This window comes from Gossypium hirsutum, chromosome D10, assembly GCF_007990345.1.
Source record: "Gossypium hirsutum isolate 1008001.06 chromosome D10, Gossypium_hirsutum_v2.1, whole genome shotgun sequence".
Classification (NCBI taxonomy): Eukaryota; Viridiplantae; Streptophyta; class Magnoliopsida; order Malvales; family Malvaceae; genus Gossypium; species Gossypium hirsutum.
Window position 1 is genome coordinate 55,371,208 of NC_053446.1, and position 50,515 is coordinate 55,421,722.

Sequence of the window (50,515 nt, forward strand, 5' to 3'; positions counted from 1 at the left end):
TATATCACATATACCGACCCTACAGAAGGCCCATAATTGATCGAGACGACATGTATGACTCTAGAGAATATTTCTGAAATTTGGGCCCACACGTCCGTATGGCTTGCTCGTGTGGCCCACAAGCCCAAAATGGCCTAGTCCGTGTGGCCCACACATACCCATGTGGCCCACAAGACTTTGTGGCGTGGACAAGCCCCAATTTTGACTTTATTTGATCACTATTTTTCAAGTTTCTCGTTACACACCTGGCTCAATTTTGATACGAACACTCACAAAAGATAACCAGAACCTAAAATGCGTCAATAAAACGCCCAAAATCAATATTAATTCCTCAATTTCTATCGAGTCACCACTTAACTACAACGAAACCATAAATAACTTCAACTAAAAGATTACACTCATAATTATTTCAAATGCTTACCCACGTCCATGACAGCCCCTAAACTATACTTTGCAACAGGAGAGTCTCGAATTTCTTGAATATCACCTAGCAAAACGATACACAGAATCAACTTGTTCTTCAAACTGAATACTAGGACATTAACAAATATTCTTTCCAAAACCACAGTAAACCCTTACTTACGAATACTTACAACCAACTACTCGAAAACTCAAATTGCAAAAGAGACGAAGAAGATCCCCAACACTACATAATAGTACAATTGAAATCCAACCGAGGCAAGAATCACCACCAATTAAAGGTGATAACAAGAACAAAGAAAAATCAAGAGAGAAATAAAGAAAACAATAAAGAAACAAGAACTGACATAAAAAATAGATGGGAAACGTGGGAAAGAGGAGTTTTGGGAAAAATAAAAAAATTAAAATTAAAATTAAACAAAATTTAAAATAATATCTCAACTTCCCACTAACCATCAAATTCCACTAAAATCGACCTACTAACTCTCATCCAACTATCACAGAATTTCAGTCCCACCAATTCTCTACCACACAACCAACAAACACTCACAGAAGCAAAAATTATCATCATTAGCTCACATAGGGCTTCAAACACAGGACCCTAAGGTAAGCTAACACCTTACCACTTGAACCAGCAGACTCATTTTGATATAAGTTGACCAAAAATATAATATAAGCCCAACCATTAGGGATAAGGCTAAGAACAAAAATAGCAGAATTTCAAAACTGAGACTAGAACCCAAGACCTCAAACACACACTCAAATCACTCAACCACTGAAGTAGATACTTATTTATGATAGAATTCGTTAAAACGGGATTTAATAAATCAAGGAGTTATAACTCTACCACCTAAAAGAAATTTCGACCTCGAAATTTACCTAACTCAAAAAGATGCGGATACTATTGACGAATCGAGTCATCAGGTTCCCAGTGGCTTCTTCGGTGCCATGATTTCGCCACAGAACCTTCACTAACGGAATATATTCCCTCCTCAACTTTAATGTCTCGATCTAGAATCTAAACCAGTTCCTCCTCAAAAGTAAAATCTGGTCTAACCTCAATCTCTTTAATAGAAACAACATGAGATGGGTCAGACAAATACTGCCTTGACATGGAAACATGAAACATATCATAGATACGGTCTAACTCTAAAGGTAGCTCTAACTGATAAGCAACAAGTCCCACACGCTTGAAAATTTAATACAGCCCAATGAACCTAGTGTTAAACTTACATTTACGTCCAAACCGAAGAACCTTCTTCCATAGAGATGCCTTAAGGAATATGTAATCACCCACAGAGTACTTAATATCCCTCTTTTTCAAATCTACATAGGACTTTTGTCTATCAAAAGCCGCATTAAGACAATCCCGAATCAGTCTAATTTTGTCTTCAATCTCAGAAACCAACTCATGACCTAAAACCCGTCACTCACCCAACTTAGTCCAACACAACAGGATATGACACTTACGACCATATAGAACCTCGTAAGGTGCCATCTGAATACTAGACTTGAAGCTATTATTGTAGGTGAATTTAACTAATGGCAAAAATCATTCCAACTACCTCAAAAACCAATCACATAACCCTGAAGCCTATCCTCCAGTATCTGAATCACCTTCTCAGATTGACCATCTGCCTAAGGATGGAATGCAGTATTGAAATCCAACCTCGAACCTAGAGCCTCATGAAGTTTTATCTAAAATCAAGAAGTAAAGTTAGGATCTCTATCCGAAATAATCGAAATTAGAATCTCATGAAGTTTTGTAATCTCTGAAATGTACAGCTTGGCCAGCTTCTGAAGAGAATAACCTATCCAAACGGGTATGAAGTGGGCAGACTTGGTCAACTGATCCATGGTAACCCATTAGAATCCTTCTTAATAGGCGTTAAGGGCAACCCACTAACGAAGTCCATAGTCACACGTTCTCATTTCCACATAGGAATCTTAACGGGTTGAAGCAAACCCGAAGTCAACCGATGCTCAACCTTAACTTGCTAGCACGTCAAACAACGAGAAACAAAGTTTGTCACTTCTAGCTTCAAACCAGGCCACCAATATAGTTAACGAAAATATCGGTACCTCTTATTTCTATAGGGATGCATAGCATAAGGGCTACTATGCACTTTTCACAGAATAAACTGTCTCAAATTAGAGTCATTTGGTAGACAAACCCGTCCTCAGAAACACAGAACCCCATCACTATTTAGCCCAAAATCAGACGTACTACCATCCTCCGAATCGTTGAACCAAAGAATCATCCCCAAACTATTTATCCCAAATCTAATCAATCCAAGTTAGCTTAACTTGTAACTCAGCTAATAGACTCCCATCATCAAACAGACTTAAGTGAGCAAACATAGCCTCAAATTAGACATTGTCCTACGATTAAGAGCATCGGCCACCACATTGGCCTTACCAAAATGATACTCAATCATACAGTCGTAATCCTTAAACAAATCAATCCATCTACGTTGTCTAAGGTTGAATATGATTAGTGTAAATGGTACACCTCTCACCATATAGATAGTGCCTCTAAATCTTTAAGGCAAAGACCACGATAGTTAACTCAAGATTATGCATTAGATAATTTCCCTCATGTGACTTAAGCTGTCGGGTCACATAACCCACAACCTTACCATCTTGCATCAGAATACATCCCAAACCGACATGCGACGCATCACTATATACCACAAACTCCTTACCAGGTTCAGGTTGTATCAGAACAGGAGCTTGAGTCAAAATAGATTTGAGCTTCTCAAAGCTCTCATGCTGCTTATCAGTCCAAACAAAACGGGCATTCTTACGTAACAGCTTAGTTAGAGGAGCTGCAATTAATGAGAACCCCTCAATAAATCTCCAATAATAGCCCGTAAGACCCAAAAAACTGTGGATCTCAGAAACATTCCTAGGCTATTTCCAATCAAGCAGCCTCAATCTTTCTAGATCAACTCAGATCACCTCTGCAGAAACCACATGCCCCAAAAATGTTACTTCCCTTAACCAAAATTCACACTTACTCAACCTAGTGTAGAGCCGTTACTTATAAAGTATTTGAAGGACTACTCTAAGGTGCTTATTATAATCATCTTCGGTCTTAGAGTACGCAAAATGTCATCGATGAAAACCACGATAGTCTAATCCAAATAAACTGGAAAACTCAATTTATTAGATCCACGAATGTAGCCAGAGCATTCGTCAAACCAAAGGGCATTACTAGGAACTTGTAGTGCCCATAAAGAGTCCTAAAGGCAGTCTTATGAACATCAACCTCCTTAACCCTAAGCTAATGATACCCAGAACGGATATCTATATTAGAAAATACAAAAGCCCTACGAAACTGATCAAACAAGTCGTCAATCCTCCAAAGTGGGTACTTGTTCTTCACAGTTAGCTTATTCAACTGTCGGTAGTCGATACACATTCTTATGGTACCATCTTTTTTCTTTACAAACAAACTGGTACCCCCCACAGAGACACACTAGGATGGATGAACCCACGATCTAAGACCTCTTGAAGCTGAGCCTTTAGCTCCATAAGCTCCTTTGATGTCATGCGATAAGGAACGATGGACACTGGAATTGTACCCAGCAGAAGCTCAATATTGAACTTCACTTCTCGATTTGGAGAAAAATCAGATAATTCCTCATGAAAAATATCCAGAAATTCCTTAACTGTTCACATGTTCCCAACAGAAGAGTCCACAAAAGCTGAATCACTTACAAAGGTCAAATACACTTTACATCTTTTCCGAACTAGTTTTTCGGCCAAAGGAGCTAACATCATATTGGATAAGTAATCCCGACGTTCACCAATCATAACCACCTCTACATCATTTTTAGATCTTAGAACTACCCTCTTAGTCGCGCAATCCAAACTGACTCGATGCTCCACAAGTCAATCCATAGCAAGAATTAAATCAAATTTCCCAATGGCAGCTCCATCAGATTAGCCACAAATATAACCCCTCGTACCTCCAACGATACATTCCTATACAATTTATTCACCCGAAAAAATGGACCTAACAGACTCAGTACCGAAATCTCACCAAAAGTACTCTCAACAGGAATCTCCAAGTTTACAGAAATAGAATTAGCTACATAGGAATGTGTTGACCCTATATCTATTAATACAAAGTAAGGGGCATCAAATAGAAAAAAATGTACCTCTAATCACATCAGCGGCGTCTATGTCCTTACGATGTCTAATCGTATAAACTAATACAGGCTGTCTCACCTCAGTTTGATTAGCACTTCTGCCCGGTGCTATCTGTCATCTACCCATACCATTATAACCCTTGGCCAGATCATGGCCCTTAGGCGGTTGCTGAACTACCCTCTAAGGATGAACAAAACATTAAGTTAGAGCTTGCATCTGATCAGAATACTGTGGGCAATCTCTGATACAGTGCTCCATCGACCCACATCGAAGACACGCTCCCAACCTCCTTCAACACTCACCTGATGGCGTCTACCACAATCACTACACCTTTGAGCCATAGTAAGAGCAATTGCAACCCCAACTCTAGATTGCCCATTAGATGTGTCCCACTTCTTAGGCTTCTAAACAGAACTAGAGGGCTCTGAATCCCTCTTATTCTTACCTCTCTCACGATCTCTATTATAGCACTCAATGCGCTTAATCTCTTCGACGGTCTTCATTTTATCCACCAAGACGACAAACTCTCGTTCCCTTTGTAGAGCTATCAGAACTCTCAAATTATCCCTTAGACCATCCTCAAACCAGATACATTTCTCATACTCGGTTGTCACCATCTCACAAGTGCAATGACTCAATCTCAAAAATTTGGCATCATACTCGACCACAGTCCTATCCCCCTAAGTGAGGTTCATACACTCGCGTCTACGATCATCCACATAACTCGCCCCCATATATTTCCTCTGGAAGGCGGTCTTGAAATATTACCAATTAATCCGATCTGATTAAATACCCTCCTCAATCGTTAACCACCACTGATATGCCTCATTGCGAAGCAGAGATACTGCACCCTTCAATTTTTGCTTAAGGGTGCAGTCAATAACATTCATTATCCTCTTAGTGGCCTCCAACTAGTATTCGGCCACAATCGAGGTGACTCTAGTGACACCCCTAAATAGCTCAGCACCATTAGACCGGAGTCGTTCAGTTACCTACCCAGGGCTCCCAGAACCAAAATAGGGTCCAGCGACCCTCTCTAATACTTTTAGCATGGCTTGGGACAATGCGTCATCCCTAGTCGAGGGACTATGAAACCTAGTCTCACCAGTAGGTGTAGTCGGTATCTCACTCGTATCTAAATTAGACATACTACCCATCGAGGATGACTCAACTCGAGTCCATGTACGGCACCCACCGCGCCCACAAGTACCACGACCACGTGTTCCACAAGCACTCATCTTACTCAAGTTTATCTACATTACAGAGTTTTATGCATCAGTTTCAGTGTTTATTTGTAAGTATTTTCTGCTTTAAATAATTATCAAAAGTTCAATAGTTTCAGAAGTTTTCAGTCTCTAACTAATTAAGTGCAGTTTTAATCGTTTTAGAGTTTTCTAGCTAAGGTATATCAAAGTTAGAAGTACTTACAAATCGGCACTGAAGACTCGGTATATCACAAACTTACTTTTCAGATTTCAAAAATAAACTTTACTCGAAAAATAATATTGTTTTTACAAATAAATTTTTGAACACAAAATTTTACAGCCCGAATTTTGTAACCTGACTCTGATACCACTAAATGTAACACCCCAAACCCAACCTAGACGTTATGGCCGAATCTGAGAACGTTACAAGGAAATGTTGTAAATCTGTATTTAAAAAAAACATGTTGTGCTTACCAGTTAAACCGTCAATTGTTTACATTTTCAATTTAAATAAATAATTTGCAGCGGAAGTTCTTAAGTCATTATGTTTTAAAAACCCGAGTTTGTTTTCTCAAAAATGATTAATTTCGCAAACCGTATTATCACATGTCATGCAAGATATTCCAAATTAAAAATCCAAATCCGAAATTTAACCCAAATGTCTAGAGAGTCCCAAAATTGCAAAACTCTTAAAACCAAAAAATTTAAGTAAATTTTATGTAAATAGAGTTTTACGGAAAAGTGGCTACATCCGAGCTTCCATCGTACCGACCTCCCTAAGTTTGAGGGTTACCTGAATGAAACAGAAAAACAGAGAGTGAGTTTTGATAACTCAGTGTGTAATGCATACATATACATAAATTTAGAATCAATCTCATGGTAAAACAGATACAGACATAAATCTTTTGCAGAATCAAAATTATAACAGATTCACACAGATATAGATATGCATAATCCTACCCCCATCCTCTACACACCAACTTCGACCATCCCAACACACCACGTGGGGTATGAAACACCCACCCAGCCCTACACACCGCATAGTGTTCATATGACACTCTTCAGAATAGTCACACGATTGCTGCCAGTATATTGGCGAAATATTGCCTTACACAAAATACTTCATCCTCATAATACATAACCTGCCCCATTGCCAGATACAAGCAGAGCATCAGATAAAATAGAATAACTGATACCAAAACGTATATCACATGCATGCTCGTATAACGAATACTATACATGCTCATACATAGCAGAACAAATCATACATATCATTTTACACAAAACTCATATAGATGTTGTTTACGTCAATTTCAATCTAACTGTGTGAACTGATTTCATACTTTAAGGTTATACCACATATACCGACCCTACGAAAGGCCCACAATTAATTGGGAGGACATGTACGACCCTAGAAAAAAATTTTGAAATTTAGCCCATATGCCTGTGTGGCTTGCCCATGTGGCCCACAACCTGGCCCACACAGCCTCTCACATGCGCATGTGTCGCACACGGCCAAGCACACAGCTGTGTTCCGTCGACGGGCCCCAATTTTGGCTTTCATCAATCGTTATTTTTTGAGTTTCTCGTACACACCTAGCTCAATTTTGATGCGAACACTCACACGAGATAACCAGAACCTAAAACTCGTCAATAAAACACCCAAAATCAATCTTAATTCCTCAATTTCAATCGAGTCACCACTCGACTACAATGCAACCATAAATAATTTCAACTAAAAGATTGCACTCATAATCGTTTCAAATGCTTACCCAAGTCCAAGACAAACCCTAAACTCTACTTCACAACAGAAGCGTCTTGAATTTCTTGAATATCACCTAGCAAAATGATACACGGAATCAGCTTATACTTCAAACTGAATATTAAGACATTAACAATGATTCCTTCCAAAACCACAGCAAACCCTTACTTTACAACCAACTACCCGAAAAATCGAATTGCATAAGAGATTAAGAAGATCCCCAACACCGCGCAAGAGTACAATTGAAATCCAACCGAGGCAAGAATCGCCACCAATTAAAGGATGAAGAACAATCAAGAGAGAGAAAAAGAAAATGATGAAGAAACAAGAACTGACGTGAAAAACAGATAGGAAACTTAGGAAAGAGGAGTTTTGGGAAAAAAGAAAAAAATTAAAATAAAATAAAAATTTAAAATAATATCTCAAATTCCCATTAACCATCAAATCCCACTAAAACTGACCCACTAACTCTCATCCAACTACCACAGAATTTCAATCCCACCAAATCTCTACCACACAACCGACACACACTCACAGGAGTAAAAATTATCATCCTTCGCTTACGTGATGACTCAAACACAAGACCTTAAGGTAAGCTAACGCCTTACCACTTGAACTAACAAGCTCATTCTAATATAAATTGACCGAAAATATAATATAAGCTCAACCATTAAGGATAAGGCTAGGAACAAAAATAGCAGAATTTTCAAAAGTGGGACTTGAATGTCCAAGACCTCAAACATACACTCAAATCACTTAACCACTAAAGCAGATACTTACTTATGACAAAATTCGTAAAAATAGGATTTAATAAATCAGGGCGTTACATGGTGCTTTAAAGACGATGGTGTCAGAACTAGGCAACCTATGACACAGGCAAAAGCACACAACGCCTACCATAACAACAACCAACCTACAACAACAGTACTCATTTGGCACCTAACCTCTTACCACTAACTTATCCGTACAACCATACAACTCGCCATGTGGCACTTTGAGATAATGGATAAACCTTCATACAAGCCAAGTGCATAAGAGAGCAAAGAGCTTTTTTTTTTCATTAAGTCACATTCAACTTCCTCCTTCCTTTCTCCCTACTGTTGCCTCTTCGTCCTATACAAGTGAATCATACCTCATCTTTTCCTCCTTCTCCTCCTTGTTAGTACTTAGTACCAACAAACTTGTTTTCCAATTATCGAAGATTTGAAACACTCAATTAAGAAAAAAGAAGCTATATTAATGCATGGTCATAAACGTGGTATTAAAGCCAAAGAAAAAAAAACTACAAGTTTGAACGGATATCTCTATCAAGAACCTCCATTGATATGGATTCACTAACTTTGCCTTCAAAATCCACCTTTGAAAATGCCTTATATGATGCACTTAATCTTCTTCCCCAACTTGCCATGCTAATTCAAAACTTTTTTTTTCCTTTTTTCCTATTATTATTTGAAGTTTCTAAGTTCAAATTCTAGGAAATATTAAAAAAAAAAAAGTTGCTAAGAAAAATAGATAATCACTGTTGAAGAAAAAGAAAAAGAAGATAAAGAGAAATTAGGGAAAGAAAATTTTGTGTTCACCAAAAAGGATAGTGAGCTAGAAAACTTTTATGGCCTGTCCATTAGGGCTTGCAATGAGCATATTAATTTTTAATTTTTTATGTAATTTTTTTATTTATTTTTATTTTTTGACTTTTTTATAATTTTATGTGTTTTTAATTTATTAAATATTTTTCCAATTTTTTTAAAAAAAAACTATGAATAGTTTTATGTATATTTTTTTACTTTTTTCAAGATCAACTTCACATAATGAGTAAATGATGAGGGCTAATTTTTTTTAGAATTAAAACCACATTGACATAATCTGTAAATATTAATGGCTAAATTTATTATTATGCCAATTAAAAAAATGATCATGTCATCATTTTATTAGTCATTTAGCGACTAGGTGACTAAAAAAAATTTCAAATAGTTCGATGACCCATTGTAATTTTTAAAAATTAAGTAACCAAAATAAAAATTTATACATAATTAAGTGACTAATAGTATTATTTATCCTAATATATTATAATTTTTTAATTTACAATTTTAGAAAAAGAAATATACATAATCATCACATTTTTAAAAAATTTAAAATTTTAGCTCACAAATCATGATAAAATTATCCAAAAGAAGAAAAAAAAACTTCAGTAATCTAATTAATTAATTAGGTCAATAAAATATGTTTAAAAATAGGCCCCATGAGTTCAAATTTCCACAATTAACAACATAGATGCAATTATTTAAAGAGTGATGTGAAAGGCTTTTGCCTTGTACTCGACAACGTACATGAAGGAATATCATAGCAATGATTTCTTTTTTAAGGTTACCTAAAGTGCATGACTTTTAAGCAAAAACATAAGCATTGTTTCTAATTGGCTTAATTGTCAAATATGGGTAAAGGGAATAATGAATTGAAGTGCTCAATGACATGAAGGCTTTCACTTTTTGGATGCTAATAAAAGATGATAATGGTTTTCCTTGGTTTAGTGTGAGGATAAGGTTAAGGTGGACTATAATAATCAAACAATTTGCCAGTAAAGGTGGGTTTGGATTGGTGAAACGTTTACATGCGGTTAGTATAAAAACAGCGATGGTAATGAAATTAGATACTGTAGCGTGAGACAAAAAGTAAGTTAAACGCATCGCACCTCACCACTCATCCAAACCCACCCTAAATCCCTTCATCAATTTTCAACGTTAAAAACAATATCACTTCTAAGGCAACTTTAGGTACTTATATCCACGGCTGGAATCAAATTATTATCAAAATAATTTTTATTATTTTTTAAGTATAACAATATCGATTTTTTTTTAAATCGAATCTATATACTTATATGTAAAGGTGTTTATAGTTGGGTTGGGTCTAGGTATGATATTAACACACTTTATTCTTATTCAAACCTAACTCAACTCGAAATATACGATTAAATTTTGTTTAAACCCGCTCATATTTCTAAATAACTAACTCAAACCCATTTTAGGTTTGTCATATTATTTAAAAAATTTTAAAATATATTTATATATTTTTTATTTATAAAATTTTAAATAAAGTCATCTTAATATTTTTAACATTTACATTATATTAGTATTATATACTACTATTGATTTAATTTTTATGTGTTATAAACTATATATAATATATAAAAATAACATTATATAAATAACAAACTTAAAAAAAGGGTCGGGTCAGGGTCGAGCTCGGGCCTTGATTATCCAAGCTCAAGCCCAACCAATATTTTAAACAAGCCTAATGTTTTTTTTGCCAAGCCTTTTTTTCAAGTTTAATATTTTTGCTCAAACCCTTCTAAGTTTCGAGCAGACCTTTAAGCTTAGGCAAATAATCTAGCCCATTAATAGGTCTACTTATATGCTTTGAAAGGTGTATAATTTTCTTCTTTACATTATAGAAAAATGTTAAATTTTAATTTTAGCCTTTTTGTTATACCTAAATTTATACTCTAATTTTTAACATAATTTGGTATCTATATTTATATAATGTTATTAGTTAGTCTAAATAGTTAATATCGTTGACTTTTTGATTAAAATGTTATGTGTTATATATAAAAATCAACACATTTTTTGGGTTTGCTTCTCTTTTCTTTTTTTTTACATTACAAAACAATGATCAAATTTCGATTTGGCCCTATAATAGACTGAAACTTAGATTTAATTCATATACTTTAATTTTTTACATAATTTGATTTTGCTACTTTTATAATGTCATTAGCTTGTCTAAATAGTAATATTATTAACTATTTTAATTACAATGTTGACATCATTTTTGTAAGAATACTATTCCAACAAAAAAAACTATTTTATAATTACAAGTTTGAATGGGTGATTTTAAGAAAAATCCCCATTTGTATTTTCAATGTTTTTTTTTTGTTGGTATTCTTCATGTCCTTTTCACGATTCATGTTCGAGGTTTGTGGTTGTCCCTTCCAACAATGTTGTTCACAAGGTTTGAACTTGTGCCTCCTCTTGAAAATACAATATGTCTTATCATTGCACCCAATACTTGTTGGTATTTTCAATGTTATTTTTTTTTACATCACTATCAAGCGAATTTTTTTTAATTTAAAAATATCGCACCAGTAAATTTAACACAAACAATTTTTAACAGTTGTAATAATTGAATCTAAATTTTCAAATTTAAAAAGTAAAGAAACTAAATTCTTAAATATAAAAGTAGGGAAACTAAATTTTTAATGTACGAAATGTACAAAAACTTAAAAATTATTTTAACTTTCAAAAATTTACTCTATAATTTAATATAAACAAATAAATAACCAAAAGCAAAGCATGATCCTGGTCATTTTATCTAGTGTTCTAATTTTATTCCTTAAATTTAAAAATATCTATTTTATACCATAACAATTAATAACTAATTTAAAATTTATATATATTTTACTTCCATTCAATTCTAAATATGGCAATTTTAACCTTCAAACCAAATATGCCCAATTACCCAAGCCAAATTCAACAAAACTTCAATTAGAATGTTTATATCTTTTATCAATTTATATTTATTTTGTTTAGTTAAATTTGATTTTTAATTTTTTTTAAAAAGTTGAATTTCACTATCACTTTTTTAAAAAGAGTTGAATTATTGTTTCTTTAACGAATATATTAACTAAAATGTTATTTTTTTTAAACATGGTAGCCCAAATAGGTTTACCATGTATACTTCATGCTATTTTTTTATTTCTAAACTTATTTTAATTTGAAATTTTTAGATTTTTTCTGAACATTTTATAATTTTAAAATTATTTCTTGATGTGAGACATAAAATAAATAATGTCATGTCAGCATGAAGTATGTATAGGTTACCACGCAGGTTGCCATGCCAATATGATTAAAAAATTAATATTTTAATTAGCATTTCTGTTTAAAAAAAATTTTGGCTCTTTTATAACCAATTTTAACTAAAACATAAAAAAATTTAAAAAATGTAAATATCAAAGATTAAATTTGTCATTATGCCAAACCGAATTCAACAATATAACATGAATCATATTTTGATTTTCTAGATTTTTTTTGCTTAGTTGATATGTTTGATAAATTGAAATTTTAAATACTGAAAATTGAAGTACTAAAGTTTTACTACTAAATTTGATGAGTGTTGAATTTATATTAAAAATTTATTTGGTAAATTTTGTTGTTTGAAAAATTAAATATCGATTTTAAAAGATTATTTATTTTTAAAATTTAATATTATGAATATAATATTTTATATTATTTTAAATTGTTTTGGATAAAAGATACTTATACTAATTTGAATATTTAATTTTTTTAATAAAATATAATCTACATTAAGTAATCAGTAGCTACATACCTACTTATCTTACTCAACATATTTTTGGTGGATTTTTTATATTAAATAAAAAATTAAAATAATTATAAAATACATTTAAAATATTAAATATTAAAAATTTTAATTTTAAATGTTTACTCAACAAACCATTAACTTTGGACTAATATATCCAAAAATTGGATTTATTTCTTAAGTGAAACCTTGTAATATATAAATATATAAAATAAAATAAAAAAACAAGTTATTGAAAGTGTTGTATTGGTATGGTAACTAGGATTGGATTTTGTAGGATTGAAAAGATGGTTTGCATAATGTAAACATAAAATTTGTGGAGATATAAAGCTATAAACAAATTAAATTGCCATTACTTTTAAGGATTAGCTCTAATTGAAATGATTAGTGTATGAAACTACGTATAACTTTTCTCCCCTTTTCTGTCAAACACCCAGTCACCAAGTATATGAAGAAATTGAGCTATATTAGGCTTAAAAGCTTCCACTTTGTGTAGTTTTTAGTATCCCAAAATAACCATTTTTTTCTTTGAGATTTCACAAGAATGCATTCCATGCCTAAAGCTTGGTCCTTGTTACTTCTTCTTGTCATTCTTGTCTTTGGTGCATTTGTTGAAGGCAGCCATGGAAGCAAACTCTCTCAAAATTACTACAAATCGACTTGTCCCCAAGTATTGTCCATTGTCAAAGCTAAAACCGAATCCATTTTAAAGAAGAAACCAAGGATGGGGGCTTCTTTGCTGCGGTTGCATTTCCATGACTGCTTTGTTAATGTGAGCATTGTTTCATAAACTTGTATTTTTTTTTTTTTATATCTTAGCTTCGATCTTCTGGCTGTTTGGTTTATGAAAATACCTGCAGGGGTGTGACGGTTCGATATTGTTGGACGATGACTCGACGTTTATTGGTGAGAAAACTGCTCTTGCTAACAATAACTCGGCTAGGGGATTCGAACTTGTCGACGATATTAAAGCTGAAGTGGAGAAAACTTGTCCTGGAGTAGTTTCCTGTGCCGATATTCTTGCCATTGCTGCTCGTGACTCGACTGTCGTAGTAAGTCTGCATTTAAGTAGCAGCTGCAACGCGATGTTATGGTCGTTATTTTACGGTTTTGTTTTCTTTAACGTTGATGTTTGTTGTAATTGACCGCAATGTGACTGTGAAAATGTCGGACCACCGCAATTAATGGCCTTTTTATCATTTGCAGCTAGGGGGTCCGTCATGGAAAGTTAAACTGGGGAGGAGGGATTCTATCACTGCTAGCAGGGCTGATGCAAACAAGTTCATTCCTGCACCCAGTTTCACCTTAAGTGCTCTCAAATCAAACTTCCATGCTCAAGGACTCTCATTGAAAGATTTGGTGGCACTTTCAGGTAATTAGACTCTTAACTAGGCAAATTCTACATTGTTTCGAGTTATGTTACTCTGATTCGGGTATATCCAATTTTTATAAGCTTTTTCACGTGTTCCCATATCTAAAAATGTGTCAATAAAGGTGTTTGATATGAGTACTTTAAGAATGATGACGAGTCCAAGTAAAATAGAGAAAGCACCGGAAGGCGTATACTTTTGTTTTGATTAACTACTGGTTTCATTTTGGAATGGTATGTAGGTGCACACACTATTGGCCTGGCAAGGTGCACAACATTTCGAGCACACATCTACAATGACTCCAACATTGATCCCTCATTTGCCAAGTCCCTGCAACACAAATGCCCCAGAACCGGAAAAGATAACATTCATCGACGCCTTGACTTACGGACACCGATTTCTTTCGATAATTTCTACTTTCGAAACTTGTTGAAAAAGAAGGGTCTCCTCCGGTCCGATCAAGAGCTCTTTAACGGCAAATCAGCCGACTCTCTGGTTAAAAAGTATGCCGCAGATTCTTCCAAGTTTTTCAAACAGTTCACCAAATCTATGATCAAGATGAGCAACATCAAGCCTCTCACAGGAAATTCTGGGCAAATTAGGATCAATTGCAGAAAAGTCAACTGAAAAAACATGGTGTTTGTAAAAGGATTATAGCTACTATTTTCGTTACAATTATCTGTCTCATTTCAGAACTTCAACAATAGCTGCTGTAAAACATCTGGTAAACTTATCAGAAACAGTGAAAACTTACTTTTACTTTCATGATTTGCTTAAAGATGCCTTCAATTCGAGTTGTTTATAACATTGGTTATATCTGCAATAGTGATAAATGAGACGGGTCTTTAAGTTTATTATTGTTTATCAGTGTAAAATAAAACTTACTCAAAGGCAGCATTGGAGGCTAAAGGAACCTTAAGCTTTCAATAGAAGATCTTGAAAATTAAGAAAAATAACGTCACAACAAACTAAAGTACGTCAATCAACAGAAGGAACTTGGCAACCTACGTTACCTTATTTAATCCTTTCACGTTTTTCCATATCCATTTGTGATAATTAACCCAAATCTTTACGCATTTACACACTATAAAAAGGGCCTCATTTCATTTCCAATATGATTGGCAACAAATTTGCATTAACCAACATGGCTTTGTTTCGTTCACTGTTACTAATTATTTTGATTGTTGCTGTTTCTTCATGTCAAACCAATGCCCAACTCTCTCCTAATTACTATTCATCCACTTGCCCGCAAGCTTTGTCTATTGTGAAGGCCGAAGTTGCCTCAGCTATAAAGAACGAAACTCGCATCGGAGCTTCGTTGCTGAGATTACATTTCCACGACTGCTTCGTTAACGTGAGTACTCTTCATTTTTCTTGAAACACCTGTGTTTGACAATCCGACACTGAGCCTTCATGATGAACAGGGTTGTGATGGGTCGGTACTTTTGGACGATAACTCGACGTTTATAGGTGAGAAAACCGCGGTTCCTAACAATAACTCGGCGAGAGGGTTCAACGTCGTCGACAACATCAAAGCTCGGCTGGAGAAAGCGTGTCCTGGAGTTGTATCCTGCGCTGATATTCTCGCCATTGCTGCTCGTGATTCGGTTGTTCGGGTAAGTACACTTGGTACCTTATTACCGTCAATAATGTTATGAATTGATCATTTTCGTGGTGTATGCAGTTAGGGGGTCCGTCATGGAAGGTAAGGTTGGGAAGAAGGGATTCGACAAGCGCTAGCAGAAGTGCCGCAAATGCCTCTATTCCACCACCAACCTCTAATCTAAGCGCTCTTATTTCAAGCTTCTCAGCTCAAGGCCTCTCAATAAAAAACCTTGTAGCACTTTCTGGTAATCCAAATGTCAATTTCGGATAACTACATTTTAGCATAGACAGTTAGACACATCATGTTTCATTTTCGGATTCGCAGGTTCACACACCATTGGCCTCGCCCGCTGCACATCATTTCGGTCACACATTTACAACGACTCCAATATAGACCCCTCCTTTGCCAACTCGTTGCGACGGATTTGCCCGAGAAGCGGCAACGATAGTGTGCTCGCCCCTCTCGACCGTCAAACACCAACTAGTTTTGATAACTTATACTACAAGAATTTGTTGGAGAAGAAGGGTTTGCTTCATTCAGATCAAGAGATCTTCAATGGAAGTTCTTTAACTGATGGTTTGGTTAAAATGTATGCAGCCGATACTTCATTATTGTTCAAGGAATTTGCCAAGTCTATGATCAAGATGGGAAACATTAAACCTCTCACAGGAAATGCTGGGGAAATCAGAATCAACTGTCGGAAAGCAAATTGAAACACGTTTCCATACTTGCAAGAAATTTTATTAAAAAAAAGTTATCTGTCTGTTGTTTGAAGTGAGTGATTGAGATGTTCATATAATTTAAATTTGTACTATCCTTTTTTTTCTCTCCGTTTTTAATAAAATGATTATGCAATAAAGGAGCACTTATACTTGTAAGATATTTGATTTCAAATAAAAATAATAATTAGAGTTTTTTAATTCGAGTTCATAGCTCGAGTTATTGAGCAAGTCAAATTTGGATATCTCAATAATTGACTTAAATAGTTAACGAAACTAGCTGAGGTTTATTTTAGAAGTATTAGAAAAACTCAATTTAATCTTGACTTGAAAATCAAATAGAAGTAACTAAGTTCGAAGTTAAATGTGAAAAACGAACTTATATTTTATCAAGCAAATGAAATTTAATTGAACCAAATCAAAGCAATTCAAACGGCTCAGTTTTTATGTCCCACCAACTTCAAATTTTAGAATTAGAACTTACACCAAATTTTTAAGTTTCAAACTTCTTATAACTTCACCTTTACATCCCCAATTAAAAATCAACCCAAAATCTTTCTAACTGATTTTTCTAAAGCTCAGGTTAACCCATCTTTGAAACAATTGAGCGAACTGAATGTTAGAATTTCTCTATCAAAAAAAAAAGAACGATTAACTTTTACAGGATCCAACTGATAGGAAGATTAGATGAGCAAAATAAGTTTACTTTGGAAACTGATGAAGAAAGCAGAAATATAATAAAATAAAGTAATGTTTTGCTTCAAATGAGCTCCAGTAACAATCCTTTACTACTTTTATTATAATAGACAGAAAGGAATAACCCAGAGCCTACTTAGCCTCAGTATAGGGTAAAATGCTTCTTTCTGTAGGCTCCACCCCTCAATTCCAAGCAAACCACAAAGCTACATATACTTATAATTAATATTAAATTTTATATAAATGTAATGGCCGACTGGCACAATCAAAATGTTGCTTTGCCCTTTGTTGCTTCCAATTTTCCTTTTCCTAAAGTATACTTTTTTTATGCAAAAGAGATGCTCGTAATATTGTGCTTTGCCTCTTCTATTAAAAAATTAGATAAATTAATCATTTCTTTTAAAAATTTCACCTATTTACAGTTTAAAAATTAGTGTTCTTGATGGAATAACCGGACAATGACACATGACATGCCACTTGTACACCATGTTGACGTATAAAAACTGATTTTTAAGAGTAAAAATAGATAAAATTTTTAACAGAATCAATTTATTTTTTGACCTAATACGCAAAGACTAATTTACTTATTGTTTTAAATACAATGAGCAAAATATAATCTACCTCTTGCTACAGGAGCTTCCATGATACTTTCACAGATGCTCTTATAAAAATCCAAGAAAAGATTGAACACCCATGCCCGACAACAATCAAATCCGATTAACATAGGCCTAACCTGCATTATTGGTAGTACAACAGCAAAAAACTTGGACAATACAGGGACAAGACAAAAGTTTCCTGCCAGCTTGATACCAATAATTCACAATTGAAAAAGGGAATCAAGCCCATGCTTTAATGCCAGTGTCGGCAGAGTATGCTTTTTTATGAACTACAGATTTGCTAAACATGGAAAATCTGTCAATCAAACACATTAAAAGCTACTCTAAAGGAGTAGAAGTGTAGTCTAAACTATCATGGTGGTTGATTATAATTGGATGCACATTCGCTACTCGACCTACGATGGGGAAGACTTTCAAGCATTATATTACACCAAAAATTGTCAGTGGCCATATCCTTATGTTGTTCCGAATCTTGAATTTTCTACATGTTCCAATGCATCGACACCAGTATCCAACAAGGGTACGGATCCAATACGAGTCTCTAAGGACTCTCCAAATACCTGAAAAGCTTGAAAAAAATTGAACATGCCCACGTTGCATACATACTCATTTCCAACACTCGCAGTCGAATCAGAGTATCATTGCTCAACTTGTCAATGAAATCAGTGGGGTAAGTCGTGCTTGGAAGCATATACCTCAGCGGCTTAGCCTTCTCTCGTGTTGCAATCGTGGTGACATAACCAAACCACTAAGCTCAGCTTAAAACATATTTATCCAAATTATCTTAAAGGATTCATATCATTATGGAAGAAACAAGGCTTCAAAGAGACCAACGCAAGATATGACTTAATGCAAAAGCAATCATCAACATCAATGTGTAATAACTAATACTAATGACGTAACTAAAGCAAAAAAAAAAAGCAAATTGTAGATAAAAAAAAAAAAGGCATGATATCATTGTTTTGCTTCCTGAAACATGCTCCATCCGATTTTTATGTTTAACACTTGAATTCCACTCCATATCTGTGTGAAAAAAGCAAACTGATCTAAATGCCATAGCACAGCCTATAAACAAGCATTCATGGCATGTTAATGATTCAATAACAGGCAGAATGTAATCATTTTGGAGTTAAATTGATTCCATGAAGTGAAACTACAAATTGTCCATTGACACAGCGTTAAATTGATTCCATGAAGTGAAACTACAAATTCTTTTCACCCCTAGTTGAGTAAAATGTTGGAATGTGGAAAGGAAAAGAACAATCTTACTGTCACCTGCCATTATTCGTATCCAAAAATTATCGCGTTGACACCAAGGGAAGCAATCATGACAGGAAGAAACACTGTACATACATGCATCATTTACTCAAACTTGGATGTGAGTGTTAAATAAAGGTATGTCAGACACGGTATGTTCAATTTTTCCCAGGTTTGGTCTTATGTAATTTGGAGAATCCTTGGAGTCATATTGTTATACCTGTATCCATATATGCGTCAAACACAAATACATAACAAAAGATGAAGAGTCAGACAACATAAGTTTTATATATAAGGTTGATAGAGAACTTCTAAATAAATTGTTTTAATGAAAGGCCAAAAACTCCCAAAGATGAATAGCATAATTATCCATTCAATACAAATTAAGAAACTGGGGAAGTTTTTAAGCTAACCTTTCAAAATAGCATTAGCCATGATTTGGAGATATCAATATCACCATCTCCATCCATCTTTTTCCTACATTAAAGACAAGGCGAAAAGACTTTTAGTAAATAAGGCAAGTAAGGGATAGTAAAGAAGAGAACAAGATACAAAGAGTAAAGAAGATTAAATATCTAAATAAATAAGATCATATTTTCAATACCTAAATATAAAATGCTATCACAAGATACAATAATTCAAATATCTTAAACTTTCATGTTCCAAAAGTCATTTTTTGAGTCCTCAGAGGAACTTGGCTTAGAAATATAGACAAGAGGAAAACTTGGGCATCTAAAGCAAAACTGATTTAAAAGGGAACAACAGTCTTTCACTCTCATCACCTACCATCTCCTTCGAGACTCGATTACGTTAGGAAACAGAAGATATATGAATGAAAATTTATACAAAACAAATATGAGGAAAACCAGGGCATCTAAAACAAAACCATTTTAAAAGGGACCAACAGTCTATCATTCTCATCACCTACCATCTCCCCCGAGACTCAATTATTATATGAAACAGAAGTTATATGAATGAAAACTGATAATAAAAAAATAAGCATTTGTTAACCAAGTTAGCAATTGTTTCATGCCCTTTTTTTTTCTTTCTATTTTCTAATATCCAAACATATGGTCAAGCACAAGGTACCAAAAGACTAAACATTTGGAACATTTCATTGATCAAAGTTTTGGAGTCCTCGTCTTATAATTGTGGCCTAAACACCTAACAACCTATCAAGTTGAGAGTGAATGCTGAAAATCACGTCCATCTTCTATTTAGTTGTAAATATCTACTTACAACATTGAAATACCATTTGATTGCCTCAAGGACTAACATACCATAATATTGATAATCATCCAACTATGCTTTTAAGTTTGGTAACAATTTTTAAGTATCCTTTCCTTCTAGAGTAATCAAAGACTACAAAGCATCAAACCAACAAGAAATGCAGAGTGTTCAAAGAAACCCACCTTGAATCCGGCCTCGTTGTTTCACGCGATCAACAACTCCTATATCGAAACCACAAAGTACAGTTTACATGCAAAACCCAGAAAACTAGAGAGAAAAAGTGGCTGAGAAAAACATAGATAACCAACATCACATAATTTTCAGACCACAGAGTATATTCCAACTACTGCTTCTAAAATAAGTAGTTCCATAGATCAAAAACACTAATCAACTCACACAATTACTGTCTAGAATCTAAATAACTATATTCAAACAAACAATGTAGCTTGCATTGAAAATGAAGAAAATGAAACAATAAAAAAAACTACTAAAAACTAAATTAATAAAATCAACATCAATTAAAATTCATAGACTTATTGTAGATGCAATTCTATTAGCTTAACTAAGCATAAAATCAAAACCCATTAAACTCTAATGCAGGAAAAATGTTCATTAATTCATTAAAAATAAAATTCAACATAAAAATGTTACTTAAAACCCTAAAAGCTTAATTGTAACAAGACGTTAATCAATAAATTAGTATTAAAACAACAACAATAACATTCTCTCATAGAACAAAAACCCAAATTCAAGAACTAAAAACCCTAGACCACCTAGACTCGAAAATCAAAACCCACTTAAAACATACAAATATAAAACACAGGAAGAAAAAACCGACAACCAATCAAAATTACATGAAAAAAAGGCGTTTTTTAGTGATGTAGACGGCGTGGAGCTAGCGTTTGCCTTTTGTTACTCTGACTTTTTCCTGTCCTTGTTCTTGTCATTTTTGTTGATGATGATGGATTCAGTGGCAGTGAAGTTGGAGTTAGAAGTAAGATAACTAATGGGGTTTTTTGAGAGGGTTCCTTTTGCTGGTTTTACTTCTTCGTTTTGTTAATGATGATTCAGTTTCTTTCATCTTTCTCTTCTTTCCAGAGAAATCTGAGCGTGGGTTTTGTTTTGTAGAGTGCATTGATGCAGCTGGTTTTGAGTTGGCGGGAAAATTCAGTTAATATAGCCATGAAAATGGAGGGATTCTGGAAACGATGGAATTATTGAGGAACCGTTGCAAGCTCTGGACGCTGCTCCAATCCAACAAGTTATTGGATTCCTAAGACTCAACCGCCGACATTTTCAATATCCAATGCTTTTGGGCCAATTTGGTTACCGTATATTTGTCAAATGCCAAAGCAAAGCTAAATTCTAAACTATTCTGTCGCCATGGATGAAGCCCAATGTGCTTCAGTTTTGTAATATTTGTTGGTTTCTCTCAGTGTTCTTAGCCCACATCTATAATAAAGCTGAGGGTTAATATTATTTTTAGTCCCTGAACTTAGTAATTAGGTCTACTTTGATACTTGTATTTCTTTTTAGATTTACTTTGTTACTGAACTTAATAATTAGGTTCATTTGGTCTTTTAACTTAAATTCCATCAAGATGTGAGGACGTGGCACTCTAAGATCGTACCATATTATCATCTAAAAATTTTAAGACAATATTTTTTTTTTATTTTTCAAGTGATGATATATCACAATCTCAAAAGATCATGTCGTCAAACTTTTACATATATAATATTCAGGCACAAAATTGAACAAAAAGAAACACATCCAAGATATTTGTGTTAAAATCAAAATGAATTTATTAGTTGAGGAGGACCATAAACAACTTGGTGTTTGGTGAGCTAATCAAAGAAAATAGTAATTCCCACTGCTGCACACCACCACCTGCTCAAAGTGAGAAATATCTTAGCTCCTAGGTTTTTAGTTCAGGTCCAAATGCTAATGGCCCACAGGATCTACGCACATGTCAAAAAAGTAAAGACAGGAACAAAAACCAGCCAACAGGTGAGAAAGCCTCTGGTTTAACCTTATCCAATGTTCCAAGAGACAGTGAAAACCTCAAATCCAGGGGCCACATGCACCGCATTCCCAACAAAAGCACACGTTTCAACATCATCTCACTTCGTGTATAAATTACTTGCCCTCTTCCCTTTCAATCTCAGCTTCACATATAACTAGCAAAAACAGATAGTAACCAGAAAAACATGGAGGCATTTCAGTCTTGGGTTTCAGAACACAAGCTCACTAGCATTGGTCAGTTTAAGATTTAATTCCTTTTGTTTCATTATTTTTTCTGGCTGTTCATTTTTTTGTTGATATGGTGCAATATTGGGTCTTGCAGGTGCAGTTTGGGCATCTGCAATTGGGGCATCGTTGGCTTATAGCAGCCGTGGAAAAAGCACTCTTAAGCCAAGTCTGAGGCTTATTCATGCAAGGTTTATACCATTTTTCTTTCTGAAACCTGATTAAACTCAGCTTAACATGCATACTTCTATCAGTATTTTTATGTCAGATACTGGTGATGGTGATGATGATGATGAAAATGTGTTTGATTTGATTTAGGATGCACTCACAAGCCTTAACACTGGCGGTGCTGTCTGGTGCAGCAGCTTACCATTACTATGAAAAAAGTACCAGTAACCAAGAGAAGGTCACCAATGCCTAGACCAGATTCATAGCTCATAATAGCTGTATTATGTAACATTGAAATCTTGATTATTAGTGGTTTGATGATGATGAAAAAATCGAAATTAATGATGTATCCTTTCTTCTTCTTTTTTATGAATGTGACCTTTGATTGGCCTTTTATCATTCTACTTTCTAGTTTCTTTTCATAATATCACCAAGTTGAATGAAAGGAATATAGCGAATCGAAATACAACGTACCAGGTTAATTCCAGGACTTGGATTGGAGTGTGAATAATTTATGTAAGCATTGAAGCAGCTGTATCATTTGTTCCCAAAGATGCCATTTCTACTAACAAACCAACAAGAAATGCAGGCAGCAATTGAAAAGAAATAAACAGAAGGGAATGAATGAATCGATAGAAACCGAAAAAGCAGTGATATCAATCTTTAACTATAAAAGAAAAAACAAACCAACATTTTCTTCTCAATCCTCATCTTCATTTCTTGGTGAAATAAAGAATAGCTTACAGAAAATATCCATGGTGATCAAAGTTCATGGAATTCCCCTCTCTACATGCACTGCACGCGTCTTGCCTTGCCTATGCGAAAAAGGCCTCCAATACGAGCTTGTCCCGGTCGATGTCGAAAATTCTGCCCACAAAAACCACCTTATTTATCTCTAAATGTAAGGCTATTAACCATTGGGGTTGGTGGGTCAGGTTGGTTTAGGTTGGGTTCAGCTTCATCTCTTATATACTAGTTGTTTAAATTCGGCCCAAACATAAACATGATATTTTATGAAATCACCTTCATATTTATAAATAATTAATTTGTTTATAAAATTGTGATTTCCTTTTTCATATTAAGCAACATAATCCAAACGTTTTTTTTTTTTAATGATAGCCCTTTGGCCAGATAGCGGCATTAGAAGATGGAGATGTCAAGATCTTTGGTAAGATAAAAAATTGTTTTCTTGTTGATAATTTGTATGAATTCCATTGAAAACCAGAATCAAGGGCAATATGCAAATACTTGGCACGCAAATATAACGAAACTAGAATCACCATCGATCTTTTGGGTTCAAGTAGTTTAACGGACTCCACCCTTGTGGATACATGGATGGAAGTGGAGTCTCACCAATTCAATCCTCCAACCAAGCACTCATTCGCCAAATGATCGTCAATCCAATATACGGGATCGCCCCTGACGAGAAGATCATCGAGATCGAATTGCATAACCTAGCCAAAGTTCTCGATGTCTACGAGGAAAGGTTGTCGGAATATAAATATCTCGGAGGAGATTTCTATAGCATGGCCGATTTGCACCATATACCTGACCTTGTTTATTTCATGAGAAGCTCTAAATCGCCAATTGTAACTAGTCGGCCTTGTGTGAATGCTTGGTGGAATGATATTTCATCAAGACCTGCATCGGTTAAAGTTGTGGAACTCATGAAACTTTAGATTTTATTTTCTTTTGATGAGATTTAATAAGAAAAAAGATGTATGAATAATCAAAATTTTTTAATTTGGTCACCTAACTAATCAAGATTGGGTGTTTTTTTAATGACATGATAATTAAAAAATTAGTATAATAATAATTTTAGTATTCAACTTTTACGTATTACATCGATTTGGTCACAATTTTAAAAACTTAACCCTAAAAAGTATCCTTTACCAACATTAGTTCTGCTCAATAATCTGTAATTAGCTTGGCCGTCCTAAAGCTAGGTTACAATTACTTTGAGAAACCCATGATTTGGTAGCAATTGCAGAGGCTGAAGGGAGAAAATGAGAGTAAAAGTTTAAGTACCAAAATGGTAAAAGGGATATAGTTTAGGGGGCAATTTTCATATTAAACCTTTTTATTTAGAAGTGGAATGATTACAGTACTTTACCCTTTTATATTATGTGTTGACGTAGATTATAAAAAGTTGAAGATGGATTAATTTAATCATCAATTCATACAGAAAACATACGACACTTGCAATATCAACAACATGTCTAAAATGACAAATAACTTGAAAACCCTAGCCTTGCAACTTCAAACAACACGTTGAATTGCAACCCTGCAATTTCAACAGGTGGAGAAAAGCAATGCTCGAAATTTGCAGCCATTATTCAAGCAGCAAGCTCAGATTTATTCAAACCCTAAATAGTGCAAAATAAAAAACTAGAAAGTGCAGCAGGTTTTAGTGGTTTAATCGGGTTCACGAAATGTGAACCCTGACCCACTTAGCTTTTCTTCCATGATGTTGTCCAGTTTCTCTCCCATCTCAGGGGTGAGATAGTTCAACCAGTCCCCGATCTTCCCTTTTCGGAAGTAAACATTGTTGTCAATTCCCCTTTCAGCATCTCCATATTTCCCATTCTTGTTGATCTCCAAGCTGCTCAGATTTTGCAGGCCGCATAAGTTGACAAGTTGATCATTCAAATAGTAACATATTAGATTAATAATTAAATTAACTATTTTGTTAAAAATTTTATTTATTTTTATTGTTAAAAATTTATCTTTATATATCAATATAAGGTACATATGACACGCCACATATTATTGTATAAATATTTCATCAACCGCATCAATTTTAAACCGTACAAATTAATAATTTTTAAATAAAAAATTAACTCTTTAATTTAATAAATAAAAATTAATTAATTAATTTTTTAAATAAAAATAAAATATAATTTATCTCTTAAATTCCTACATCATAATTCTACCAACCATTCCCTGTTGGGCAATAAAAGACAATCATCTATGATTCTTTTTCTTTTTCCACGAAAAGCATAATTTTTCGGAGAATCCTATTTAGTTATGTATCAATGAATAATGCTTTTATCCATCGGCTTTTTCACATTATCTTTTTACTCCCTTGCTTTTATGCATTTACCATGATTTTTGGCATTTTTGCTTTCACCCATTTATAAGTTATACATACACGTAGGTTGTTAAAATGATTAGTTTAGTTAATATATGAACTAAATTATCATTAATTAAATTATTTGAAATATAAAAATTTTTAACCATTAATCGAATCGAAATTTGTTTTAAATACATTAATTGAATCGAAATATTTCAGTTAACTGAATTAACCGAAAATTATTTTTTTTCTTTTGATTTAAATAAATATAAAACATATAAAAAAACACATTGCTAATTTTTTTTAATAGTTCAAAAATCTTTAAATAGAAGTGAAAATAGCAAATAAGACATTAAAAACACTACATAAATCTTGAAAGTTAACAACCAACCAAAAAGTTAATAATTATATATAATATATTATTTATTTTGATTAATTGGTTAATTCGGTTAATTACCCGATTTTGAACCGAATTATTCGATAACTAAAATTCTAAAAAATCATTAACCGACCTCCAACCGAACTAAATTCAATCATCTACCAAATATCTGAATTAGATCAATTCGATCGGTTAATTCGGTTTTAACCAAACTATGAACACCCCTACTTATACTCACACATGGCAGCTTTTACTTTTCTAATTTGTATCTTTTTCGGATTTTTTTCTTTTAACTTTACATTTTTATGGGTAAAAATACCAAAGAAGCCCCTGTACTTAGGGGTAGATTACATTTCAGCCCCTTTATTGGAAAATTTGGAAATTTAGCTTTTATATAGTTCAAAACATGTAAATTAGCCCCTCCATAATTAAATTTTTATATTAAATAATGATGTGGAAAATGCTGAAATTTTTTATTTATTTAATCACTAAACTTTTTGAATTTAAATATTTTAGTCATTCTAAGCTTATGTGAGTTTTTTTTATTGGTCTAGTAATAAAATATCCCTCTAATATTTACACATTATATCAATTTGATCCTAAATATAATAAATTTAACATATTTAGCCCTCAATGTTTAAAAAATTTGTCATTTTAGTTTTAATTCTAAAAAGTTCAATAAATTTGGTCCTCAACATTTAGCCTTTTAAAAAAAATCATTTTTAGCTTTTCTAAACCATGTAAGATATGAAAATAAGAAAATTAGTACCCTCTTTCAAGCCACTTGCAACAATTTCTTTTTCTAAATTTAAGCTTCACAGTGGATCGAACCAATCGATTTGGAACCTATCTGGAATTATCCATTGCATTACTACCCGAATATATAACATTTTTAATGCTTGTATTTTCTTTTGGATCTTAATTTTTTTATCCCAACTTTTTAGAGTTGTTTTGCAAATGACTTGAAAGAGGGTAATTTTTTTCTTATTTTAATATCCCACATGGGTTAGTTGTAGGGATTGCAAAAAAACTCGAATCCGACAGATTTTAAACTAATTCGACCTAATAGTAGTTGAGGTTTTTTTTCTTGAAGTCAAGCATTAGGGCGGGTCAGGATGGTTAGTTTTTAAAAATAATTGGGTTGGGTTTAGAATGAAACCGTCCCACCCCATCACAAGATATTTTTGAAATTACCCTTTATATATATTTAATATTAATTAAATTAAAAATCCCTAAAATTTATCGGTACTAGTCTCATTCTACTACCATTATACTAGTCTCCCTTTCACTCTTGTAAGTTTATTTTCCTTATTTTCTATCTTCTTAATTTAATAATTTATTAAAGGAACCTTTGTTTCTTCTTTTGTTCTTTGTTATAATCACAAAGTGTGTGTAAATATACATTAGCACACAACGCTAGAGATAAATCATTAAGCAAATCTAATAAAAAAATGGTGCCAAAAGCTTTTATTTAAAAAATTAATTAATTACAATTTTACAAGAAAAACCTCAGGTCAGATGGATCAGAATCAAGTATACTATTAATGTTCGGGTTCGGAGTGGGTTAAATTTTTTAAAATTTGGGATTGGGTCAGGGTGGGGCATGGCTGTAGAGCATTGGGTTGAGGTCAGGGTAGGTAAAAAACTGCCCCATTACCATCACTAGTTAGCTAATAGGTTATAAAGGGCTAAAAATAAATTAAAAAAATACATATTTTTTTAATTTTTAAAGTTATGCCTAAATTGAAAGATTTTGTAAATATTGAGGACCAAATTTATTGAAATTTTTAGAATTAGAACTAAGATGACAAATTGTGTAAACATTAAGGGCTAAATTGGTTGAATTTTTTATATTTATGATAAAATTGATAGAATGTGCAAACATTTAGAGGGATAATTTTGTTACTAGACCAATTAAAAAAAAACTCACATCAACTCAGAGTGACTAAAATATTTAATTGCGAAAAGTTTAGTCACTAAATCGAAAATATTAATAGTTTGGGTGACCAAAATAGAGCGAATTGCATAGTTGGGTGACCATTTTTATAGTTTACTTATTAAAAAATAATTTTCAACATTTTCACATCATAATTTAACAGAAAAATTTAATGGAGAGGCTAATTTGCACATTTTGAAATGTATAAAGGTTAATTTATATAATTTTTAATAAAGGGGCCGAAATGCAATCCACCCCTAAGTACAACGGCTTCCCTAGTACTTTTACCCATTTCTTTTAGGGATAACATAATTTTTTGCCCCTAAACTTGGCAACTAGGTCCATTTTGGTACATATACTTTTTCTTTATTCACTTTGATACTTGAACTTGGTAACTAGATCCATTATGATCCTTGAACTTGAATTCCGTCAAGATTTGATGATGTGATCGGTATTCTTGGAATATGAGTAGATTGGTCAATCGAAGCAACTAGAACAAGAATTGATCAGTATATTGGTTTGAACAAAGAGGTTGAACCAATTAATTCTAAATTTGCTCGAAATCGGTAAAAATTGAAAACCAAGACAAAAACCAGTAGTTAAACAAGTTGAATTGGCTTAATAATTTTTTAAATTTTTATAAATTTTATTTATTTATTAAATTATTGTTGATCTAATAGTTGAATTGATCAAACCGTTTGAATTGTGAGCTAGCGATTTGACTGGTTCAACTTCCAGTCCAATTATTAGAACATTATATGTGACATGCTAAGATTGTATCACATCATCACCTGAAAATATATATATTTAATTTTCAAAAAATGATGTGGCATAATCTCAAAGTGCCACATCATCATACTTTTATATTTTTTAAGTTTAAGAATCAAAATAAATCTAATTGTCAACTTGAAGTACCAAAGTAAATAAAAATATAAATATTAAAATGAACCTAATTACCAAATTTTAACAACAAAAATTATATTACCCCTTTCCTTTTATCACATTTTAGAAGTGTTTTTATGTGAGGTCCTAATTGTAAGAAGTATGTATATATATATATATTTCAAGAAAAAAAACTACCGTACTTTAACAAATAAAAATTTTTAGTAAAAGAGCCTTCAAGTGGGCCGTAAAGATAAAACATTCTTTTTGGGAATGAAAGAATCCCAATTTATATTCTCCCTCCACTCATTTTACCTACTACAATTTTGGATTATTTTACCCATCTAACTTTAAAAAAATTTAATATTTACAAAAATAATCCTATTCAAAAACATTCACTAAAATGACCTGAAATAAATAGTAGATTTAGATTTTGGGAACCCAATGGCCGGCACCACATTGTGTTTTGTCCCCATCATTACCTGATGATTGTGTCAGGCTTTAAAAAAATAATTTTTTTGAGTTTGGGAACCCAATGGTCAACACCAAGATATTTTTTTTAAAATTGTATTATACGGGTATACAAATATACCAGTATTTGAAAAAAAAATTGATTCTAGCCATGTAATGGCCGGCACCACAAACATTTAAAAAAAATCTTGGGTGCTGGCCAATAGCAGACACCAAGTACATTTTTCAAGTCCCAAGGCAATTTTTTTACTTTGGAACATTAATCGCTGGCACCAATGTCAATTTAAAAAAAAACGGGTGTTGGCCAGTAGATGGCCGGCACCATGTACATTTTTCGGGTCCTAAGGTAATTTTTTTTACTTTGGGACATTGGTGTCGGGCACCAGTGTCCCAAAGTAAAAAAAAAATTGGTTGCTTGCAAGGAGATTGTCGGCACCACCGATAGCCAGCACCAAGTTTATCACATTAAAAAATTATTTTTTCTTATTTTAGAACACAAATGGTCGGCACCAAACCTTATATATAGTGGGTGGTTTTGGTTCTGATATTGTAAATGGATGAGAATTACCATCAAAATAAAAGTGTTTTGTAGTATATCATCAAATGAGTTTTTTGTAGTGGATTGTAGATGGGAGTTTTTCGTAGTGTACAACCGAATTTCGGGGTTGAATTATATACTGTCATGTTTTAACGAAGTTGAATTATATACTGTCATGTCAACCTTAAAGGTTATATCATTAAGGGTTGGATGACTTTCTGTACCATAATGGCTAACTGAGATATCCAACACAGATAGACATTATCTATGGTGCAAGAATGTTTATTCCACAACTTATAAGTGGAGTACTGATGCAATGTAGACCTAATTCAAGCAGAAGACGACTAATTATGAAGAAGCTACTATTCAAAATAATTGTATTATTTCTTTAGAATGTTTGTATTTTTTTATATATGTAAATTTAATGTAGTTGTTTAGGATTTAAGGTTTCATTTTTATATTTTTGTGTATTAATTTCTTTGAATGTTTGTATTTTTTGTATCTGTAAATTTAATTTAGTCAGTATTCTATGTAGTTTGAATTTAAAATTTTCGTGTATTAATTTTAACCATCTGTTTGTAGTTTGTTGGGTGTTTAAATTTAATTTAATCTGTGTTATATATAGTTTGAATTTAAAATTTTCATGCACTAATTTTATCCATCTGTTTGTAGTTTGTTGAGTGTTTAAATTTAATTTAGACCGTATTATATGTAGTTTAAATTTAAATTTTTTGTGTATTAAACTTACCCATCTGTTTGTAGTTTGTTGGGTGTTTAAATTTAATTTAGTGCATATTATTTTTGTTTGAATTTTATATTTTTGTGTATTAATATTGTAGAATCTTTGTATTTTATTATATCTATAAATTTAATTTTTTGTGTACTATTACTTATTCGAATTATATTTTTTATTAAATATTTCGAAGTCATTTATTCAAACAAATAATTATTTTAGAGAAATTAAATTAATATTAAAAACAGAATAATTACAAAATAAAGTAAATATTTATAGATAAAAATCAAAACTGTCGTGATCTCGGCGACGTCCCGAGCGCTGACGTGTAATGGTCCAGCTGCCTCCATCGGCGATGCCGTGCATCTTGCTGAGGCATTTGATAGTTGTTCGGTCTGGCCTCCGGTGTCCCATATGGTGTACTTAGAAAAGTAGTATAATCATATACACCATAATTCGGAATTAAGGGGTACTGCGTGACTGGAGGTGCCGATGGAAAAATATCCTCAGTAGTATATGTACGTGCTTCCCGATTGAGCTCCGGGTGGTATGAAGACGATACACAAGTACAGTGAATGATCGTCCGATTCCCAGTACAGTTGCCCATCTAAAAAAATGAATAAATTATCAGATTATTTTTTCCATAAAAAATGAGTATACTATACTATACAATTAAAAAAATAGATGGCAAAATTGAACTATATATTTACCTGTTCACGAGTGGCCACACATATGGTTAGTGGGTTAGTGGCTCACTGATGCTAGAAATGACATTCGGTATAACGCCCAAGACTGCAGTAGAAGGCAGTAACCGCCCATTATTTTCGTAGACGACTTTGTCGCTTGACAAAGCTCTCGGTATAAGCATGCCAATACTACAGAGCCCCAACTAAATCTTCTGGCAAGTTCAAGATCTTTTAATAAGGGGAGATATATGATGTGGACTTTATTTTGATTGATGTCCGGCAACAGTATCCCACTTATAAGTTGCAGAATGAACGCTCTTGCAGCGTAGATAATGTCCATCTGCGTTAGACTACTCAAAAGATGTTGGAAGTTTTCTCTTAACCAAGTAAATTTAATATAGGTTAATCGTCCTTCCTCATCGTTAGGGGGCACTCTTCCAAGTAACCGCTCGCAAGTGCCCCTCGGATCGAGTACTTTTCCAAGCTCGGTCACTATTTCGCTATTTATAGACAGCCCTAGTTGGACTGCTACGTCTTGCAGTGTAATAGTTACCTCCCCACACGAAAGGTGGAACGTATGTGTCTCCGAGCGCTATCTTTCAACTAAGGCCGATATTAAATCAGCTCGCAGCTCAGATATCTGAATGTGCGCGGCTAGCCCAAAACCCGCGACATTCAAATACGACAAAACTCTTCAATTGAGAAAATAATCGGGATCATACAATCGGGGTCTCACAATTCGGTATTGATCTTGCGTTTATAGTAAATATAGAATGTTATATTTCTAATTTAAAAAAGAATTTAAATGAATATTTAAAATTAAACGAGACATTTTTCTTCTCATTTACCTTATTCACATAGGCTACAATATGGTTGTTGTCATTTAAAATAATATTAGGATTAGGATCCATGGAGTGATCGGCGGTGGCTGATGGTGAACAACGATTGTCAGAGGTGTTTGGAGGTGATCGGTGGTCGTCGGTCGGCATAGGACTGTGGCGGTCGACAATGAGCGGCAGTTATCAATGGTTTTGGGTTGAAATACCCCATTTATAGTGGGGACCCATAGTGGCTGAGCAAGAGTAAAATTGAAGAAAAAAACTTGTTTTAAATTTTGACTCGTTGGATCGCGTCGCGCCAGGCTAGTGCCCGCCAATGGACGGTCGAATGGGCCTTGGTCAATGCTGACTCAGGCCTAACACAAGCCCTATCTTTTTAACTTTTTTTACCATTTCATTTAAATTATTTTTTCCCATTTAATTTTAATTTTTTTCTTATTTCAATTTTTTTTATTTCAGTATTTGTTTTCATTTCAATTTATAATTTATTTTCATTTAAACTTTCATTCCATTTCATAATCATCATTTCATTTTATATTCATTTAACATTTCATTTCATTTCATTTCATTTCATATTCATTACAAATTACATTTCATTTCGTATTCATTTAAAATTTCATTTCATTAATTGTTTTCCATTTAAATTTATTTTTTTCCTAATATACAAAAAAAATCATATTAGTCACAAGTAGTCTCATTTCAATTTATCTTTTTTCAATTCAATTTTTTTTCAATTCATTCCATATTTTTTCATATTAATTAGAAGTAGTCTCAATATCAGAGTCATTTAAAATTTTTTTCTCAATTTAAATATCATTCCATTTCAAAATTTTAAATTTCATTTAAATTCAAAAAAATTTCTTATATCATTTTTTTGGGTTTTTAGGCCTGACCTGTTGGGTCACATTGTAGCAGGCCTAGTGCCTGCCAGGCTGCTGGTGCCGGCCACTGAAAGTCCATTTGCCAGGCCTACACCTGTCTTTTCATCATCTTCTTTTTTTTTTTTAATTTCATTTCTATTTCCATTTCATTTAAATTATCTTTTTTTCCATTTAAATTTATTTTTTTCTCATTTCATTTAAATCATCTTTTTTTCCATTTAAATTTAATTTTTTCTCATTTCATTTAAATTATCTTTCTTTCTATTTTAATTTACGTTTTTTTTTCATATTAATTTTTCTCTCATTGTAATTTATTTCATTTAATGTGTTTTAAAATAAATATGTATGTATATTGTATTATAATTTAATGTGTTTTAAAATAAAGATGTATTTATATTGTATTATAATTTAATGTGTTTTAAAATAAATATGTATGTATATTGTATTACAATTTAATGTGCTTTAAATTAAATATGCATGTATATTGTATTATAATTTAACGTTTTTTAAATTAGGAATAAGAAAAAATATGTATTAATAATTATATTTAATCAATTGTATAATTTTAATAAAGTATATCATTTTATATTTTTTTCATATTTTTACAATGTTTTTACAAGAACATGCGCTCAATAATATATCATTAACCTTCGAGTCCAGCATTACAAGACAATTGACCGGAAACATAGACACGATGTAGGCAAGTTGATTGGTTGTGTCTAGATGTTCGACACATAGTGCATAGTTTGGGTTCGCCTGTCTCCCCAACATCCATGTCATTTCGAATTCTCGTCGATTGTGGTCGACCTTTAGGATGTGTACCAATACTACGGTTATGCACCATCTCGAAAGCAAGTGATGAAACTTCCCAGTTTGAGACATCGAGGATTACAGAAAATTCGTTCCCTCATATACGCAATGTGCGTTGCAACATGTAGATCTCGTCTATAAATTGTTCAACATTTAAGTTTGCTCTCATACACGTTGCATGAACATGCGCACACGAATATCGAAGAGTCTAAAATATCTCGCACTTGCATCGCTTGTTTCGCAGATCAACTGCATACGACCTAGGTGGAAGGCTCGAACGAAGGCCGATGTACTCTTGAACTGGAAAAGTCTCCAAGTTGCGCAAATACAATTTTGTGTTCATTGTTTGTGCGCTTCGACTATTTACCGCCATGGCCTTTCGGATGACCTCAAAGTATACGTGCCCGACCTCGATCTACTTAGCTTGTCTCAACCCTATCCTAGGCATCAATGTGGCCAACCTATAGAATGTTGCTGATAAAACAACAGAAATCGGCAGATGACGTGTGTGCCTCAATACAGAGTTGACCGCCTCTACTAGGTTGGTCGCCATTTGTCCATACCGAAACCCCTTATCATAACTTTGAGTCCATTGCCAGTTCTCCATGCTACCCAACCATGTCCAAAGATCTATTGGTAAAGATGACATCTAAGATTCAAGTCTCGTGAACCTTTGCCTAAATCTTCGTGGTTTTAACTTATGAGCTGCATATGCAATTTGGAATCAATATTTTAAAAACTTACAGCCTGAAAAAATTTGAAAAGGAATTTTTGAAATAAATACAAACAATATTTTTTACCCATGTTCACCAGTTCTTTTTCCAATATTTATTCTTATAATCTCTATGGGAAGTTTACCACGATGTGCTGGATGCAATAAACAGACCTCTATGGAACCCCCAATCACTTTATCACAGCAAGTAATCCTTTTGATTTATCTGATATAAAAAAATGTTGTCTTTTCTGACAACGTGCCTCAGTAGATTTCTTAGGAAAATTTTTTAAGACTCGAAGCACTCACGCTCCACGATGGCGAAAGTGATTGGAAGTACATTATTGTTGTCGTCTTGTGTAACAGAAATCATGAGTATTTACGTGTATTTACCGTACAACTAGGTCTCGTCCACCTGCACCATCGGCTTGCATTGAGAGAAGACCTTAACACACAGCCCAAACATCCAAAACAATCGGTGAAAAACTCGTTTTCTCGGTTGTATCTCTCTATCCGGGCCTTTATACAGTAGTGTTTGCAAATCTGTCACTATCCTGGGCACATACTCCCGCATCCCGGCTATCCACCATTGAAGCTCGTTGTATGACGCATCCCAGTCACCATACAACTCTCGCATCGCCATTTGCTTTACCCACCATGCCTTTTTGTACAACACTTTATACTTGAATTGAGCTTGCATATCCGCAATAAGGACCGACACCTGAATAGTGGGCAACTCTTTCACCAAAGGAATGATGCAGTTGTATATAGTTTTTGCATCTAAATTTTGATAATCTTGCGACAAACGAGCAGACGTGCATATGTGTGGACCTTCTAGTTTCTTTATCATCCATATCTGTGTCCGTTGCATTAACGCGGCTCGAACACGCCAGTTACAACCACTTCAGGCTTTCCAACATTCTCCTACGTACAAAAATTGTGTCGACTTCGTTACTTTATAATCTACACCTAACTTCAAGCTAAGTTGTTTTATAGCATGTAAACAATCTTTTTTGTTATTGAATTGTTGTCCTACGAACAACTTTTCATCGTCGAATTCATCATCAAGTAGGTGAACCGGCACAATGTTTGTATATTCCAGGAACTTGTGTGCAACAACCGCATCAGGATCCACGTCGGTCATGAAAGACCCTGGATTATTTCTTATAACTATACCAGAGCCCGTGTTCCCGGCCGAATGAGGGTTTGGATTTTCACCCTCCATCGGGACTTCCTCGTTAATGTCTTCAGGGATGTCATCCAAATCGGGGTAACTGAAATCATCGTTAGGATCACTGTGGGACTGATCATCATTATCAGACCCTTCATCATCATCTTCTATGGTGGCCAACACCTCTAGATGGATCTCAAGACGAGTACACAAGTTTGGGATGTTATACAAACATCCACCGGTGTTTGGATTTTCGGGAGTTGGCATTGACCGTCCACAACCTGACTGATCTTCTCAGGAGACGTTAAGATCAAAATCAATTCCAGAGCGCCGGCTTGCTGGAATTACAACTTGAATTGGATCTAGTTCAGTTATCTCCGCAAACAACTCAACTAGGCTACTATCTTAGGGGAGCAATCAATTGCTATCATTGTCACTAGATAATCATCATCTTCAAGCTCCATTTATGAGAAGTTGAGCGGATCTGTTAAAACTGAAAATTTGTAAAACAGTCTCAACATTTGCTTTCAGCAATGAGTTGTCATCTTTGTACTTATTTTTCGTTTTAAATCCGTCAGCGAAACACGCTTGTTGAATCTCATTCCTATTTTTTTTTACTTTGAAATACACAACCTTCTTCAGTTGTATTTATTATTTCTCTATCGAAATGAACATAAACAAACAAAATTTGGGAACTCATCTTAAAATTTTTTTGCTTCCTTCTTAACAAAGAAAAAACTAATATTTTTGCTTCTTTCTTAACAAAGAAAATTTTTTCTTTGAAATACACGACCTTTTTCAGTTGTATTTATCATTTTCTATCGAAATGAACATAAACAAACAAAATTTGGGAACTCATCTTAAAAAAATTTTGCTTCCTTCTTAACAAAGAAAAAACTAATATTTTTAATCTCGATTTTCAACTAATAAAGTAAACAAAAAAACAAACAAAAACTCAAATGGAAGACAAAACACCTCTATATATATCTGATAAATTTGGTGCCGATCATCTGATTCCCAAATTAAGAAAACTAATTTTTTAATACTTGGTGCTGGTCATTAGTGTCCCAAAACCAAAAAAAAAAATATTTTCAGGACCCGATCTAAAAAAAATTACCTTGGGACCCGAAAAATGTATTTGGTGCCGACCATCTATTGGTCAGCACACAAATTTTTTTAACTTTGGGACATTGGAGCCAGCCATCAGTGTTCCAAAGTAAAAAAAATGGCCTTCGGACCCAAAAAATGTACTTGGTGTTGACCATCAGTGTCCCAAAGTAAAAAAAATTACCTTGGGACCCGAAAAATGTACCTGGTGTTGGCATCTACTGGCCAGCACCCAAATTTTTTTTAAATGTCTCTTGTGCCGGCCATTACATGGCCAGAACTAATTTTTTTAAATACTGGTATATTTGTATACCAATATGATACGATTTAAAAAAATATCCTGGTGTTGGCCATTGGGTTCCCAAACTCAAAAAAAAATTAAAGCCTGATACAATCATCAAGTAATGATGAGCCAAAACACAAGGTGCTGTCGGCCATTGGGTTCCCAAAACCCAAATCTACTTTTCATTTAAGGTTATTTTGGTGAATGTTTTTGAACCAGGGTTATTTTTATAAATATTATTTTTTTTGGGTTAGATGGGTAAAATAACCACAATCTTGAGTTTTTTAAATTGGATTGATATCACTTTTGGCCTCTTTACTATAATTAAATTATCATTTCGGTATTTATAATGTTCTTTTTTTCAATTTGGCCCTTATAATTTATTTTTGCTATCAGTTTAGTTTCTATACTTTCATTCCATTAATCCTCGTTATCAGTTTGCTCCAATCCAAATTTCTATTAAAAAAATTAAACCTACCAATAACATGTTAACATGTGTCAAAGAAAAAAATACTTAAAATGTAAAAAAAAAACATTAAAGATAATTAAAAATCCAAAAAAAAAACTCATAAAATTATAGAAAATACTAAAAAATCATAACCTATTTTTGAAAATTATTGGAAATTTTAGGTACTTTATAAATATTTAGAATATTATGTATTTGTTTAAATTATGGTATTTTTACTTAAAAAATTTATATTTCCTTTTAAAATATCAAAATTTTCATTAAAAAATAAAAGAAACCCTAAATCTCCCCAAACCATAAATTCTTAAAATTTTTCATGAAATTCTGAAAAATCCAAACAAATGGAATTTTAAAATTTTAAGCTTGATACCAGTTTTGATCCCTACACAATAACAAAATTATCACTTTGGTATATGTTGTAATTTTTATTAGTTTAGCTCTTGTACTTTGTTTTTGTTTTCAGTTTGACCCGTATACTTTCATTTCGTCAATATTATTTTTATTGTTACATGATTAACAAGTGAATCTTTTCTTTTATTTTAAAAATGGCATACTAGTGAACTTAATAGAATAGTTTTAATAATGATAATAAGAAGACTTGAATTTTTAAAGCAAAAAAAGAAAAACTAAATTCTTGAAAATAAAAGTAGAGGGAATATTATAAATTCTGAATATATGAAATGTATAAGAATTTAGAACATATTTTAACTTTCAAAAATTTACTCTATAATTTAACACAAATAAATAATACATATTAAAAGTCATACCATCCTAACTTGGTCCAATAAATTTACTATTCAAGTTTATTTGCACAACTTGAATTACAATTTAAAGATAAAGGACCGTTACTATTTAAATGTAATTAAAATATGAATAAATATCAACATATAAATACTTAAACAATATTTTATTATAGTGAAACTTATTGAAAATGGATAAAAGATCAAATTATTGAACATGAATTGAATGATTTATAATGAAACCAAAATTTTGTGTTTACCTATATCAAGTATAGTACAGAGAGGAGGTGAAGCTGAAGCAGCTCATAGCTCGGAAAATGAACCATATATTTAAATCCCATTGGAACACTCAAACTGAGCACCAAAAGCTACAGACAAAACCCCTTTAAAATATTCAATGCATAAATAAATAATTTAGATATCATCCCTACCATTTTTCCAAACAATAATTCTAACATATCAAATCTTTATCTTTATTCAACACTCACTTTGAGATTCATTATAAAAGTTGCAATCAATATTTATTTGGGTAAATTTCTTTTATTAAGTTAATATTTTTGTTATTTAATTTAAAAAATTATAAAAATAGTTTTTGAATTATTTAAATTATACTATTTGAAAGTTTTTATTTAAGTCACTAGATTGTTAATGTTTTTTTTTTCTTTTTTAAGTTCGACCAGTTAGCTCCAAACGACGATTTGACTAATGTTATGACAAATCAGTTAATTTGGTGGTCAGTGTTGGAGAACTAAGAAAAAACTATTTAAATTTTGTTTCATTGATTCGTGGCGTTTAAAATTATTTTATCAAAAAAATAAATTAAAAAAAAAAGAATAAAAGTTCTCAATTGATGCAAGTGCATAACCTATAACTTAAATGATAATTTTCTAACTTTTTAAAATAAAACAGTTAATAATTTAATAAATTTAATTTTTGTCCAACACTCACTCTCACTCTCACTCTCAATCTCAAGTCCACTTATGAAAGTGACAAATGGCTCCTAGTTTTCCCTTCAGGTTGCTGAAATGCAAATGGCCCACGTTGGGGAGAGTTTAAAATAACCGGTACCAAGAAAACCAGCCGAATGAAAGGCCTCTGTTTTAGCCTTATTAAATGTCAAACTGGGGCAGGCCACCGCCACAGTCACCGAAAACACACGTGTCAACATCATCTCACTTATCTATAAATCACCTGCCCTCACTTGCCTCCCAATCTCATCCAATTTTACCTGCTTTTCTAACTAGTACTTCACATAACAAGCAAAAGTGGTTGCCGAGAAGAAGATGGATACAGTTGAGTCGATTCGGTCCTGGGTCTCAACTCACAAGCTCACCAGCATTGGTCAGTTTTAATTCTTTGCTTTTTAACTAGTACCTCTCTTATTTTTATTGTCTTGACGGGCTTGGTATTGATTGTTAAAAGGAGCAATCTGGGCATCAGCAATTGGGGCATCAATGGCTTATACTGGTTCGAGAACTGCCCTTAAGCCGAGTCTTAGGCTTATTCATGCTAGGTACATACGCATCACCTCTTTTTCAAGCATTAACTAAGCTGAAATTTAATAGTTCCAACATGTGTTGTAGAGTCTGAGTTACATACATGGTTTTTTTTTTTTTTGTGTGTGTATGAAAGGATGCACGCCCAAGCCTTTACACTGACAGTGCTATCGGGTGCAGCAGCTTATCATTATTACGACAAGAGTTGCAGAAAGCAAGAGGAGGCAGCCAGTGCCTAGTAGAAGAGATTATATATGTTATATATAGCAATCAATCTGCCCTTTTTTCCAAATAGTACCAATGTGAAACTGCAAGGCTTATCTCTTCATTTGAGAGAGAGTAGCATGTTAATTATGATTCTAGAATTATCAATTATAACAATGATCCAACATTTATGACCACGAGCTTAATATAAATCCACCTTAGCAATGAAAAAATGGATGGCCTCAAAGATGACAAACCTGTAGCAGGATGTGTGCCTGGTTTGAAATTCCAATTTTATTGATCACTGACCTGAAAATGTAAGAAAAGTGGTTTTAATTAAAACATTAACCGAGTATTGTTCAATTTATATCACATACATGTAAGGACTCCTCTGGAGTTGTTTGCGAGACTTTACCTCGTCAAGGTGGATGGAAGGAATATGAGTTATCTTGAACCACTCCTTTCCTTTCCTATTTCAAAGCTTTCGATCTCAAAATGGCTAAGGGAATGAAGTTTATCTAACTTCCACCCTTTGTGGGGAGGTTTTGTCACAAAAAGAGATGCACAGAATCTTCAGGTGCTGGACATTTGCCAAAGAAGATTGTTGGTCCTTGTTTGTAAAACATGCATTAGGAGATACGGACCCGGATGAAGAGTCTAATCTGAAAAGAATTGGTAAGGTAACTGTAAAAAAGTGCAATGGCTTGCCTTTGGCAATTAAGACACTTGCTAGTATGCTGCATTCTGAAGTAGAAATAGAGGAATGGAACAATCTATTGCATGGTAGAATATAGGATCTACCTTATCATAAGAGTGACATACTTCCAGCTTTAAGATTGAGTTACCACTATCTTCCTTCTCAATTAAAGCACTGCTTTGCATATTGTTCCATATTTCTGAAGGGCCACAAATTCGAGAAAGGGGATTTGATTCGAATGTGGGTCACTGAAGACCTAGTGCAGCAGCTGAATAGTAGGAGAAGAATGGAGGATGCAGGTGAGCAGTACTTCCATGAACTGTTATCAAGGTCAATTTTTCAGCAAAGTCATCTTGATCAAACACGTTTCGAAATGCATGACTTTGTCAACGATTTAGCCCAACATATAGCAGGGGAATTTTGTTCAAGTTCAAGGATGATAGTGCGCTGCAAAATCCTGCAAGGGTTCGCCATTTGAAAAATTAAGGTTTTGCGGACCTTTTACTTAGATCATCAAGTGCGGGCAATACTGGTTTCAACCTTGGAGTCCTTGGAAAACCTATTTCCATCTCCCAGCCACTTGCATGTATCGTCGTTATCCTCTTGTAAAATCACAAAGTTCCCTGATTCAATCTGCGACTTGGAACAGCTATGCTAGTTGGACCTTTCTGGTGCTATGTTTGGAAGTTTGCCTAGCGGAGTAAGCAATATGTATAGCTTGGAGACTGAAGTTGTCAAGTTGTTATCGTCTCACTTGATTGCTAACAGACATGAAGAATCTTATTAAATTGGAATATCTTGACCTCAAGGAGACGACTCCCGTAGAGTTGCTTGATTCAATTGGTGACTTAAAACAATTAGGCTACTTGGACCTTTTTGGCACCTTCAATGTTTGCTTGAAGGAGTTTGTTTTTTGGATAATCTGTTGTCATTGAAGTTGTCACGTTGTCTTCGCATCACTCGTTTGCCAACAGACATGAAGGATCTTACCAAATTGAAGCATCTTGACCTCAAGGGGACACCTCTCTTAGAGTTGCTTGATTCAATTGGTGATTTGAAACAATTAGGCTACTTGGATCTTCTTGGCACTGAAATTCATTGTTTGCCTGAAGAAATATGCTCCTGTATAATTTACAAACATTAAAGTTGGCGGACTGTCGTAGCCTCACTTGTTTGCCAACAAACATGAAGAATCTAATCAAATTGGAACATCTTGATATGAGTAGGACTCATATCTTGCAGAGGCCTCCGAGATTCGGTAATCTGAAACGTCTTCAGTTGTTGACTTATTCTGCGTGGCACTTTTTCCATTTTGAGGCTACAGCACGTCTCACAAATAGAACACGCAGAAATGGCCAATTTAAAGGACAAGTACCTTCGAGAGCTGGTCTTAGAATGGGATGCTCCATGTAATGGCAATACACAGAGTGCAGGGAATAATCCTCCTAATGGTAACATGCAGACCGTAAATGATCTTCTTAATCGTAACGCAGAGAATCCAGCGGTTGGTTTTTCTACTGCCAGACCCCATAATGGAAATACACATATTGCAGAGAAGGCAATGGATAATCCTCAGAACTGGAATGGAAAGAGTGCAGAGGATGATCTTCAGAATCTTTGTGCAACACATGCATCGAACGTACTTGACAAGCTACAGCCGGGCGAGAACTTGGAGAATCTCGAGATCAAAAACTTCTTTGGTGAGTTTATCAAATTGGTTAGGGAATGCTTCACTCAAAGAACTTGCCATACTCAAGCTGACCGAAGTAAAGATTATAGTCCCCGAATTCTATGGCAATGGTGCAGTGGCCTTTATGTCCCTTGAAATTTTGCAGTTGAAATGGATGGAAAACTGGGAGGAATAGTTTTCTTCCAGAAACGAAGGAGGATTCCCTTCATTCTCGTCCTTGGTCAAGCTATATATCATCGGGTGTGAGGAACTGACTGGGGATCTTCCCATCCCGCAACGTTCCACTTTAGAACTAACAAGATCACAAGGTACAACTTGTCAGTAATATCAACAAGCTCCAAAAATCTCCACCGTTTGAATCACTTTGGATCAATAATTTCATTGACCTCAACCCCATTGAGTTTCAGAGGAGATGAAGTGACTTGGTGGAACAAACTTGTTTAGAACGAGTTGAAGGTGGTGAGTCTGTAGATACAAATTTCTATTTCGGAACGTGTTATTGAACAACTCCGTTGATAATGATGAAAATAATTTCTGTTGTTTGCTCATATACCCGGCTGGTTCATATCATAATAACCAGAGAAATGGTGCTTCCGTATCATCAAGATTCTGAGGATCAGACTAGGAAATACCAACCGATTCTCAAGGAACTTAAGGAGAATGGTAATATATCAGAATGTTTCTTGCTAACAGGGCACGCCAGGTTCCAAATTACTAATGTTTCTCATTGTTGTTGACACATTATTTGATGAGGTATTAAAAAAAAGAGAAGAAATTTGTTTATTTTAAAACAATTTACTTAAACCATTTATAATTCCTATCATAATTAGGGCAAAATGTTATAGAAAACGTATTGCTAACCTACGCTGAAAAAGTTGACATCAACTATTTACTATTTTTATAAAGTTTATTTTATCTATTTTAAACAGAAAATATGTACAATTAGATTTAAATATTTTCACGTATAATTAATATTAAAAACTCATTTCTGAATTTAATCTAAAATTAATTTATTTTTAATTAGTTAAAAATTATTTTTAAAGGAAAAAAGAAAAACCTTACCTATTGAAGCGGGGTTATTCGATATTCCGGGTTGTAACTTGTAAGTCAAGAAAATACGCTTATTTATAATCTCTCTCTCTGTATCCTTTATTTTTTTTTATCATATTACTAAATTTATATATAAAAATAATTATAATATTTAATTTATAATTATTACTTTAAAAATTGAAATAAAATAGAAGTTCTGATAATTATACATCTAAAAATGATTATATTTTAATAAAAATTGTGATAATTACATATTTAAAAAATAATTAAAATTAAAATTAAAATTATTGATTAAACATGTTGTGCTAATTTTAAAATAGAATTATTATTTGAATAGAACTCTAAACATGAAATAAATGAAAAAAGATTGTGATAATTATAATTATAATTTACTAGAGTTATTATTTGAATAAAATTCTAAGCATATTAATTATCACTTAATTAATATTAGAGTTAATTATGTTAATAGTTATTATTTTGAATAATATTATTTTGCATTAATTATAAAGTAAAACTATATTTTATATTGAATATATTAAAAATGATTGTATTATCATTTGAAAATTTTCTATAATAATTGAATGCATAAATTAATATATTTTAATTATATTAAAAAATTTAATAAAAATATTATTTTACTCTCATTATTACAATTAAAAGTATAATATTATAAAAAATCAATTAAATATTAAAAACATAAAATCTAATGCAACGTTTATAACCACAAAAATTAAACTGGTTAAAAGGAACAAGAGCAAAGCAGAGATGCTAACGGAGTGAAAGTTTAGTTACCATAAAAGGTCAGCTAGATATCACCTTCTCTCCCTTGTCCCTGAAGGATATGTGCTTAAGCACGTGTGTTTTAGGTGAAAGGTTCGAGGGTTGGTATTCCAAAGAAAATAAGAAAAAAAATAAATAGTCCTAATGAAAGGTATTCTTAAATACCTTTTTAATAAGATTTTTTAATGAGAATAAAATATGATTATTATATATATGAAATTTATTTTTATTATGGTTTTTTTTTGAATTTTGATTTGATTTGATTATACACTTTAAAAGAAATAAATACATATATTTATTGTTATATTGAATTAATATATTTATTTATATAGGGAATAAATAAATGTAAAATGGTGTTATGCTAATAATATTGTTAGGTGGAAAATGAATCAAATAAAAATTCTATATATAAAATCAAAGTTTAATGTATGATATCATGCAATAAATTAAAATTTATATGTAGTTTTGAGACAATGGCGAAATTAGGGAGGCTGGTAGGGCCCGACCCTCCTAAAATGATAAATTTTTAAATAATTTTTTTAAAATTTAAAATTAGTAAAAGTAAAATTATACTTTAACCCCTTAAAAATATAAAAATTTTATTTAATCTTTTAAAAATTATAAAGATATAGTCTATTAAAATAACTACATTTATTATATCGTAAAAATTACAATTAAATTTTTTTATGTGTATTTAAAGCTTTGTTAGATGAGATCAATTTAGTTATAATCTTCTAAAATATGATGGTGATCAAACTTAAAAAGTTGGATAGAAAAAAATATATAATGTTAAAAAAATTAAATAAAAATTTACCCAAATGAAGGCTTAAAATATTTGTAATTTACTTTTCAAAAAAATTATCTTCTTTTTAAAAGTATTTCTAATTTAAAAGCAAATCCAAATTAGGATTATGCTTTATTTTTCCACGTTGTTTATAATTGATAATGGTTAAAAATTTTTGATAAATAGAAAATTTCAAATAATATTTTGTTTTTAGGAAAACGAAAAAGTTTAATACGTACCTAAATTTGACATTCTTTAATGTGATATTTATGTTATTTTTTAGTCTAATATAATACCTATATTTTACAAAAGTTATATAATTTGGTACATAGAGCTAAAGATGTTGACTTCTTAGTATTTGATTCGGGTTTTAAAGTTGATTTGATGAAGTTTCATAATTAGATAATAATATTAGCAATTAACTTTTATCAAATCGACCCTAAAACCCGAACTAGAACACTTTCATCAAACTATATTTGACAAATTACATGTAAAATTAAATAAATTCACAATTAATACTAAATTTATTCTATTAACAAAATCATGATATATTCAAATATAATTATAGCAAAATTAACTTTCATTAAAACAAACTTAAAATCTGAATTAAACACTAGAAAGGTAACACAATTACCTTCAACTATCAAAATATATTACTTTTGTCAAGTATAGGTACCGCATTAAACTAAAAAAGTGTAAAACTCAAATACCAAATGATATATTAAGCCAAACGAAAATAACATTATTTATAAAAAATACTATTATATTATATATTACTTAAAAATAACAAAATGATGTATTTCGTATCACATATATAACCAAAATAATAATGATTTAAAAATACAAATAAATCTAATACAAGTATGTATCAATATAAATAAAAATATGATATGACCAATACAGTACTAACTATCTTGATAAAATTATTTTCTTTTAAAAAAAATTATAGTACGATATATGGGACCAAATAATTACCTCAAATGTGAATACTAAGACCAAATCCAATCTTCAAGACTCAACTCACCCGTCCAATCCCATATCTCAAGGGGCATAAACATAGTCTAAATACAAATATTAAGATTTAAATCTTTACGTCAAACCTAAACCTATTTACATAAATTAAACTCAGAAAATTTTCGTTCATGAATACTTTTAACTACACTTGTATATAGTTGGGTCGAAGGTCCACTCGAAAAATGATAGGACCTGGATAAAAATATAGACTCGAAAAATAGGTTTAGACAAAAAATAAGACCCGTTTTTTAAACGGATCAGGCCTCGGGTAAGCTTTTTTGGTCGGGGCCTTACCCAACCCTGCCTGAATTTGTAAAAAAAGAAAACTGATGCTACTTTATTTTTTACTGTTTTGCTACTGTTTTTTCATTGTTTTACTATCATTTCATTATTATATTGCTACTATTTTGTTGTTATTGTTTGGATATTGTATAACTCTTATTTTATTATTAATTTTGCTACTATTTTAGAGGTATTTGCTTGCTAAGTTACACTTATCTTAGTGTTATTTAAGTATTTTTTAAATTTTTTTCATTTGTTGGGAAACATTTATTTTAATATTTTTAACGTATTTGATGTATTATATTTTTTAAACTTATTTTATACAAAAATAATAATATAAAAAATTTAATATGGGCGAGCCAGACTCAGGTTCTAGAATTTTTATCCAGGCCGGGCTTGGACAAAATTGTAGGCCCATTTTTCGCACCTGACAAAACTGGAGCCTAGAAGATGTGTCACACCCTGAAAATTGGGTTAGAAGAAATTGGGTTAGTGAAACCAAGAGTGGTTACACCTTGATTTTGAGTTGAGATTGTGAAAATTTTGAAAAGTGAAGTGATCTGGTTCAGTGGTTAAGAGTTGTGCTAGTGTGTGTGAGGTTCTAGATTTGAATCCTTTTCCTTGATTTTTTGTTATTTTTTTCTTAAACCCTTATCTTAGAACATCTGGTTTATAAATTTTTTTCACTCGATTGTTGATAAGAATAAGTCTAATAGTTTAGTGGTAAGGTTTTAGCTTACTCGGAGGCATTGTGTTCAAAATCCCATGTGTGCAACGTGGAAATTGTTTTTGTTTTGAACTCTAATGAATTTGATGGGTGGTTAGTTAATGGGCTTTAGTGGGATGTGGTAGTTTGAAATTATACCAAAGTATCTCTCTCACGTTCCTCTCTCCCACTTCCCCTCTTCTTCATCGTTTCTTCTTTCTTTTGTTTCTTCTATTCCTCCCTTTCTTTCCTGTTGAATTTCTTTCCTTTTCTTTTTCTGTTAATTTTGTTTTATTGTCATTAAGTTATTATGAGACTTTTTTTTACTCTTCGTTTTCGTTCATTATTATGAGACTTTTTTTTTACTCTCCGTTTTCGGTCGTAATCCAAGATTAGAGTAAGTAACCTTGTGTTATTTTCTGAAATTAAGTTTTTACTCGTTCTTGAGCAAGATTGAGTGTTAATGCTTAATTTTTGTTGTACGTTATGTTAAGTGTTTTTCATGGTTTTTTATTAGGAGAAAAGGGTGAGAATCGAAACCCTTCAGTGGAGTAGTCGCTATTTTCGACACTGTTTCTGTGAAGTAAGTACTTGTATGTGATTTTAGGGACTATTTTTTTGTAGGAAAGGGGCAAAATTTTGGGCTAATTCGTGTTGTTAATTGATTCATTTTGGGTGTCGTATGTAGGATTTGGAGTGCGCTTTTGAGTGGGTTGTCAGAATTATCATCAGGTGTGTGATTCTAACCTGAAACATCATTTAGAACTAAAAAAATCTAAGAAAATAGAGGCTGTTTTCGAGACTAATGTTCGTCACACGACCGTGTGGTTGGCTGTGTGCACCACATGAGCGTGTAGTCGGCAGTGTGGAACACACGGGTGTGTGCGATTATATGGTTTGGACAAGTAGGCCTGGTGGACCTATTTTTCTGAAAATTTTCACCTGGATCTGTTTGACTCAAAAATTCGTAATTAGACCTTCCGTATGGTCCGTTTGGCTTAAACAAGACTCGAATTGTGACTGTAAGAGCCCATTTTTGCTCGGCCCATAAACCAACAAAATAAACCAAATTAAAATATATATAAAATATATAATAAATATAATAAAAGTCCAATACAGTACAGTATTACAAGTTACAGAAACCCAACTAGCCTAAACCCAATTAGCCTAAGCCCAATACCCTAGCCCAATCACGAAGCGGCCCAACGCAAGTCAGAAGTTGGAAACCCTAGCAGATTGCAGCAGTTACCGCGCCGCAATCGAGCACGAGCCCCCCTCTCGTGCGTGCGCGCGAGCCTCCGTACGAGCACGCTCCTCCCAAGCGCTTGCCTCTCCACGCACAGCCCCCGTACATGCGCGCCTGCGCACCTCTGTACCGGTACTTGCATACAAACAACAAGCAAAAACGAGCAGAAATCGACAGCAAAAAGATGAAAAAAAAGGAGCCAAAATCCATTTTTTTTCTTTTGTAATTTTTATTTTATTTTCGGCTATATAAAAGCCATTTTTCAGCATTTGTAAAAAAAAGGATGGAGAATATCAATAGAAACGAAAAAATTGAAAAGAAAAAGGTGATTTTTTTCTCTGATTTGGTTTTTCTTCATTTTTCTTTGTTGCTTCTGTTCTCATTTCATTTTAAGTAAAAAAGGGAGAGTAAATAAGAAAAAAGGAGAGGGTTACCTGATAACGCCTTCAAATCCGGGCGAGGAAAAGCCCTTAGGGGTGCAGCTTTGACCACTGTTGATAGTGGAATCGCGGCGGAGATGGGGTGGACTGACGGCGCTGAAGGCTAGGGTTGAAACCCTAGCAGAGGAAACAATAAGCAAACTTTTTTTTAAAGGCTGCTAATATATTTTTTTCAAGTACTTTTTTTAAATAATGATACAATACGACGCCGTTTTGGGTAGGGTTCCTAGTGTCCAAACGACGCCGTTTAGAGGCCTTACCCAATGACCCGACCCAAATTGCGGCTAGATCCGCGCTTTCTGGCATAGGGAGGGGTAATTGCGCGCTGAGTCCTTCTTGTTTTGCGCTGTATTTCAATTCAATACCTCTTTTATTTTTGTTTCCTTTTTAGATTTTATCTTTTATTTTATTTTTGTTTCGATTTGATTTGCAGCGAAGTACAGCGTTTTGAGGGACGGGAATATTTCCCTTTTAGTCCCCTTGTTATTCGTGCACTGCAGTCGGCCCCTCCGCTTTATTATATTTTCATTTTTTTGCCTTTCGATTTTATTTTTAATTTGATTTAATCCCTACTATCTTAGTGTTACTACCTTTATAATTATTGGTATTATAATTGGTATTAATTTATGCATTTATTTTCCTATGTATATTTTATTTATATATATATAATCGTTATGGGTATATGTATTTTATTATTTACATTATTACTCTAAGTTTTGTATTATCATCATACATTAATATGTAGTTTCGTTACATTTTTTTATGTAGTATTATTTATTTATCCATTTACAAATAAGTTTACATTACCATTTTGGATTTACTATATGTTGTCTTAATCTTCATTATGTATTCTTTATACGTATATGTACATATATAATATGTTATTTCATTTTAAACTATATCGATATACCTATTTTCTACATGTATAGACATAGATATTTTATTTCTTTTAACAATCCAAATATATTTAGCTTATTTCACATTTTTCATATATTTGAATATTATTATTGGCATGAAATTCCAACCCCTAGGTGTTATTTATTTAAATTAATATATTATTTTGATTTATTTTTACATAATATTTACCTTAAAATTTATTTGGATACTATTATTTTATGTAGTATTTATCTTTAACCCTTTTTTTAATTTATTTCAAATTTTCGTTTATATATTATTTATCTTAAATTTATTTTAATTTATAATTCCCTTTCTTCCATGTAATTTTTCAAAACTAGTTGCAGTTTTTTTATTGATCTGCTTGGAGCTTCGTTTAAGATTAGTTTTTAGTTCATTAGCTTTTGAATAGCAAACTTATCATTTGTATGTGATGTGAGATAATTGCTTACGTGAATTGTATTGTTTGCTCGTACATCTCTCTTCTTTGACATTCATTAGTATATGTTTTAAATTTACGAATAATTAATTCGCATTATACATTATTATTCTATTGCATTTTATTCGCTTAAAAGGTTATGTTTCACATCATTTAAGTATTAAAACCAATTTATTCAAAAATCTTCAAAATACTCGAAGTTTGGAATCCTCGAGGGAATTGAGCCCTAACGTATTGGGTTCCAATTTTCTTCGTCGAATCTAA

General features: G+C 32.8%; 4 protein-coding genes and 1 long non-coding RNA gene across 6 annotated transcripts; 4 read left to right on the forward strand and 1 right to left on the reverse strand.

The window, feature by feature from the left end:
• The first annotated feature begins 13,350 nt into the window (after positions 1 to 13,350).
• On the forward strand, positions 13,351 to 15,047 carry LOC107916306 (peroxidase P7). Its single transcript, XM_016845500.2, has 4 exons — positions 13,351 to 13,684; positions 13,773 to 13,964; positions 14,119 to 14,284; positions 14,524 to 15,047. Exons 1-4 carry the CDS (start codon positions 13,457 to 13,459, stop codon positions 14,907 to 14,909), a joined length of 972 nt encoding a protein of 323 aa, XP_016700989.2. The 5' UTR covers positions 13,351 to 13,456; the 3' UTR covers positions 14,910 to 15,047.
• A 74-nt stretch (positions 15,048 to 15,121) lies between these two features.
• LOC107916305 (peroxidase P7) lies at positions 15,122 to 16,768 on the forward strand. Its single transcript, XM_016845498.2, has 4 exons — positions 15,122 to 15,636; positions 15,707 to 15,898; positions 15,967 to 16,132; positions 16,213 to 16,768. Exons 1-4 carry the CDS (start codon positions 15,397 to 15,399, stop codon positions 16,599 to 16,601), a joined length of 987 nt encoding a protein of 328 aa, XP_016700987.2. The 5' UTR covers positions 15,122 to 15,396; the 3' UTR covers positions 16,602 to 16,768.
• Positions 16,769 to 18,854: 2,086 nt separating this feature from the next.
• On the reverse strand, positions 18,855 to 21,795 carry LOC107916307 (uncharacterized). 2 transcript variants are annotated; one of them, XR_005919774.1, is made up of 4 exons: positions 21,262 to 21,795; positions 20,590 to 20,628; positions 19,591 to 19,654; positions 18,855 to 19,397 (listed from the first exon to the last, which is right to left on the reverse strand). It is a non-coding gene; the product is annotated as an uncharacterized lncRNA (long non-coding RNA). The 2 variants fall into 2 exon arrangements; XR_001689459.2 differs by having other exon boundaries at positions 20,590 to 21,793.
• A 2,358-nt stretch (positions 21,796 to 24,153) lies between these two features.
• Positions 24,154 to 24,501, forward strand: LOC107915653 (glutathione S-transferase F13). The gene has a single exon (XM_041101994.1). The coding sequence runs from the start codon at positions 24,154 to 24,156 to the stop codon at positions 24,499 to 24,501; it is 348 nt and encodes a 115-aa protein (XP_040957928.1).
• A 15,211-nt stretch (positions 24,502 to 39,712) lies between these two features.
• Positions 39,713 to 40,414, forward strand: LOC121222467 (uncharacterized). The gene is made up of 3 exons (XM_041103315.1): positions 39,713 to 39,870; positions 39,952 to 40,042; positions 40,162 to 40,414. Exons 1-3 carry the CDS (start codon positions 39,813 to 39,815, stop codon positions 40,262 to 40,264), a joined length of 252 nt encoding a protein of 83 aa, XP_040959249.1. The 5' UTR covers positions 39,713 to 39,812; the 3' UTR covers positions 40,265 to 40,414.
• Positions 40,415 to 50,515: the final 10,101 nt, after the last annotated feature.

Bases quoted from the DNA above. Each gene is read 5' to 3' on its own strand.
- LOC107916306 (XM_016845500.2), top strand. From the start codon at position 13,457: ATGCATTCCATGCCTAAAGCTTGGTCCTTGTTACTTCTTCTTGTCATT. The intron at 13,685-13,772 runs GTGAGCATTGTT...AAATACCTGCAG, and splicing joins TCCATGACTGCTTTGTTAAT to GGGTGTGACGGTTCGATATT. The intron at 14,285-14,523 runs GTAATTAGACTC...AATGGTATGTAG, and splicing joins AGATTTGGTGGCACTTTCAG to GTGCACACACTATTGGCCTG.
- LOC107916305 (XM_016845498.2), top strand. From the start codon at position 15,397: ATGATTGGCAACAAATTTGCATTAACCAACATGGCTTTGTTTCGTTCA. The intron at 15,637-15,706 runs GTGAGTACTCTT...CATGATGAACAG, and splicing joins TCCACGACTGCTTCGTTAAC to GGTTGTGATGGGTCGGTACT. The intron at 16,133-16,212 runs GTAATCCAAATG...TCGGATTCGCAG, and splicing joins AAACCTTGTAGCACTTTCTG to GTTCACACACCATTGGCCTC.
- LOC107915653 (XM_041101994.1), top strand. From the start codon at position 24,154: ATGGATGGAAGTGGAGTCTCACCAATTCAATCCTCCAACCAAGCACTC.
- LOC121222467 (XM_041103315.1), top strand. From the start codon at position 39,813: ATGGATACAGTTGAGTCGATTCGGTCCTGGGTCTCAACTCACAAGCTC. The intron at 39,871-39,951 runs GTCAGTTTTAAT...GATTGTTAAAAG, and splicing joins TCACAAGCTCACCAGCATTG to GAGCAATCTGGGCATCAGCA. The intron at 40,043-40,161 runs GTACATACGCAT...TGTGTATGAAAG, and splicing joins CTTAGGCTTATTCATGCTAG to GATGCACGCCCAAGCCTTTA.